Here is a 72,089-nt window from a genome sequence, read left to right on the forward strand (position 1 = left end):
CCCCAGTTACAATTACATTTTTATATCTGTCAGCCAGCCAGTATTTAATTCGTTTAATGTTAATTTTGTATTATTCCAGTTTTTTAATTAAAATGTCATGCAGCACCAAATCAAATGCCTTACAGAAGTCTAAGTATATTACATCAACACTGTTACATTTACCAACCAAATGTATAATCTCATCATAAAAAAAAAAAGATATCAAGCTAATCTGACAGGATCTATTTTCCATAAATCCATGTTGATTGGATTTTATTACCCTCCTGTAATTCTTTTATTAATTGAGTCCAGTATCAGCCACTTTACTATTTTACCCAGGAACAATATCAGTTCTATCCTCATACCAGTGACGTTCTGAGTGGCCATGGTATGCAGCAATAATATCAATGAGGAATTTGTAGGTAGCTACAGGTTTAAATCCCTCATATTTTTGAAGGCTAAAATTTTCAGACACGCCTGGGGGAGATAGGTACCCAAATTCCAATGGATTTCACTGGAATTTGGGTATCTAATTCTCTTGGGCCTTTGACAATCCCAGCCAAAATGAGTATGACCCTTAAAAAATTGTATACATACTGAATTCCTGGCAAGAAAACAAACAACTCACTAACGTACAAACATATGCCACAGAATTAATCTTTGGGATTAGGATTTCCAAGAGGACAAACATTTGGGTCTACAATCCTAGAACTAATCTTATTATTTAATCAGGACAAACTCCTGGACAGCCTAAATCATAAATTCCTAGAAGGACAAATATTCTATATATGATGGAATTCCTAACAGAACTGCTTGGCTATACAGTACATGGCCATTTGTCCTGATGGAATTCAATATTTCTTGTTTGTGTGTCCATAAATCATGTACTATACAGCCAGACACATCTGTTAGGAATATAATTACTGATGAGAGGAACCCATACAATTTTTTGCAGGACAAAATTTAGGGTGATATCCTGTTTGGAATAAATTAATAAGATTAATTTCAAAACAAACCCTGGATGACAAATATGTGGGTTAAATCCCACTGCAAGGAAAACGGGTAGGCCATTCCAGAAAATTTTTCCAGTCAAATTCATAACAAGACCAAAAATTCACACTGATCCTTAACATTGCAGTTGTACAATTATGCTGGCCAATCAGCAGATTATGCCAGAAGAGCTCCAGATCAAAATAAATCAATATAATATAGATCTTGTCTGCACACACAAGGTTTCACAAATTTTTTTTTTACATGGACTTAGGGTACATCTACATAGCAGGTGAGGGGGTGAATGGCAGCTTGTGTAGACATTACCCATGATAGCTGTACTCTAGGTAGCTTGCTAAAAACAGAAGTGAAGACATGGGCAGTGGGTGAAACTTTCCCTGGGGGAGGCTAGCTCCTTGTCCCAACTCTTTCGCCCACAGTTCCGCCCACACTTCACCCCTGCTCTGCCCCAGGCCCTGCTCCCACCCATTGCTGACTCGCCACTCACCTCTTCACCCCCCACCGTGAGTTTCCCCCCTCTGCTCACCTCCTCCCCCGCCTGCCTTCTGCTCACTCACCTGCTGCTTGCCTCCCCCGCCAGACCTCCCCACCCGCCCAACCCTATTACAGCTGCCCCTTGCTTATTATACTCGCCACCCATGAGTGAGGACACCATGACGTGGGCTTCAGCACCTCTGCACAAGTGATCACGGACTCAGGGGGGTCAGACTGGCTTGTACAGCTTGTACAGCCAGTGTCTTCATTTTTACCTCAGTGTCAGCTAGCAGGGCATGTCTACACAAGCTGCAGTGCAGACGAACCCTTAGTTCAACTGAGGCAAATCCCTGTGTCAACATATTTGAATAGGTTTACAGCTGGTTTATACTGAGTTAGCTTACTTTGAAATCTCAATCAATGTGTCTCCATTATAAGTCAATTTAAGTATGTATGTGCAGCTGTTTGCAACAGCTTAACTAAATATATTTAAACACTGATTTTAGTAAAACCTGTGTGTGTAGACGATGACTTAAAAAGGAAACATACATATAGGAGATAGGTGAGAGCTACTTCTTGGAAGGCACAGTTCAGTTTCATGTGACAGAGCTGAATTCGTCTTATTGTGCAAATCTATGAAGGCATGAGTGACAAGCGTGTTGGAGTCTCTCTCTTATTAACCTAGTAGTGATCATTCATCCTTTAACTGTCTTAATTTATCCAACTGGTTCTTTTTTTTCCTCTCTCTTTCTGATTTACAGTACAAGTGTACTGTATTCACTGATTCCTACAATGATCCTTTTTCTTACACCCCTAAAGAAAAGTATCAGAGGGGTAGCCGTGTTAGTCTGAATCTGTAAAAAGCAACAGAGGGTCCTGTGGCACCTTTAAGACTAACAGAAGTATTGGGAGCATAAGCTTTCGTGGGTAAGAACCTCACTTCTTCAGATGCAAGTAATGGAAATCTCCAGAGGCAGGTATAAATCAGTATGGAGATAACGAGGTTAGTTCAGTCAGGGAGGGTGAGGTGCTCTGCTAGCAGTTGAGGTGTGAACACCAAGGGAGGAGAAACTGCTTCTGTAGTTGGATAGCCATTCACAGTCTTTGTTTAATCCTGATCTGATGGTGTCAAATTTGCAAATGAACTGGAGCTCAGCAGTTTCTCTTTGGAGTCTGGTCCTGAAGTTTTTTTGCTGTAAGATGGCTACCTTTACATCTGCTATTGTGTGTCCAGGGAGGTTGAAGTGTTCTCCTACAGGTTTTTGTATATTGCCATTCCTGATATCTGACTTGTGTCCATTTATCCTCTTGCGTAGTGACTGTCCAGTTTGGCCAATGTACATAGCAGAGGGGCATTGCTGGCACATGATGGCATATATAACATTGGTGGACGTGCAGGTGAATGAGCCGGTGATGTTGTAGCTGATCTGGTTAGGTCCTGTGATGGTGTTGCTGGTGTAGATATGTGGGCAGAGTTGGCATCGAGGTTTGTTGCATGGGTTGGTTCCTGAGTTAGAGTTGTTATGGTGCGGTGCGTGGTTGCTGGTGCGAATATGCTTAAGGTTGGCGGGTTGTCTGTGGGCGAGGACTGGCCTGCCTCCCAAGGTCTGTGAAAGTGAGGGATCATTGTCCAGGATGGGTTGTAGATCACTGATGATGCGTTGGAGAGGTTTAAGCTGAGGACTGTAGGTGATGGCCAGTGGAGTTCTGTTGGTTTCTTTTTTGGGCCTGTCTTGTAGCAGGAGGCTTCTGGGAACACGTCTGGCTCTGTTGATTTGTTTCTTTATTTCCTTGTGTGGGTATCGTAGTTTTGAGAATGCTTGGTGAAGATCTTGTAGGTGTTGGTCTCTGTCTGAGGGGTTGGAGCAGATGCGATTGTACCTCAGTGCTTGGCTGTAGACGATGGATCGTGTGGTGTGTCCGGGGTGGAAGCTGGAGGCATGAAGGTAGGCGTAGCGGTCGGTGGGTTTTCGGTATAGGGTGTTGTTAACGTGGCCATCGCTTATTTGTATGGTGGTGTCTAGGAAGTGGACCTCCCGTGTAGATTGGTCCAGGCTGAGGTTGATGGTGGGGTGGAAGCTGTTGAAATCATGGTGGAATTCTTCCAGGGTCTCTTTCCCATGGGTCCAGATGATGAAGATGTCATCAATGTAGCGTAGGTAGAGAAGGGCCGTGAGTGGACGAGAGCTGAGGAAGCGTTGTTCCAGGTCAGCCATAAAAATGTTGGCATATTGTGGGGCCATGCGGGTGCCCATAGCGGTGCCACTGGTCTGGAGGTATATATTGTCACCAAATTTGAAATAATTGTGCGTGAGGATAAAGTCACAGAGCTCAGCAATAAGTTGTGCTGTGTCATCATCAGGGATACTGTTCCTGACAGCTTGTATTCCATCTGTGTGTGGGATGTTTGTGTAGAGAGCCTCTACATCCATGGTGGCTAGGATGGTGTTTTCTGGGAGGTCACCAATGCATTGTAGTTTTCTCAGGAAATCTGTGGTGTCACAGAGATAGCTGGGAGTGCTGGTGGTGTAGGGTCTGAGTAGGGAGTCCACATATCCAGACAGTCCTTCAGTGAGAGTGCCAGCCAATGCCCGAGATGATGGGGCGTCCAGGATTTCCAGGTTTGTGGATCTTGGGTAGTAGATAGAATAACCCCGGTCGGGGCTCTAAGGGTATGTTGATTTGTTCCTGTGTTAGTGTAGGGAGTGTCCTGAGTAGATGGTGCAGTTTCTTAGTGTATTCCTCAGTGGGATCTGAGGAAAGTGGCCTGTAGAATTTGGTATTGGAGAGTTGTCTGGCAGCCTCCTTCTGGTAGTCAGACCTGTTCATGATGACAACAGCACCTCCTTTATCAGCCTCTTTGATGATAATGTCAGGGTGGTTTCTGAGGCTGTGGATGGCATTGCGTTCTGCACGACTTAGGTTATGAGGCAAGCGATGTTGTTTTTCCACAATTTCTGCCTGTGCACGTCGGCGGAAGCATTCTATGTATAGGTCCAGACTGTCATTTCGACCCTCAGGAGGAGTCCATGTGGAGTTCTTCTTCCTGTGTTGTTGGTGGGAGGGTATCTGTGTATCAGTGCGGTGTTCAGTGTTATCTTGAAAGTATTCTTTGAGTCGGAGGCGGCGAAAGTAGGCTTCCAGATCACCGCAGAACTGTATCATGTTCGTGGGGGTGCTGGGGCAAAAAGAGAGTCCCCGAGATAGGACAGACTCTTCTGCTGGGTTGAGTGTGTAGCTGGATAAATTGACGATATTGCTGTGTGAGTTAGGGGTACCCCTGTTATGACCCCATGTGGCAGGTAGGATTTTAGACAGCTTACGGTCCTTTTTCCTTTGTAGAGAGGTGAAGTGTCTAATGTAGATCTCCTGTCTTATTTTAGTAAAGTCCATTTGTGTGGAGGGTTGGTTATTTATGAAAGTCTCCAGGTTGGAGAGCTCTTTCTTGATGTTTTTCTGTTTGCTGTATAGGATGCTGATCAGGTGGTTCCTCAGTTTCTTTGATAGTGTATGGCATAATCTCTCACTGTGGTCTGTTCAGTATGTAGATAGCAATGGATTTTTCACCTTCAGTCCATTTGGTATGATGTCCATCCATTTGCATTTGGAAAGGAAGATGATATCTGTCTGTATTTGTGCAAGTTTCTTCATGAGGTTGATAGATTTCCATTCCATACGGCTAAATGCAGTGCCTTGCATGGTGTCAAGTATCAGAGGGGTAGCCGTGTTAGTCTGAATCTGTAAAAAGCAACAGAGGGTCCTGTGGCACCTTTAAGACTAACAGAAGTATTGGGAGCATAAGCATTCGTGGGTAAGAACCTCACTTCTTCAGATGCAAGTAATGGAAATCTCCAGGACCAGACTCCAAAGAGAAACTGCTGAGCTCCAGTTCATTTGCAAATTTGACACCATCAGATCAGGATTAAACAAAGACTGTGAATGGCTATCCAACTACAGAAGCAGTTTCTCCTCCCTTGGTGTTCACACCTCAACTGCTAGCAGAGCACCTCACCCTCCCTGACTGAACTAACCTCGTTATCTCCATACTGATTTATACCTGCCTCTGGAGATTTCCATTACTTGCATCTGAAGAAGTGAGGTTCTTACACACGAAAGCTTATGCTCCCAATACTTCTGTTAGTCTTAAAGGTGCCACAGGACCCTCTGTTGCTTTTTATAGAAAAGTAGTACTCCAGTATACCACCTTGTGTGAATCATCTTAACCTATCAGACACTTGCAAACCACCAGTTTTTATTGTCAGAATGTTACCTTTAGAAATCCTAATGCATTAAAGAGAAAAAAAGGTAATAGAAAGAACAGAGTTTTGTAGTGTGCTTGAATACCTTATCTGCATGTTCAAGTCATGCTCAGGGAGTGGTTTTGTTGTCCTATTCCCAGCTGAAGATTTAGGCCATGCAATGGGAAACAGGTTGCTGATTCTGATCTGCTTTTAATTCTGCACCCGAGCTGCTTGTCTTCATTTTCTTTCACATCTGAACAGATAGAGAGGAAAATATCAAACAGAAAAGGTGAATCCTACAGCTCTAATACTGTAGAGGGGTGGTTCTTGGTGTATACTTCCATGTATTAGTTATTAGTTATTATATATTTTATAAAATTGTATATATTATTTTAGTTCAAATGCTTGAGTGCGGATGCAAAAAAAAAAAAGGCACAAGCACAGAAGATGTTCAAAATACAGAACTTTTATCTGGGTTAAATATTCATTTGCGTGAGTGCATTTCAATGAGTTGCAATAACTATTCATTGGAATGAATGGGAAGCAATGGGAGCTGCTGGATGCTCAGCACCTCTGGAAATTAGGCCATTTATTCAAGTGCCTATTTATGGGCTTAGGGACCTAACTTTAAGCATTCCTTTCTTAAAATCTAAGGGCATGTCTACATTTGCCATTTAAAACGGAAAAAGTCCCTCTTTTGAGCAAAAACCGTGGGAGCGTCTACACTTGCCAATGACTTTTTGTGCAAAAAGAAAACCACCTCCACGAGAGGAGTACAGCTCTTACTGGTGATACTTTGGTGGTGATGTGCTCATTTATCATCTGGCCAGGTAACAGTGCCTGCATCATAGAGAAAACGATCCTCTGCTTGGAGCAATGCTGAGCTACTGGAGCTGATCAGTGTTTGGGGAGAGGAGGCTGTGCAGGGACCCAGGATGCCCCGCAATCACCTCCCCCCCTTCCCACATAGGGTGACCAGATGTCCCGATTTTATAGGGACAGTCCCGATTTTTGGGTCTTTTTCTTATATAGGCTCTTATATCTCTTATTTCTTATATAGCCCCCCCCCCAATCTCGATTTTTCACATTTGCTGTCTGGTCACCCTATTCCCACAAGATCCATTATCAAACTGGAGAAAGCTGCACGGTGGGATAGCTGCCCTAGAGAGCTGCTCTCATCGGTGATGGGAGTGCTGCAAATGTAAACACTCTCTGACACCTGTGGAAGTGAGTACACAAACCAGCGCTTTTCTTTCACCAATTCACTATCACCGGTGAAACTGACTGTGCAAAAACTCTGCAAGTGTAGACATACCCTTAGCTGCTAGACTGTAAGCGTCTTGGGCAGGGACCACGGGTGAAATACTAAATGCTGGCCCCACTGAAGTCAATGGAAGCTTTGCCACTGACTTCAATGGAACCAGGATTTCACCTTCTATCGCCTCTATGTTTTCACAGTGCTTGGCATGCCATCAGCAAATCATAATCACACATCTATATATGAGGGATTATTCACTTGCTGAGAGCAGGGCTAGAGGATGAGGTAATGTATTTATTTATTTCCCATTTTAAAGGAAATGCTATGTCATCATTATAACATGACCAACGAAGGGAACACCATCAGATGGCAAATGCATTTATATATAAGTGTCCTTTGTTGGAAATATTTAGTGCTTAAAAATACCCTAACTATATTGACGGTGCACCACACCGTACAATTTGCAGAATTAGAAATGGAGCAGGAGATTGTGTCTAGGGAGCTTCTGATGTATATTCCCCTAGAAAATTTTCCACTGGGTTCCTTCCCTTGGGATTTCTTTAACATCAAATTACCTGATACTTTGCACAATCAAGTGTATTTCACAGGCAAAACATTTGCTTTTCAGAAATATTTTTATGAGTCCAGAGATAAATCATCCTTGGGAAGAATGATTAAATAATCTCCAGAAAAGGGGTTGCTCTCCAGTCAAGGCACAGAAAACTCCCCTATCCCCCAACCACACCTCCCTTCAAATTACAGTGGAATTTTAACAAGATACTCTCAGGAGCCCCTTCCAGCATATCACCACAAAAGGCATCTCATTACCAATCCCCTTTGCTAAGCAGTTCTACGCCAAAGGGAGGTGTTCTAATAAAAGGTGATTAAAACGGTGTTTAGCTGCAAGCCAAGGCTCAGTGCTCTATTGCTGCACATTAATGAATCCACACCGGCTGACCTAAAGGCACTAGTCAAGGACTTATATTTTGACAGGGTGGGAACAATTTAATTATTGTACATGTGTTACAAAAACTGTAATTTTCATGCGCACAATAACAGAGCACATTGAGTTTGTCTTTAAAACTAAATAATGAGATAAAGGCCAGTCTCCGGTGGAAAAAAGTAGTATAGTCACTTTCAAAACACTCAGAGAAAGAGACGCAGACAGAACAGCAGTACCAAAAAAAGAGAGGGGGGGATGGGGAATTTATATGAACATTTTACAAGGACTAGCAGCAGAAATATAAGAACAAATGATTCGGAGAGACAGAAATACTAACCCCATTGAAGTCAGTGGCAAAACTCCAATTGATTTTGATGGGGCCAGAATTTCACGTGGAGACGTTAGCAGCAGTCCAGTGTCTTGTAACCATACACTGTACCAATCAGTTTTGTTCTCTACCTTAATCATCATAAAAATATGCTTATTCCTGGAAATCTATTTCTCTTCCTTCCCACCTTCTGGCATATTGAAGGGACTTTGCTGAAAGGGTTACCCTGCACACTGAAGTTCTACTCAGTAGCTGTAACATACATGTATTATTGGATACTAACTAGAGATGAGTGAACATCTACAGATATACAACCAAATTTTCAGAAGTGTTCTAAGTCCAAGTCTAGCAGAGCAATTTTAAGATCACATTAAAGCCCATGGAGCTACCCAAGTGCTTAAAGTTAAGCACGTAATTAAATACTTTGCTGGGTTGAAGCCTAAATTTGGAGGCCCAAATTGACACCCTGGGGTCTGATTTCCAGAGATTCTGAGGACCTGCTTCTTCCAAAAGCCTGTCTGCTTATCCCAGCCAGACCCAGGATGTGCCGAGTTGTATGAAAACATGTGACATGCAAACAAAGATGATATCAAAATATTTTGAACTTAGACATCAGTTCAGATTTTATTTGAGGGTACTTAGTCTTCAAAACATGGCTGAATATACATATAATATAGCAAAATAAACATAAAGGGACATTCAATATCTCTGCTTTTAAATGGGGAGGCCAGTAGTCCTAGGGCTAACTGTGGTTAATGACTTCTACAAACTCAAAATCTTATAACAACTGGACTTATCTAATCAGAGAGCATGAGCAATATGGCATATTTATGGAAGTTAACCAGAAAAGACTAGGCAAGAAAACACTTTAAGAAGGGGACTATTTTACAGGCTTAAATTTGAACCGGATTCTGCAGTCTATGGAGCATGTACCTCTCATTGAAATTAGTGGAAGTGTTGCATGCAACAAGGCTGCAGGAATGGGTTTTGTGATGCTCATTGAAGCTTTTTCAGAGGACTATAAGAATTAGTTACTAAGGGTGAAATCCTTGCCCCATTGAAGTCAAAAGGCTTAGGATTTTACCCTACATTTCTTTTCTGCTACACAAAAGGCAAGACCTTCAGCAGGGCCGGTCCTAGACCAAATGGTGCTCCAGGCAAAGAGTGTCTTCAGCGCCCTCCTCACTCCATTTGTTAAACTTTTGAATACTTTATTTTTACTGCATTTGTAGCCCATATCACAACTTTGATGCACAATTTGCATGCATGATTTATCCCTGTCATACAAGACAATAAATTTGCACACAAGGATCTGTAAATCTGTATTTATTCATGCCATATATAAGCAAATAAAAATGGTTTCCTCTAGGCTTATAGAAACTTTTTAATTTTAAGAATAACTGAAATGTCACTAACAACAAAAACAGCACCCCAAGCCCGGCACCCCAGAGTCACCTGCCCCTAAATCCAGCCCTGGCCTTCAACTGGCATAATGTGGTGTAACGCCTGACTTCAGCAAAGAGTGGGGCCCAGATTTCATAATCTTGAACCTAATTCAACAGCCATTAAGTGAAAATATACAATCTCATTTTTAATGAAATCAGTACTAACTGATTAACTACATTCTTTGATTGAGGGAGTCAGGTAAGCATCCAAATTATACCTATGTGAATCAGGGTATTCTATATAACTACATTCTAAAATACTATGCAATTCATTAGAACTAGTAAATTATTTAAAAATTTTGGGCCTGATCTGGAAAACCTTACTCATAAGACTAAATTACTGGACTGCTTATCTTCCCCATTTCTCCACCCCCTTCAGTTCCAGAAAGTACACTGTGTGCAACAGTAATGTGCATTTATTATAATTTACCCTTTTAGATAATAAAAACTAATCGGTTCATCTCCAGCAAGAGTTATGGATCCAAAAATTGGAAAAATGAACTAATTTTGATTGACTCTTGCTAGTTAAGTGTCTTTGTTATATTGGAATAATTGTTATTAAGGGACTGGACCATAGTTAGAAAAACAATTACTTTTATTAGGAGGAATTAATTAAAACTACAGGAGCAGAAGAAACCAGTTCAGATAAATTTCCACAGAACTCCACCCACACAATTCTCTAGAAGGAATATTAACTTATATACATTACATCAGCAGAACAAATCACCATTGGTTGATCATTGATCCTGAGGGCAGAACATTGTTGCTTAGCAACTTCTCAGAGCTGACTTTTACAATTAACCCTTTTGGGAATATCACATACAGCAACATCTGATTTTTTTTTTTTAAATAAGCAAGGCAACAAAAACAAAAGTACACAACCCTTCCCCCTCCTTGCCCTCACCTCAGAAAATAGAAGGATACAATTATATTCCTAGCTCTCAGCCACACACAGAGAAATTAACTGGAGTAGCGATTCTGGGATAGCTCCCCCAAGTGGATGCTCGATTTTGTCCAATTTACCTTAATCCATTTTGGAAGTAGATTAAGCCAAACTGAAAAAAATTCTCTCTGATTCCAAAATAAGAGTGTCCACATGGGGACCTAGTCCAAAATAATTATTGTGCTTTAAAGTCATGCCCTCCCTTAATCCAAATAAATTTTCAAATGTAGACAAGCCCCTAGTTCATCTGGGTTCCTGCGCAGTACACCTGTCCAAGACAGAGTGATCTTTCTCAAGCATTTTAAATTGAGCTAATTTCTGCACTACTTGGAGGAGGAGCAGGTGTACAAGGATTGTGGGGTCAGGGTGAAAATGGGTTAAAGTTCACAGAGAAAGGCTATATTGTAAATGTAGAACCCACTCTTACAGGTGGTGTCAAGCTACGCTGCCACAAGAGCAGCCCAGGGAGTTACAGTTCCCTCCCTGATTTCTGTTCTCTTGCTTCACAGGGGAAGTAATCTGCTGCTGGGCTATACCAGCAGCAGATTAATTCTTCTCCTCTATGCCAGCTCAGCTCTGCTGGGACCAGAGCCAATGCTCCACCTATTTGTGCACCTTCCCATTTGTCTGTGACTCACATGTGGGTAGTCCTCCCAGGGGAACGAGAGGTGCAAGGCAACCCATTACTCCCCTATGTGGTGTTTTAAGGCATGTCACAATCCTGCTCTCATTTTGAGTTAATGTCCAATTTTCCAATCCATAAATTCTTATATAAAAATTCAGGTTCAATCTGTTCTCCTCCTTGAGCAGCACCTGCAGATTTTGACCCAAAGGCTCTTTCCGCATAAAGTGTGTAGGTGGGAGCAATCTTGGAAATGTTTGGATACATTTGGAGTTCTGATTCACTTCTCTTAATGCATAAACATGAACTGAATTATTCATCAGTTTCCACCCTTCCCCCTTTCAAAAAAAAAAGAAAAGAAAAAGAAAAAGAAAAAGTGAAAGCAAAAATCAGATGGCTGCTCTTTTATAATAAAGAGAAATAACTTCCTCTCTCAGTGTATTTGCAATATTGCCACTTACGAACTATAAAAACCAAATGTTCACATAAAATAAAGTAAAACTTACATATAGAGATGTTAATATGCTGTACTCTGCATATGGATTCTGAAACGAAACTGGTAATGACATCTCTAAAGAACAGCTTGCTTGTTTTTTGAGCAATCAAGAAAAACTACACTGTTCTTTGCCATTCAAAATTCAGTGAGACAAAGTCGATGAGGTAATATCTTTATTAGACCAACTTTTGTTGATGGAAGGGACAAGCTTTCAGACTTAAACAGAGCTCTTCTTCCAAGATTCGTTGATAAAGATAATTATTTTGGTGACTTCTGTAAGACTTTTAATTATAGCATCACGCAGCACCAAGTCAAAGAGCTAGAATGATATTAAACTAATATGGGGCACATTAAATGGATCCCAAACTGGCTAACTGATAGGTCTCCAAATATAACTGTCAAGGGAATTGTCATTGAACGGTTCTGTTTCCTGTGGGGTTCCACAGGGATTGGTTCTTGACCCTTAATTAACATCTTTATCAATGACCTGAAAGAAAACATTAAATCACAACTGATAAAGTTTGCAGATGACACAAAAATTGACTGAGTGGTAAATAATGAAAAGGACAGGTCACTGATTAAGAGGGATCTTGGTAAACTGGGCACAAGCAAACAATATGCATTTGTATATGGCTAAATGTAAATGTATACCTCTGGAAACAAAGAATCTAGGCCACACTTATAAGATGGAGGACTCTAGAGTCAAGCAGTGACTCTGAAAATGATTTGGGGGTTGTGATGGATAATCAGCTGAACATGAGCTCACAGTGTGATACTCTGGCCAAATAAGCTCATGAGATCCTGAGATGCATAAAAAGGGAATTTTTAATTTAATTTAACTTAATTTTAATTTAAAACAAAATGATCACAATTATGGCAACGAGGCTATTAACGCTATACTAAACTTGCCTTTTAATTAGCATACAGCCATTCAGTCTTAAAATATGTAGAATATAGTTAATTCAAAATAGCCTACTTCTTACCTTAGAACAGCTGTTATATTAGTTTCTTTCTGGGAGGGAGTTTGGGTGTAGGAAGGGGGCTCCAGGCTTGGGCAGAGTGTTGGGGTGCAGGAGAGAGTGAGGGGTGCGGGCTCTGGGAGGGAGTTTGTTGCAGGAGGGGATTCTGACCTGGGGCAGGGGGTTGGGGTGCAGGAAGGGGTGGCCAATGGGAGCTGCGGGGATGGTGCTAGGAGCAGGGACAGCGCACAGAGCCGCCCCCACCCACTGGAGCTGCAGAGATGTGCCAGCAGCTGTCCGCTTCCGGGAGCGGCATGGGGCCATGGCATGCAGGCAGCCTGCCTGAGCTCTGCTGCGCCACCAGCCGGGAGCCGCCTGTGGAAAGTGCCTCCTGGCTGGAGCCTGCACCTTGCACCCCCTCCTGCACCCCAATCTCCTGCCACAAGTCAGAATCCCCTCCTGCACCAAACTCACTCCCAGAGCCCGCACCCCTCACCCTCTCCTGCATCCCAACACTCTGCCACAGTCTAGAGCCCCTTCCTGCACCCAAAGTCCCTCCCAGAAAGAAACTAATATAACAGCTGTTCTAAGGTAAGAAGTAAGCTATTTTGAATTAACTATATTCTACATATTTTAAGACTGAAATGTAACCACAGAACGGCTTTATGTTAATTAAAAGGCAAGTTTAGTATAGCGTTAATAGCCTCGATACCATAATTGTGATCATTTTATTTTAAATTAGGAAAAAGACTTTAATACAAGGCCCCCACAAAGTCTAATAGCCCTGGGCCCACAGGAGACTTAATCTGGCCCTGGGAACAAATATTTAATAATGGGATCTTCAGTCTTGCAGAGAAAGGTACAACACCATCCAATGGCTGGTAGCTGATGCTAGACAAATTTGGACTGGAAATAAGGTGTAAATTTTTAACAGGAGGACTAATTAACCATTGGAGCAATTTACCAAGGGTCGCGGTGGATTCTCCATCATTGACAATTTTTAAATCAAAACTGAATGTTTTTCTAAAAGATAGGAATTATTTGGGAGAAGTTCTATGGCCTGGGTTATACAGGAGGTCAGACTGAATGATCCCAATGGTCCCTTCTGACCTTGGAATCCAAGAATCTATGAAACCTACCTTGTGTCTGTCATATCCTGGGACCAACAGGACTACAACAACAAAATTGAAGCATTCTATAAGGCTTGAGGACATAAAGGCTGGGTATTCAAGTTTGATCAATACATTCTAGGTTGCATTTGCGGAAAAGATATTAGTGTCAATACAACATTCCCTACAGCTGCTCTTAGGGAAGCGGGGGGGGGGGTGGGGGGAACAATTCATTCATGGTGTAACTCCTTTGGCTTCACGAATTTGGTCCACTGTGCTTGTTTGATTATGATAACTCTACAAATGTCCTAGTGGATAAAATTACCATAAATATAATGAAAAATGATTTTGAAAACACTTTCCATAAAGGAGCTATAGAAATGGAAGGATTTCAATATACTTGACAAACATCAACTGACAACACTCCTGTAACTTAGCTCCCAGGAGAAACAATGTAAGAATACCATAGGAATAGTGTGCATTTATATATTGGATTTATATTTCATTTAGTACATGAATTTATACTACAGTAGGTCACACAAAATACATTAAATATATAAAAATACAGCTAATCTGAATGTTCTTAGAGATCATTCTACAAACACTCCACACACACACACGTAAGCTTGTTAAGGTTACATAGTGCTCATTACACAACCATGGAAATGCAGCAGCTGTTTAACAACACACAGCAACACTACCCAACAATTTAGGGCCTCAACAGAATAAGATATCCATTCAAAACTACCTGGAGAATGCAAGTGAGAGGAATTCCACATTGGGATGTGGCCAGAACATTAGGAAAAAGATATGGGTTCTCAAATGACTCGGACAGTCTTGGTTTTACACGTTAGCAGAAAAAAAAGAAATTCACAATATAGATCAACTGCACGTAATGAGTAGGATATAGACTAGAAGTATGAGGCCAGCCTTGCATTGACCCCTAATGATGCTAAGGGGAACATCTCCAACAATCTTAAATTCCTCACTTATGTACTTTATATTTCCTCAGTAATTCTATTTGGGTTTTTCAGGCACCTTCCATGGTGAGATTTTATTATCAATCAAAAATAAATTGACCAAGAATGTGCGATTTCTATGTGTGGGAGTTAGAGTTATTTCTATCTTCCATTGCCCCTCAGTGCGAAAATGAGTGGGTGGAAGATGTGGGAATCTCAGGCAGCACAGTGTGCTGCATTATGTATTCAGAATACTTGCTTTTAGTTTCTAGTCAGTGTAGTGAAGAGAGAAATCCCCATAAGGTTTTGGGTGACAAATGCTAGCCTCAAACCATGTTGAAAGAAATGAATCTATGTTTAATTTTTCAACTATTATTAGTTTAGCTGTCTTCTAAATATACTGCAAGTAGCAATGAAAACTCGGTCACTTACACACGTCTATGTAGCTACTTATATGATCTCCCCTCAGCATAGTATCTATACAACTGGAGCCGTGCGAAACTTTACAAAAGAACCTGGAAGGAGTTATTTTGAATTTTGTTATATACCAGAAAATTGAGTTAGAGGTTCAATGAGGTTCGTGAAACTTTCAGCCAAAATGAGCTGAATTTCATGCGATCCTGGGATCATGCTCTGGATTTGGGTGGAGGCTGGGTGGAGGCCAGGTGAAACTCGCATGGGATTCATATGGTTTTAGTGGAAACCAGGCAAAGTTTGGCAGTTTCAGCTGAGTTTTGTTTTGAATTTCTGAGTTTGTTCAATCTCAAAATGAAACTAAGGAGCATGAACGTGCATGGACTGAAAAAGGAAACAATGTTTATATTAATGACTCCTGGATTCGGCACTGCTCAAAGTATAGGTACTAGTAATTTACGATTTGAATATGCCTACAACAAAAAACATCAGGTTTTTGCAACAGTGACCATTAAAATTGTGGAAGATTTTGCCATATTTAAAGTAGGTTCCTAGGCATGAGGAATCCGCTGAAGCCCAGTCTTCAGATAGGATGTACTGTGTTCTGAATGATCTGGAGAGAAGCAGAATTGATGAAGTATGGGAGCCATAAGCCCTGTACTGCTTAGAGATCCTCCTTTAGCTCACGTGGCAGGCATCTCTGCTTTCATAAGGAGGAGGACCCAAGTTCTGTACCTGCTGTCACCATGATTTTATTGTCAAGTGGGAGACTGCTACATGTCCACAAATTTGTTATATCAAAGCTCATGAGACATGTTGAGATATGCCTTGGGCCACCCTGGCCTTGATTCTTGGTAGAACGCTGATGGAATTACAAGTACAGAACAAAGGCAGTATATGGCTCTACAGTACATCTATTTCCTGAAAATTTGACAGCTCTTTCCCTATAAGGAAGGTTTGGTATTTTGAAGTATGACTTTTCAAGAAACATTTGTGTAGTAAGGCACAAAAATTTGAAGTGTGTATTTGCTACTGAGCTTTCTTCAAGTTAACTGGAGTGATGGATAGCTGACAGGAATCCATTCATATGTTGGAGGATACCTCATTGTTTGCCAGCACAGGAAGCATGTGTTGTACCTTTAAGCATCATTTGTAGTTTTCTACTACACAGTGGCCTGCAATCTCATCCAATTGATTTTAATCAAAAATACTCAAAACTTCTCTAGAGGAGTTCTCTTCACCCGGGCTAATCAGATTAGGCAGCGTGTAATTAACTATCAACTCCTACTAAACCAGAAGATTGAAAGGCATCTCTCAAGCATTAAGCCTTTGGAGATGAAGAATTATTTGTTTACATTTTTAGTGAGTGGGAGGCAAAGATTCAGGGAGATGTAATATCCTACTGAGCAGAAAAATGAAAACCAAAACACATACTGTTAAAATTCAAACCAAAGGGTCTGGACTGCTTGGGGAAGAGGTTTGTGGACTGAGGGCCTTTCATCTCTAGGCTGCTTAAACTAATTGTCTTTTTTCCCCTTCATTCTGAACAGAGACACCAAGCATTTAATTTCCTATGTAGACCAAAGTACCCCTCTCACTAGAGATGGTCCTTTGGGGTCAGGTTTGAAGTACGTTGGCGGGGCAGCATGGGAGAAGCTTATACTGCTAGTACCTGTGCTTTATGTAACTATTTTATGAATGACAGGCTTCAATCTGCAGGGCTGTCAATTTGTCACCTTTCTTAAGCCATAATGTCCTGATCCAGTGTCCACTGAAGTTAACGAGAGTCTTTCCATTGATATCAATGGCTGTTAGGACAGACCCAGTCCATGCAAATTAACGAAGCGAGGAATGAGTAGAATCCAGGAAATGTAGAGTTTAGGCTTTCCCCTCCGACCTTCGCTTGCTCTATGTTAGAGGACAAGTAAAAAAAATGGACTGAGCGCCTTAATGCATTTCTTCGCTCTTAGCAGTTTGTGTCTCATATTTCATGCTTTAATGCAGTGTTTAAAATTTAATTTTTAAAAAATCAGTAACAGAAAAATTAAATGATGTATTATTAATAATATCATACAGTGATATAGTACCTTTCAACCCAAAGGATCCCAAAACACCTTCCAACATAAATCTCAGATCTCCCTATTCATTGCATGCAGGGGAATTTAGGTTGTTGTAAGCTCCATGCTTAGTGCTGTAGATTACTGCCTTTCAGCTACAGGAGATGGGGACCGACAGAGGCTCTACCACCAAGATAACCCTTTCAAGGTTAGAGAGCAGAGGCCTTACCAAGTGGCTCAACAAGAAGATGGAGCTCGCTTAGAAGATAGCAAATGGAGACCCAGAAATGGTTTCTGAAGGACGTATGCATTTTGAGTGGGTGTGGTAAGTGGAGTGTATAAAGGGGAATTCACCAGCATTACTATACAGCTATAATTAGGTCACTGTGGACATTCTTACAGTGGCCTTTTGTGGTTGGGGGAGGGTTAGATTATACTGATAGTAATGCTGGTAAATTTCCCTGTGTAGGCAAGACCTAGGATCCAAAGACAAATCACAGACTTCTTTAAAGCTGAGGGGTGTGCCAAACAGTTTCCTTTGGGCTCAACAGAAGAAAAAAGGCAAATCAAGCCCCTTTATGTAGTAAACATAGCTGAAGAAAATGGTAAGGACTTCCCAGGTCATGTGGGCCAAGGGGTTTGCCTGGTTGCAAATGCAGGGATTAGAATGTTGGTTTGCAGCCTATGGGCATGAGAAGTGGGAAAGCCAGCAGAAAGAGTTGTATGCATGACCCTAGGAGGAAGCAAAGAGACAGAGCTTTTGGGGCACAGAGCTCACTGGAGTGGCAGACTTGGGGATTTCTGTGCAAGGAAACTGCCTGCTGCTGTTTGTTTCTATTGTGTTCAGGGACCCTGTGTACATTCTTTGTAAATAAACAAGTTCACATTGATCATGTACCTGATTCATATCATCAGTTCTTCATCCTAAAGAAAACAACCCTGCAAGGCAATGAATTTTGACTAACTGTTTGGCCCCAAAGGGGCAAAACAAGCCATTCTCCTAGGAGATACCAAGGTCAGAGAAAATCTCACATCCTGTTAGGGGAAACTGAAAGGCTGTTGATAGGTAGAATGTGAGACTTTTACAGGGGGTAACCTGAAACTTGAAACCTGAAATACACGTATGAACTCAAAACTAAGGAGACCTGAACAATAAGCCACTGTGAACAAAACCTGCTCTTCATATACTCAAAATCCACAAGTATTGAAAATGGTAGACCTCTCACAGATCTAGTCAATAATATTATATATAATCCACTCCAATCCAATCCTACAATATATCGACATGCTGGAGTGACCAGGGCTCTGGACAGGGACTCAAGGGACTGGTTCTATTCCCAGATCTCTGGCTGACGTGCTGTGTCACCGTGGTCAGGTCATTGCACTTGTGCCTCTGCTTCCCTTCCCATCCCCCATCTGCCTTGTGTATTTAGGGTTTTATTTTCATTTTACAAAAAGGCCCTTTAACGCCACCCTGTAATGGTGCCCTAAAATGGGTGTCAACTATGTTTGCGCTCACTTTAGGACCTTGTCTACTGACAAATGTTGTACTGCTTTAACTATACCAATACAGTTAACGCAGCGCAACTCTCCGAGTGCTGATGCAGTTATACCGATAGAAAGTTGCTTTATACCAGTAAAGCTGATCCCATACAGGAAGGGGATTGATCTCTACCAGAATAAAGTCACCTTTATACAGATATAACTAAGTAAATGTTGTACCACTATAACAATTTCAATTAAAAGAAAATTACACTCCTCTCTGAAATAGATATACCAGTCCCCAAGCTGTGTGCTGACCAGCCCAAAGGAACTTTACATTGCCAGAATGGTGTGCAGGGGCCACAGTGTAAATGAGAATAAAGCCTCATCCCCTTTGTAAGCTCTCTGAGGCAGGAACTCTCTCTTACCAACCTAAATTACCCCTGCATGGCTTTCTTCTTTGTTTCTAATCCTAAACTGTTGGGTAGTGGTGCTTTTCTGTTATGCCGTGCCCATACGCCAGGGTGGCCAAACTTACTGGCCCTCCGAGTCGCATACGACAAGCTTCAGAAGTTCGAGAGCCGAGGCACATCTGCCGGGGGCCAGGACTTCAGCCCCACAGGAGGTGCCTGATGGGGCTCGGGGCTTCAGCCCCGCTCCTGCTGAAGCCAGGAGCCCTGGCAGGTGTGCCTGGCAGGACTGAAGCCCCAAGACCCCCTCCCCACTGGGCAGAAGCCCCTACCCCACCACCCTGCTGCAAGGCAGAGGTTCCGTGCTCCCCCCCCAGTCTGGTAGGTGGAGAATGGGGGAAATGGGGGGAGCTCTGTGAGCCGCACTTTAACGGTAAAAGAGTCACATGTGGCGTGCAAGCCACAGTTTGGCCACCCCTGGTATATGCTCTCCCCCCTACCCCAAAAACGGTTTGCATTTTGGTGGTGGGAAGAAGCAATTCTAATTAGTGTACATACAGTTTATACAGGGCTTTGGGATTCATCAGCTGAAGGCATTATATGAATGTTATGAATATTATTAACTGGAAGAACATCCCAATCACTCTCATATACATGAAAATTACATCCTTAGATAAATGTAAATAAGTACAGTAGATGAGATGCGAGCATAAGAATAGAAAGATCACAGAATTCATAGCAGGCTAGATTTTTTTTTTTTTTTAGAGTATTCCCCAATTTGGCTATCGCTTTGGCTGGGAAATGAAGTGTTAGATAGAGAGGCTTGATCATCTTTTCCTTTAAAGCCAGCTTATTGATTCATTCTACAGAGAGAATACAACACTATACTGTCCACTTACCCAAAGGACCCTTAGCAGAGCAATAACTGATTTCTTGTGTTATTTAAACCATTTCATTTTATCTGTTTTTGCATTGCATGCTACAACTTTTTCTAAATGCAGAACTTAAAAGAAAATGTAAGAATTTATATCTAGCTTCTGGCCTTTTTCTACAATTGAAAAGTATCCTTTTCTAAAATAAACAAGCAAAAAGTAATGGAAGATGGGAGACATTCCAGAAGACTGGAAAAGGGAAAATATAGTGCCCATCTATAAAAAGGGAAATAAGGACAACCCAGGGAATTACAGACCAGTCAGCTTAACTTTTGTACCCGGAAAGATAATGGAGCAAATAATTATGCAATCAATTTGCAAACACCTAGAAGATAATAAGGTGATAAATAAGAATCAGCATGGATTTGTCAAGAACAAATTGTGTCAAACCAATCTGATAACTTTCTTTGACTGGGTAACAAGCCTTGTGGATAGGGGGGAAGCGGTAGATGTGATATATCGACTTTAGTAACACTTTTGATACTGTATCACATGACTTTCTCATAAACAAACTAGGGAAATACAACCTAGATGGAGCTACTATAAGGGTGCATAACCTAGATGGAGCTAATATAAGGGTGCATAACTGGTTGGAAAAACATTCCCAGAGAGTAGTTATCAGTGGTTCACAGTCATGCTGGAAAGGTCCCGCAGGGATTGGTTCTGGTTCCGGTTCTGTTCAATATCTTCATCTATGATTTAGGTAATGGCATAAAGAGTACACTTATAAAGTTTGCAGACAATACCAAGCTGGGAAGGGTTGCAAGTGCTTTGGAGGATAGGATTAAAATTCAAAATGATCTGGACAAACTGGAGAAACGGTATGAAGTAAATAGGATGAAATTCAATAAGGACAAATGGAAAGTACTCCACTTAGGAAGAAAGAATCAGTTGCACACATACAAAATGGGAAATGACTGCCTAGGAAGGAATACTGCGGAAAGGGATCAGGGGATCATAGTGGATCACAAGCTAAATATGAGTCAACAGTGTAACGCTGTTGCAAAAAAAGCAAACATCATTCTGGGATGTATTAGCAGGAGTGTTGTAAGCAAGACACTAGAAGTAATTCTTCCGCTCTACTCTGCACTGATTAGCCTCAACTGGAATATTGTGTCCAGTTCTGGGCACCACATTTCAGGAAAGATGTAGACAAATTGAAGACAGTCCAGAGAATAACAACAAAAATGATTAAAGGTCTAGAAAACATGACCTATGAGGGAAGATTGAAAAAATTGGGTTTGTTTAGTCTGGAGAAGAGAAGACTGAGAGGGGACATAACAGTTTTCAAGTACATAAAAGGTTGTTACAAGGAGGAGGAAGACAAATTGTTCTTCTTAACCCCTGAAGATAGGACAGGAAGCAATGGGCTTAAATTGCAGCAAGGGAGGTTTAGACTGGACATTAGGAAAAACTTCGTAACTGTCAGAGTGGTTAAGCACTGGAATAAATTGCCTAGGGAGGTTGTCATCATTGGGGATTTTTAAGAGCAGGTTGGACAAACACCTGTCAGGGATGGTCTAGATAATACTTAGTCCTGCCTTGAGTGCAGGGGACTGGACTAGATGACCTCTCAAGGTCCCTTCCAGTTCTATGATTCTATGAAACAACAGCTTTGTCATCAAAATTAGTTGTCACTGGATTAGTTGCCATTGGAGTATTTTAGATCAGAGAATTTGTAAAGATAATAACTAATAAAATATAGACTGTATGCAGCATTTCATGTGTTCAACGCACATAGACACTGATCCATACCACACTCCTGGTTAGGTACATGGTTCAGTATTATTTCCATTTTACAGATGGGGAAACCGACACAGAAAGATTAAATTACTTGCCCCAAACCACACATCAAATCAATGGCAGAGCTAGGACCAGAATTTAGGTCTGCTCAGTTACAACACTGCCTTTATCATCTGCCAAAATTATATTTAAATTGAAGCATATAATGCCTCTGGATTAAGCATATGAATGCAGGACAAGCTAGCAGATAGCTGTTCCATGGCTTATGTGAAATTGATTGGGCAGGAGTTCAGAGGAAGGGCAGAAGTCAGGGAAAAATAAGAGTGCAGATGAGAGGGGATAGGGACAGGAGATGGGGAGAAGGCATTGAAGCAGCAGGGGACAGGAAGAGGCTGGGGTTAGGGGAAGCAAGAAGGGTCTGTAGCCACTAGGAACATTGCCCTGCAGAATCTGGAACTGAGTCTCAATATTCCTTTGCTGTCTTACAAATAGCTGTGAAATCCACTGGCAACGTGTGTGTTTCCATCCCCATCAGATGACTGGTTTACATAAAAGATAGCTTTCTGATGCTCCCAGTAACCATGTTAGCTCAAGTGGTAGAGGACTCTGCTGTTGATCTAAAGATCCAAACCCTGATGATGACCCATCTGGGGGTCAATATGAGGAAATGCATGAGAGTCCATTCCTGCCCCCCGATTTTTAAGTTTCAAAAAAAATTAAATTACATAAAACAGCCACATTAAAAGAACGTGAAAGTATAAAGTCAGCACTTTAAGTTAGGGAATATTAGAATAAAAGTTGCCTGTTGTTTCTAGGTCACCTGCCTCATTAGTTGTGGAAGCTGAATGGAGTATGGTGAATGAGGAAGAAAAGAAAGGATAGTCTTGTGGTTAAGGCCATTGAATACCACCCTGGAGAATTGGATTCAATCCCTGCCTCTGCCACAGAATTGCTAAGTGATGCTGGGCAAGTCACTTAAAGCAAACCTTTCCCAGGTGTGTTCCTCATTTTCTGGGTAAATGAGGTGCCATGTGAGGTGCATTTGCAGAAGTGCTCAGCACTCACAGCTGCAACTGCAAAAGCACAGGACGAAATTAATTTTGTATTAGTGCAGGGTTTGGATGGTGTGCAGTCAATAATGCAGATAGCCATACATTGAATGAAGAGGATAAAAAAGACTGAATACCTAGACATTCAATGAGCACTGTCCGTCCTGTGCACTGAATGAGGCAGGGATCCTGTGGAAAAATACTATATGATCATGTGATTAAAGACTGTATCATAATATATACACACTAGAGGGGCAAATTAAGGTGACACATGCAACCTTAATTATTGTATTTACTAACTTTCAAGTACTTGACTTTCCAACTGTAACATTCTTTTAACATAATATATAACATTAATAATGATGTAATATATAATACACACACACACACAGCTGATCAGTAGTTTTCATCATATGAATTATGATCCAAATGTGAATCACAAGTGGGTAGATGTTGGGTCACAATTAACTAATTGAGAAATTAACAAAAGAAGAAGAAAATCCCACGAAAGCCCCTCAGTACAATTCTTCCCTGCCATCCTCCCCCATCTCTACGCTATACTTTGCTCTGAGCAAAGACACAATTTCAAGAAGCCTTTGACTCTGCAGCCCAGAGGTTGTGCACTCAGTTAAAGCAATACCTTCCCTTGGGCAGAAAGCAATGTGAGGCATGGGTTGTGAGAGGAGAGAGAAACATCTAGCATTCCCCCCGCAGCTCATATGCAACACCCTCAGACACACAGGTTCGGAAGGGCCCTCGAGAGGTCATTGTGACATTCCCCAGGGTACAACCTGGATTGCTGAACTGCCGTGTCCCCTTAGCTCTCCAGCCTGAGATGCCCTTTACACTGCTTTGCCTAATGAACAGCAAACCTCTCCTGGTTCTGATCACTCACAGCTACCAGCATACAAAGTCATTCTCGGCTGAATGCATGAATGCTATGCCCAGCCATCCTTGAATAGACACAGGGCGACACCCACATATTTCCTCATTCCCAGTCTTGCTCCCCAGAATGTGCAACTTGAACTGTTCAGTAGCCCACTGGATGGTACAAGCTCATGATTTTAGTCTGTCATTCCAACAAAAGGTAATGAATATGCACCAGCCCTGTTGACCTGAGTAGAAATTTCCCAAACACTTCAATCAAACTTACTCGTTTAGATAAAACAGTAAAACAAATTTATTAACTAGCGAAAGATAGATTTTAAGAGGATTACAAGTGATAGGCATAAAAGTCAGAGTTGGTTACAAAAGAAGTAAAAAGATAAACACACAAGCTAATTCCTAAACTTTACCAAGGCTAATAAGTTTAAAAGCAAAAAAGTTTCTCTCTCTTAAAACCTTTCAGCAGTTTGCACTGGCTGGAAAATCTCCAGGTCAGGGCGTCTGCCCCCCCAGTTCAATGATGCACCTTTGTCTTTCAAGCAATCTTGCTACCATGAGTAGAGATGGGGGAGGAGAGGCGATGAAGAGGTCACTCTCTCTCCTTTTTATACCCTCCTCTGAGGATTACCTCCCACCAGGTTGTAGACAAAACAGTCCCCTGTGTATGAGAGATTCAAAATGTCTTTCAGATTAATTGTAAATTTCTTTATTTACAGTTTCCCCTGCTCGTGAATGATTGCTTCAGCAGTTAGTAGTTTTGTAACACCGGTGGTCAGTTCTTTGTTGTCTCTGAGGAGCTAGTCTATTGGCGTTCCCCAGAAACACAACATATTTCAGTAACAAATACAGAGGAAAAATCTCATTGCTCCATATACATCGATACACACATTTTAATAGGACAATGATGTTCGGTAGATTATGTGAGGTATCATTTGACAACTCAAGACATTATACAAAATATATCATAACCATATAAAAGTGGTAAACATGGGATACAGGGTGTCATATTGGGTACAGGGTGTCACAGTGATCTACGTCCAGACCCCAGCACTGAGGCAGGAGCAAGTGTACCTTGACCATCTCTGACAGGTGTTTGTCTAACTTGTTCTTAGAAACCTCCAGTGATGGAGATTCCACAACCTCCCTTGGAAGCCTATTCCAGTGCTTAACTGTTCTTAGAGTTAGAAAGATTTTCCTACTATCTAACCTAAATCTCCCTTGCTGCAGATTAAACGGATTACTTCTTATCCTATCGTCAGTGGACCTGGAGAACACTGTCCTTTTTATAACAGCCTGTCACATATTTGAAGGATGTCATCAAGTTCCCCCTCAGTTTTCTTTTCTTAAAACTAAACATGCCCATTTTTTTTTGACATTTCCTCATATGTCAGTTTTCCCAAACCTTTTATCATTTTTGTTGCTCTCCTCTGGACTCTCCCATTTGTTCACACCTTTTCTGAACTGTGGCACCCCAAATTGGACACAGGACTCTACCTGAGGACTCAGTGGTAAGATGTTTTCTGATCTTAATCCCAATTTTACAATCCTTTGAGGTTGTTAAGGATTATGGGATTGAAGTCATGGCAAGAAACTGCAGCTAGTCATTAAATCTGAGTGTAAAAAATGATTTAGTAGGTAGTGACTGAGAGCCACACAAAGGGCCAAATTCTGCCTTCCCTTATACATATGGTTCTAATGGTGGCAAAACCAAAATCAGTCTTAAATGTTTATTTTAATATTAAAATACTATAAAATGTAGAAAATAATATAAACTATAACAAAAAATTGAAGAGGTTGGGTACACACCATAAACTGCCCCAAAAGCAGCCCTGAATAAGTTATTTACTTCTTTTACAAGCATCCAGTATTCAGCTCTATTTCCTTTACTATGCACTATAAAACTCTCCCAAATCAAGCTAATTTCTAGAAAGCATATTTTTGCTGTACATTTTTATTGTTTTTTTCACAATACATTTTAAACTCACATCCTGTGTCTCAAAATGCTATGTGTTAAACTACAGTAATGCAAATAATAAATAAAATAATAATGATAAATACACACTCAAAGCCAGAGTTTGAAATACATGTAGACATATTTTGACTACATGCACGTTCTTCAAAACACAAGGCTATCCGATTAACAATGACTAGATCTACTGACCTAACAGATGACACTGTGTTCCATTGTTTCACTTTATGCTTATTTCTGGATGGAGCATCTCACTGGGAATTCAGTAATACTTGATCTTTTGGCACTGGAACATCATATAGACATCATTGCCAGAAAGGCTATTCCAAAAAAGTGGCAATTGGAAATAATTTCAGCATAGGGGGTTGCATTGCCCACCAAGCTCAGGTCATATGGGAGAACTACAGATAGACACAGGTTCTATAGCAGATGTTTCATTACCACATCTCTCTAGTTAAATTTTAGTAGCGGTCAAAAGTTTTTATTGCATCATAGACTCCGTTCCAAGTCACTGAACATTGCTGTTCATTACTCTCTTCCGTCTCATAGTCTCTCCCGGAATACCACCTCTAATGAGGGAATTAATTTTAATCCACACCCATTATAAATGGCTGTCTTCACTGTTACTATCTTGGATTCTTAATCTGTATTTGACAAGCACATATTGACATACATGTCTCAGAAGAAAGAAACTTAAAAAGACAGAGATCAGAGATAGTATATGGAGTAGCAGAGAAAGGATTGGACAACGTTTTGGATGGGATATTGAACCTTTTACCAACAGGTTAATGACCAAGATTCATAAAAAGCAACAAAGAGTCCTGTGGCACCTTATAGACTAACAGACGTATTGGAGCATAAGCTTTCGTGGGTGAATACCCACTTCGTCAGACGCATGTGGTGGAAATTTCCAGAGGCCGGTATAAATATGCAGGCCAGAATCAGTCTGGAGATACAAGATTCATAGTAACCTGACCAAGAACCACATGTCTTTTATATTTTAATTTTTATTGATCATGAAACCTGCCAGATTGACAGTCCTGGAAACAAAAGCCCTCTTTTATCCATAGGAGAGGTACAGTACAGACAGTAGCAGTCTATGTGCTCCCACACTGCCCTGTGGATATGCCAAACCTAGTAAGATCACTTCCAGCGGTGAAAGAATAGTTCATTTGCCATGCCCAGTTTGTCCTTGGCCAATGCACTGAGACTGCTAAGTAGGGTGCCAATAAATGCTACTCACATTGATTGGTTTTGTGACAGACACACACATGATATAGAATCACATTTCCATATGCTGCCAATCAATGCTTAAAGTGGTCTGAAAAATGAGGTGTCTAATCATCCCACATCTCCCCCTAGCCTAGCAATTCTGCCCCCCCCCCCCCAGCCTCTTCTCTGCTCTCCCTGCAGTTCCTGGTGCTTTTTACTGCCCTCACATTTTCCCAGGCCTGGGGTGGGCCCTGCAGCAGGGTCACTTTCTCCCTCTCCAGGGCTGGGAGAGGCAGCTCCAGGGGTTCTATGTCATATCCCCCTCTGCTCTTTCCCTGAGCAGATGTTACAGTGAGGGTGGGGGAAGGAGCAGAGGAACCAGCCGTGCAAGCTCCCTTTGCCCCCTCCCCTCCTCTGAGAATAGTGTTGGCTGCTGAGGGAAGGCCAAGACAGCTCAGCCTGCTTAAGATAAACATCCCTGATTGGTTGCCCTACCCCAGTAGGCAGATGCGTGTGGAAAGCAGCCAGTCAAAGGGGGTTTTCTCCCAGTTTTTATTAAAAATGTGCTGGTTTGGGCGGGGAGGGGGGGGTGAAGGGGAGGGTTGTTTTGGGTTGGTTTGTTCTTTAGAAATTTTACTTCCAGTATGTGTCACCCAGGGTAGTTTAAGTACTGCTGCCAATTAGTTCTTTCAACCCTATAACATTTGCTGCTCATTGCTCAGCCAAAACCAACTGGTTTCCTAAGTTCATCTTCTCCTTCTCTCCTTTTCACTTGCTTGTGCAACACCATACATTTTGAGCAATGGTTTTATTATTATAAGCATTTATACAGCCCCATTCACTTGTAGGCTGTGAGGCCCTAACCCAAAGCCTACAGAAAATAATAGGAAGACTCCCTTTGACAACAAGGGGATTTGGATCAGGTCCCATTTTACAGGAGACAGCAGTAGTGCAGTTCAAATGCACAGAGAATGATATGAAATTCTCTTTTGTAAAGAGAAAAACTAAACTGTGAGGGGGAAATCATTTCCATGATTCAGCCTTTGGTGGCGGTGTAGAAACACAGTCTGGGGAGCCAGGCTGTTTTATTGACTAAGTAAATCAATAAGAATACCTGCATTGGTTAAGAACTCTGACCTTTGGCTGCAGTTGCCAGTGCTGAAATAGGGATATGGGAAACAGAAGGGCATTGGCAAGCATCTGCTGAGTCTGAGAGCAAAATACCACAGGCAGTTTTAAACAGTGCTAGATTTGCACTTTGGTAAATATTCTGTTCCAATGTGGCGTTCATCTGTCACCTTCTGAGAACTAGTTTGGCAGTATGAAACAAACAAAAATTGTCACAGGAAATGGCATTTTGTATTGATTTCAAAGCTTGCTTATAGGAGAACAGGCCCTTATGGAAACATTCATATGACTTCCCTGTGCTAACTAGTGGTAGATAATACAATCCATTTAAATTAATTCTAGAGAACATATGCAAAGCTGTTTGTAGTGCTGGTGTCTATATAAAAATCCTGTTACCTGTTTATAGGGTTTGTTATGTATGTATATCTCAATGTGCCTCCTAAGATTAGAATATGGTGTGGACACTTCGGGGGAGATTCTCTGCCCCACTCCACACCCTGGGAATGGAGCCCCAGCCAGCACTACTCTGCATCACTACCTTCCATCACATGGGGCAGGAAGCAATGGGGAAGAAGAGTCACCAAAGTGCAGTCCCTCACTCTGACTACACTCGCTGGCTGGTGGTCCCTTGGGACCATTGCCACCTAGCAGAGGTTAAAGCAGCCTTGAGGCTGCTGTAAGCCACAGCAGGGATGAGGGACTGGGCATGAGAAACAGGGATTTGAAACTAGCCCATCTATAGCTAGCTCCCAGACAGTCCTCACTCTCTGGTTTGTTCAGCATAAACTTGGGGAAGCACAGAATCTGGCTCCAGTTGTCTGAAACTGTATCCATTGGTTCTTTTGGGAATGTCACAGATGCATAGCAGCTCCCAATGGTGCTCTACTGGGACCTTATCACCAAAAAGAAAAATCCCTATACCGATTGGGCCAAATTAATTCCAGGTGGAGCTTCATTGAAGTCGATAGACCTAAAACAAGAATAAATTTGACCCATTATTGACCAGATCCTGGTGCCCTATTAAGTCTGCTTTGCACTGCACTGGCAGCACAAAGCCCTAAATGGCCAGCTGAGGATGTGTAGATGAATCCTCCAGTGGCACAGAGCTGGCTATGCCTAAATTTAGTCACTCAAGTCCATATTTAGGCACTTAAATAAGTGACCTGATTTTTCAGAGGTGCTGACCATTTGCAGGACACAGTAAACGCTAAATATTAAGGCAGTTCAGTGGTAGGAACAAGTATAGAGATCAGAAGTGTTAGGCTCCTCTCATTCCTCTAGTCCAGTGGTTCCCAAACTTGTTCTGCCGCTTGTGCAGGGAAAGCCCCTGGCGGGCCAGGCCGGCTTGTTTACCTGCGACATTCGCAGGTTCGGTCGATTGCGGCTCCCAGTGGCTGCGGTTCGCTGCTCCAGGCCAATGGGAGCTGCTGGAAGCAGCGCGGGCCAAGGGACGTACTGGCTGCCGCTTCCAGCAGCTCCCATTGGCCTGGAGCAGCGAACCGCAGCCAGTGGGACCCACAATCGGCCGAACCTGCGGATGTGGCAGGTAAACAAACTGGCCCAGCCCACCAGGGGCTTTTCCTGCACAAGCAGCAGAACAAGTTTGGGAACCACTGCTCTAGTCCATGTGGTTTTTAGGCAGATATCACTGACTACAACTTCTTCCCTTTATGGGATTTAGGAAATCTGCAACCTGCAGTTACTACCTTAGGTACTCATTTTTACCATATGTGCCTTTGGAACTTTGCTGCATGCAGCTGCTCTAAAGCGTAGCTTAAGGAAGCATACATCGGAGTTGATGCTACCATGTGAAATTCCTAAATTTGCATAGATCAAGATGCTCATTTACATAGCTCATTTACATAAGATGCCTTCCTAAATTCTTTAAAGGCTGCTCAGGGTTTGAAATTCCCTGATGCTATAAAGTGCCCATTAACACTGTTTATAAGTAATAATTCCACCAATAAACCCCACAAAGATAGTCCAAATTAGTACTCCAAGTTAATAGTCTTCAAAAAGATAAAGATAACACAATTTTGGACATTCTAAGCTATTTAGGAATTATGAGTCAAAAGTTAAAATATTCAAGAGGTGAGCAAATATCATTTTATGAGCTCTAATAGCTCCCAAATTCTTTGAGTAATGTGCCTCATACTTTCCAGAAGAAAAAATGTGCCCTGGCATAAGACCACATAGGAAATTTCATGTTTACTAGTTAAAGTTTTGGAAAACGTACAGAGAGGAGTGTGCATGCATTTGCAAATATGTTCAAAATTAGGCTTATAATAGAAGCCTATCTTCTGTGTGGAAGTGTGTGTATTGCCCATTCTAAACTGGCGATTGAAAAAGTTTTCACCATTTCAAATATCTGAATCTTTTAATTGAGGTAAATTAGCTATTTTAGCGACTATTGGCAACAATTCTTCAAAAAGCCTTTTTCTAGCTCTTAGAAAAGCATTTGAGAGGAAAAGACCTCTACAGCTCTAAGAGCAAAAAAACTAAAGGCTCTTCTAAGTTCGGGAAGACAAAAAGTGCATAATACCATTGTCTATGCAAGGAAAGTTGGTTTCAGGTGAAAGTAAATGGACTATCTTATGGTAAAAGGTTTCCAATATAGCATGCAAACTTGTCCATGGTGTGATCTATTAGAATTCCCCCTTTTTATCTTATTCATAGAATCATAGAATATCAGGGTTGGAAGAGACCTCAGGAGGTCATCTAGTCCAATCCCCTGCTCAAAGCAGGACCAATCCCCAATTAAATCATCCCAGCCAGGGCTTTGTCAAGCCTGACCTTAAAAACCTCTAAGGAAGGAGATTCCACCACCTCCCTAGGTAACCCATTCCAATGCTTCACCACCCTCCTAGTGAAAAAGCTTTTCCTAATATCCAACCTAAACCTCCCCCACTGCAATTTGAGACCATTACTCCTTGTTCTGTCATCTGCTACCACTGAGAACAGTCTAGATCCATCCTCTTTGGAACCCCCTTTCAGGTAGTTGAAAGCAGCTATCAAATCCCCCCCTCATTCTTCTCTTCTGCAGACTAAATAATCCCAGTTCCTTCAGCCTCTCCTCATAAGTCATGTGCTCCAGCCCCCTAATAATTTTTGTTGCCCTTTGTTGGACTCTTTGCAATTTTTCCACATCCTTCTTTTAATGTGGGGCCCAAAACTGGACACAGTACTCCAGATGAGGACTCACCAATGCCGAATAGAGGGGAATGATCACGTCCCTTGATCTGCTGACAATGCCCCTACTTATACAGCCCAAAATGCTGTTAGCCTTCTTGGCAACAAGGGCACACTGTTGACTCATATCCAGGTTCTCATCCACTGTAACCCCTAGGTCCTTTTCTGCAGAACTGCTGCCTAGCCACTTGGTCCCTAGTCTGTTGCAGTGCATGGGATTCTTCTGTCCTAAGTGCAGGACTCTGCACTTGTCCTTGTTGAACCTCATCAGATTTCTTTTGGTCCAATCCTCTAATTTGTTTAGGTCCCTCTGTATCCTATCCCTACCCTCCAGCGTATCTACCACTCCTCCCAGTTTAGAGTCATCTGCAAACTTGCTGAGGGTGCAATCCATGCCATCCTCCAGTTCATTAATGAAGATATTGAACAAAACTGGCCCCAGAACCGACCCTTGGGGCACTCCGCTTGATATCGGCTGCCAACTAGACATGGAGCCATTGATCACTACCCATTGAGCCCAATGATCTACCCAGCTTTCTATCTACCTTATGGTCCATTCATCCAGCCCATACGTCTTTAACTTGCTGGCAAGAATACGGTGGGAGACTATATCAAAAGCTTTGCTAAAGTCAAGGAATAACACATCCACTGCTTTCCCCTCATCCACAGAGCCTGTTATCTCCTCATAGAAGGCAATTAGGTTAGTCAGGCATGACTTGCCCTTGGTGTATCCATGCTGACTGTTCCTGATCACTTTCCTCTCCTGGAAATGCTTCAAAATTGATTCCTTGAGGACCTGCTCCATGATTTTTCCAGGACTGAACATATTAGAAATCATTTCCACTTTTCATATGTAGCTCAAATAATTTGATCCAGGATGAATCCATGAAGAATCTAGTATTGGGATTCTGTATTTCACCCATGCTAGAGCTGCAACAAGGTTGCTCCAACACATTCTTCTTTGTAACTACACAATTGCTGCCTGGGATTCAAAGATTAAGATGCATGACGTTTTCACGGCATGATCCTCAAGCCAGGAGGTTCTTAAATCACTAACTATCCAAACTGTTTTCTTTGTACTCACATACATCCCCTGTAAAGTAAGATCAGCCAGGGAAAAACTGCCTCCAGATGTGAAACAAGAATAGTGCAACTCCAGCTAGGCCTGAGAATTTATTCACTAGGTATGTAAATGAAATGACATAGAAGCAGGATGTATCACATCCTACAGCACTTATGCTGCCAGGGTCTATGCAACCATGATAAAATGTGTTAGGCCCATGAAATAAGACTTGGCTCTTAGGAGGCACACAGCCTGTACTGTTTAGAAAGCCTGCAGCAAGCACCTCCCTATAGTGCAAGAACAAGTACCAGGCAAACTAGTCTCAACACTGGGGGGAAAAAGAAACAAAAAAGCACGTAAAAAATCAATGCTGATGATAGAATTTCAAAAAAAGTCCAAAGTTCCTTTTGTACTTATTAAAAACGTCCAAACCTATGGTGGTCCCCACTAAGATCAGTGGCTCTCAGTTCCCTCATAATGCTTGTTCCTGTATTAGGCCCAGTAACAAACTTTTACACGTTCAACCCCCAGTGCCACCTATTGTTTTTTTTATAGGGAGAGACATGGGTCTGAAAACCTGGTTCAGCATCTTTGGTGGATGTCAGGCCCATGCCCGCTCTCCCTCTAGCACCTTTTGGGGATATCTCTTTTCCCATCCACCAGCCTCAGGAAAAAATCAGAATGGCTTCTGTTGGCCATCTTCAGAACAGAGAAGGCTCAGCCAAGCAGGAAAGCTGAAGAAATACCATGTGAAGACAACCAAGTGATGAAACCCGACTCATCTCAAAGTTCAGAAGTGCACTGTGAAAAGCAGCAGTGACTATAGTTAAACTGCTAGGGAAAAAACTGTGCCCAACCTCAGCTAAGTTTTCATGGACATGAACGTGTGTGTTCATTTTCACGGAAGCTGTGCAAGATCAAAAAAGGTCAAATTTAGTGCAATACTGTTGTAGTAGGAATAGGGCCTGAAACACAAGCCCTTGTATCAGAGGCCTAAGGCCTGGGCTAAAGTAGAGGTCAAAGCTTTGCTAATATAAAGCAAAATCAGGCTGTGAGCTAGAGGCAGGTCCGGCTCACAGAATCTGGCAAGAACAGGGCTGATATTGTACAAAACCACACATTCCTAAGAGGTGCTAGGCACAGAACACTCATGCAAGCACATTCCAGAAGGGTGGTACCAGAACACCTCGATACCAGCACATTCCCTAAGGATAACAGGAACCCACTGGCCCATCCTAAAGATAAGGTCAGGATGACAGTGTGATGGATAGAATTGTACAAGATGATCGGTGGTAATTGGCTATGTCAGAGGGTGACAACCAACTACGTCAGAGGGGCAGTACGTAACTTGTTTGTATTGGGGTATAAAAATGTATTTCAGAGGTAGTGTCTTTGGCTGGCCTAGGGGATAATGGAAAGTCCCTGAGCTAGTCCATTGCAATGGGCATACATGTGTTAGTGTACCTGTAACCATTGAGCCAGGACATTAGGACCGTGCTTTGTTAACAATAAACCTGACCAATTGCCTTCACTACGAACCAAGCCTGTGGATTTACTGGGCAGTTTCATTGGACTCTGCTGTACAGGCTATCTGGCCAGAGTCAGTACAGCATGCAGAAAGAACACACACACGCTGCCAAACAACTGACCACAACGGTGAACCCTCTAACTCATGCTGTAATTTCCACGAGTAGTTCTTCTGGCATCAATGGGAATAGTCGAGTGAGTAAATGCTCAGCAGTGGGAGTAAAAAGAGTCACAATCAGGCTCAGATTATTTTTAATTTCACAATGAAGACTTCACCACAGCTCTAATTATGGATCATTTAACTGACTAGGAATGTGCTACATTTAAACAAGAAGCTAGAGACTCTTTGTTGGGTTTCCAAGCAGGCTGGGACAGTTTATAGTGCAGCTTTCACTTCATTTTCTCTTTTCTTTTCTAAATTTTGTATGCTTATGAATCAGTGCTATGATAAAACTTTCCATAAGTCCCTTTCCAAGGCATGCTTCAGTTTGATCAAAATGCAACCATGAAATTCCCAGCTAGATACAATAACAGAGTACTTCAATAATAGTCTGCCAGCCGTTAACTACTAATGAACATTCAAGGGACTGGGACTCTTATTGATGAGCCACTAAACACTTTTACATCACTACTGTGCAGTCTCCATTAGGGTTTGCCAACACTACAGCAGCTACAGTGGCACAGCTAGGACACTGCAGCTATGCCACTGTAGCACCATAGTGTAGACACTGCCTACATCAATAGGAGGGATTTTTCCATTGATGTATTTAATTCACCTCTCCAAGAAGCAGTAGCTAGATCAATGGAAGAATTTTTCCATTGACCTAGCTGCGTGTACAGTGGGGGCTAGGTTGACCTAACAATGTTGCAAAGGGGTGTGACACTTTTCAGCTAGATCAATCTAACTTTTAGGTGCAGACCAGGCATCAGTGAAAAGGGCCTAAGCCAGTCTGCCTTTGAAAATGTATTTTGTATATCTGGGTTGACTGACGGAAGCTGAAATAGACCATCAGCTTGTCTATATTAGAAAAGTTGCACCAGTTTAATTAAAACAATTAAAATTTATCTAAAAAATGCAAACCCTTAATGCAGCCACACTTAAAGTACTTTAACCCTTGCTTAAATTGATTTATTTTATGTTGGTAAGTTACTGAATTAAGTTAAAACTCTTGTTTAGAAATTGTAATAATGCGAGATATTAATGGCTTGCCATTAGAGGACACTGATGTATAAATGCTCAAAGTGAAAAGAGTTAAGATGCCAGGTATTAACTGCACCCCAAGGGTTGAGGTAGAGAATGAGTGGGTAATTCACTACACTAGATCCTAGTTAAAAGAACTGAGGACTTTTCTACAGTTGTGCTGGGTGTGTGTGCTTGAGTTCCAGAGTAGGAGTGTCTTCACAGGGGAGTTATACTGGTATAACTATAGTAGCTTAAATTCACCCTGTCTGACCTCATATTGGTATAACCTTCCTAGGCAGACAAGCCTTGCATGAGTTAACTGTCAGGTAGTCAGGGCTTTGGGGTACCTTTTGTAAAGGCTTCACAAAAGGAGGATTAATGCTTTAACTGGTCAAACATTTTCCATTGAAAAGACTTTTGCTTATTTTTGTCTTTTTGGAGATAAAATAGAGACTGTAAGGGTGTAGGATAGCTCAGGGGAAGGAATGAGCAAAAAAATAAATATATTGGGTAGCCAGAACCTCTGTTAGGGACAATTTCTCATGCCTATCCCTTTTCCTAGGCTTTGGATAGGAAGTTGCTCATACATAGTGCTCAGGTCTGAGTTTAAGACAAGTCTGTATTTCATGCAAAATGAATTATAAAAGATACAGTTGATTCAGGGAAGAAACTAACTTTAAACTGGCTTCTCAAAACAAGAAAACAGCTTTTTCTGGTATGCCAGAGATCAATAAGGGACCAACCTCTCCTCCATTATTTGCATTTGGAGAAGCCAGAATCATTAGTCTGGAAAAGAGAAGACTGAGAGGGGACATGATAACAGTTTTCAAGTACATAAAAGGTTGTTACAAGGAGGAGGGAGAAAATTTGTTCTTCTTAACCTCTGAGGATAGGACAAGAAGCAATGGGCTTAAATTGAAGCAAGGGAAGTTTAGGCTGGACATTAGGAAAACTACTTAACAGTGCGGGTGGTTAAGCACTGGAATAAATTGCCTAGAGAGGAATCTCCATCACTGGAGATTTTTAAGAGCAGGTTGGACAAATACCTGTCAGGGATGGTCTAGATCAGAGGTTCTCAAGCTGTGGTCCATGGACTACCAGTGGTCCACAAGCTCCATTCAGGTGGTCCACGGAGTTCCCTTTAAGGTGCACGCCTCGCGGCCACACACAAGACAATGAAGGACCACCCACCTTATTAGGGGAGCTGCACAGGCATGGCTCCACTAATTAGGTGCCTGGACCCTGGAGAAGATGCACACATAAGGTGAGGTGGTGGCCTTGGGGGGAATAGGAGGTAGGTGGGAGGGGGAAGTGGGGTGAGAAGAGAGGGTGGGGGGAATTTGGGATGTGCAGGGCTGTGGCAGCCAGAGAAAGAGGCGACTTTCCCCAGCTCCAGGGCTGCGGCTGCCAGAGAGAGACCCCCCTCCTTCCCAGCCCCAGCTCTGGGGCTGCTGTGGCGGGGGAGAGAGGGAGAGACCCACCGCCTTCTCAGCACCAGCTCGGCAGCTGCCACGGCGGGAGAGAAAGGGCACATCAGTCACATTAGAAAGGTAAGACTACTGATATTAAAATATGAGTTGTGTGCTTTTATTTGTAGAACAAAAAAAGTTTTTTATTATTAAGGGTTTTTTTATATAGCACTTTTATCCAAAGCACTTTACAATAGTTAGCTAACGGTACAAACAACATTTGGAAAGATCATTAAGTGGTCTGCTGAGACCCTCAGCAATTTTCAAGTGGTCCACACACAAAAAAAAAGTTTGAGAACCACTGGTCTAGATAATACTTAGTCCTGCCATGAGTGCAGGGAACCGAACTAGATGACCTCTTGAGGTCCCTTCGAGTCCTATGATTCTATGCTTTGATGCCTTCCATCTGTCTTTGATCCCTGACTTTTGAGTGTCTTGAAGATTTTAAATGGAAATTGCTGTGAAACAATGTTTTGTACCACTATTGTGATGCTGTGACAGAATATATCCATGTATTCACACCTTCCATACTATTCTATTAATCTTTTGTACAAAGTGTGCCTTACAAGATATCATTTGAAAACTCAGTTTGCTGGTCAGTATTGTCCTGGTAAAATGTGTGTGATAATGTTGTATGTGAAGTGATCAGATTCCTCTGTGTGAGGTTATTAGCACATGTTCCAAACCCCCCAGTCCTGCCCAAACAGAAGTTGGCAAACAGGTCTGTTCTAAACAAAGAAATGTGTGCTCTGCTTAATTTGCATTTAAGCAGTAAACAGAGTCATCAAGCAGGAAGGGAAGACAAAGGAAGTTCAGACAGATGAAAAAGCCAGCAGGGAATATCCTTCCACATAGACTTTTTGGCACCTGGTTTCCAGCTAGAAATATTTTTCAAGAGCGGGACTGAAACCATAAAAAGGAGGGACAAATACCCCAAGGGACTCCCTTCTTTCTCCCCCTGCCAATAGCATTCACTGCACCTGAAGAGACGAAGGAAACAGTCATTGGACTCTAGGGAAGGGGTCCTGACCTGAGAGTTTGGTCAGCAATCTGCTGGAGCTTGTGGTGAGAAACTTTGTTTGAATCTAATATAGTTTGTTAAGTTAGGCATTAGTAAGCATTTTATCTTTATTTTTCTTGCAACCATTACTGACTTTTATGCCTCATTACTTGTACTCACTTAAAATCTCTCTTTGTAGTTAATAAATTTGTGTTATTGTTTTATCTATTCCAGTGTGCTCAAACTGAAGTGTCTGGGTAACTCCATTTGGGGCAATAAGATGTATGCATATTATTCCCTTAAAGGAATAATGGACTCAATATATTTGCACTGTCCAGGAGATGGGTGGGCAGTACAGGACATGTGTTTCTGGGGCAAAATCTGAGACAGGGAGTGTGTTGGGATCCCCTGTGGTAATTTTTAAGGCTGGTAAGAGCCAAGATGTGGCTAGCTGGCTGCAGTTTGTACACAGACATAAATGGGAGTGATTTACATGCTGGAGGCTGTTTGTGAGCAGCAAGGCATTGTAAAGGGCACCCCAGGTTATAGGGCAGGGGTGACACAGCTACTTATTGGTCTGGATTGTACCCTGGTATGTCACAAATGCCATATTATGATTGCACTGAGGAGCATTGGTGGGAGATTTCTACTATTTCCAAAACATTAGATTGCTTAGTTATGATATAGGTTCTGAAATGACCTAAGAAACTCTGGAAAATAAGTTTTTTTTCCCCCACTCTCTTTGCTTTTGCAGTTAGCTGGTTACTTTTGCTAATGATCACATAATCAGTTACATAGAAATTAAGTGTAACTTTAGCGCCCTCGTGACCAAGATGGAGTCTGCTCTGCAGGCAGCTCTGGCCAAGAGACGGCGCACGCAGGAATGCAGCAGGAAAAATCCCTTCCACCCAGGGGCACCTGTTCCAAACCCCCCAGAGTGAACACACACACCCACAGGAAAAGTACAATGGATATAAGAAAGGGAGATATTTATTTACAGAGGGATGAGAGGAGAAAAACAACAAGGGGGAATATAGGGGGTGCGGCAAAACAGGGTTGCATCCAAGCCAAGGCCCCACAGGCCCAGTGGTAGCACAGCCTGAAAGGGCAGACACTGAGCAATGTGTCTGCACACAGAGTTCAGGAGTCCTGAGCAAAGTTCCAGTCCAGTGGTGAGTCCTGGGTGGTCCCGGTCATCTTTGGCACCAGTGAACTTTCCCCAACAAACCCCTCCGGTGCCCTCTTCTGCCGCTCTCTGCAAAGCCACACAGAGCGACCACCTCCCCACTTAACTAACCAGCAGCCTCCCTCCTTATTCCCAGTGCAGAGTCACAAGCCCCAGTACTCTGAGCCCCATGCAGCTCTGGGCAGCAGTGATACTGGGTCCAGCTCCAGCCTGTCCTTCTCGGGCAATTCCTCCCTGGCACAGTGCTCTTCCTGGCTCCTGTCCTGGGGTGTCCCCGATCGGCTGCCCTGTCCTTCCAGGCGTCAGGCAGGTTCTCTGCTGCTTCACTTTGTGAGGGCCTGCGGGCTGCAGCCCTTCTCTCCCCGGAGCTCCAGAGCCACCCCCGAAGTTTCCCTCCTTTCTCTCACTGCTCCCCCTCCCTCCTAGGAAAAAGATTTAAAGGGGCCATGTTCTCTAAACCCCAAAGGGGTTACATAAGGTTGACCAAATATGTCTGTGTTAGGGCTCTTGCTTAAAAATGGGATTTAGGTGCCTTTGAATATGGGATTTAGGCACTGGAAAATTTTACACCTTGTCATTAACAGTGAAATCCTTGCACCATTTAAGTTAAGGGGAGTTTTGCCATGGTCTTCAATGGGGTCAAGATTTCCCACAGTCATCTTGGCTCAGCGATATCAGTTGCTTTTGAATGATCTGAAGTGCTCTAAAACACTTTGATCTTCAAATTTTCGATGACTTATTTTTATACAATTCCCTTAGCCAGATTTTGTAGTGCTTATTACATGTTGGGGTAATTCTCCATTTAGTAATCCACCCGGAACAGGACAAGTTTTAGTATGGGGAGAATATCTGGAATACAGTACTGACAGAATTACAAATTCTCCTGTTTCCTTCAATGTAATATTGAAATCAGTCAGATAAAGGTTGACTATCAGGCATTATTTGATATTTTTCTCTTGTGCCACCAATTACCAGTGTTTTACCCACTCGGAAGCCTGCATGTATATTATTAAATACATAGGGCCAGATCCTCAGCTGATGTAAACTGGAATAGCTCAACTGAAGTCAGTGCTGATTTACACCAGATGAGGATCTATCCCGTACTACTTATCTGGAAAAATACTGCAGTTATATTCATACACTAAGAATGTTACTTGGCATTTTTTTCTTCCTTCTAATAACGTAGCTGTACAATCTACAAAATATATGTAATCTGGGAATCATAGTTTTCTTTTTATGTCCTATAACAGTGGTTTTCAACCTTTTCCCAACCCTAAACATTTTTGATTGGAGGTGCAGCCCCCTTTGAAAATCTTAAACATATTCTGGGGATTCTGCGGACCACTGATTGAAAACCACTGTCCTATAAAAAAAATTGGGTGTGAAAGAGAGAGACAGAGAGACACCCGCCCCACAATAGCCAACAACCCAGGTGTTAGGGGTACTCATCTGATTCAGTGCAGGGACTTGAAGCCAAGTCTCCCATGGCATGGGTCAAACCCCTAGTCATGGGCTATTGGCTATCTTGGGATGTGTAGGCTGGGGGAAGGTGTGAACATTTTCGAAAGGTCTCAGTTTTGTGCTAATGCCAAACAAAAATATGTCAAAGCCTCCAAAAATTTGGAGAAATGGATTTCTTGTTTTCTGGCCTCCATAATAAAAACTTACCTTCATCACTGGGGATTGGTCGACACACACTTGATGTGCTGCTTTAACTATACCAGTTTAGAAATGTAGACAAAGTTATACCAGTATAATGGCGCCTCTCTGGTAAAACTTACTTCAGATCTAAGCTATGCCAAGAAAAGTACCACTATACTCTCCGAAGGGGAGAACAGAAGGTCCAAACCCCCAAAATAAGCAGTTAATCCAACTGATTGCATACTATGTTATTTTACTGTAAGAGTATATTGAGCAAGATCTTTTATGAAAGCTTGTAATGCACTGATCTTAATAGTCATTATGTGATACTTATACAGACTATGGTTATGAATTTACATATTTGTGTATATAGAAATCTGTGCTCAGAATCCATGGCACCACATCACGTCCACCTCTCAACAAGCCAGTAAGGTAGTCAAGCGGGGGGGCACCTTCCAAACCAGTTTACACAAAACCAGCTTCAAAGACCCATCCATTGTCTAGTCCAGTAAAAGACAATGATGGATCATTACAGTTAACAAAAAGAACATACCAGCTATCAAGTCAAGAGAGAATTTCCCCAATCTGAATAACCATGAGTCACTATTGATGGGGGGGGGGGGGGGGGGAGAAAAGGAAAAAAAAGAAAAAAGCCTTTGAAAAGCAGATTTAGAACTGAAGTTTTTAATCCATAACTTGAGAGACAAACTCGAGGCAGGAGGATGTCTGTGAAAGCTGGATTCTTCCTATAGCGCGGGTGTACACTGGGAAACTATTTTAAGGCAATAGGTAACTGGTATTAGAAAAGAGATTTAATTTGAAAGTGTAGAAGCCTGAGGTTGCATCTTTATGTTTATTTTCTGTTTAACTTTTATAGGTTTGTTTCCCTGACTATTTCATCTTTGAATCTGTGTTTTTTCCTCTTATATAAATCTTGTGTTTATTTTCAGCTGAAGTAGGTCTCCGGTATGCAAACTGTATGGAGCGTGTGCGCCAAAATGAGCTGATAACTGGAAGGCTGGTTGCACAGCTTCACCCCTGAGTTTGAGCCCTGGTCTACACTACGAGTTTAGGTTGAATTTAGCAGCGTTCGATCGATTTAGCCCGGCACCCGTCCACACGATGAAGCCATTTTTGTCGACTTAAAGGGCTCTTAAAATCTATTTCTGTACTCCTCCCCGACGAGGGGATTAGCGCTGAAATCGACATCGCCGGGTTGAATTTGGGATAGTGTGGATGCAATTTGATGGTATTGGCCTCCAGGAAAGAATTGCTGTGTTTGCTTAATGGCAAAAGTATCATACCTCGCTAGCAATCCTGCCCGAGCCAGGTCGCTGTGTCACATGCATTCCGCACTGTGTCAGCCTTGGGCAGGGGCATGACTGCTTTTTTTTTAATTAAATGAGATATCCTATCTCCTAGAACTGGAAGGGACCTTGAAAGATCATCGAGTCCAGCCCCCTGCCTTCACTAGCAGGACCAAGTACTGATTTTGTCCCAGATCCCTAAGTGGCCCCCTCAAGGAGTGAGCTCACAACCCTAGGTTTAGCAGGCCAATGCTCAAACCACTGAGCTATCCCTCCCCCCACTTTGTGAGCAGGAAGGCCATAGATATAGACATTGCATTAGGTAGCTTCTGTAGCAAGAGAAAACATTCCTGTGCATTCGGCAAAATCTGTGGCAAAAAAAGAGAAGCCCCATAGTGTAGTGGTTATCACATTCACCTAACACACGAAATGTCCCCGGTTTGAAACCGGGCAGAAACAGGTCACTGTTCCTTTTTCTGAATCCCCTCCTGCATTTTTAGTCTTAGAATAGACCGCACTGTGAAATTTTACTTTGAATTATATCAATTATGAGTTAAATAACATGGACGCTCTCTCTAAGGCCTGGTCTACACTAACCCCCAACTTCGAACTAAGGTACGCAACTTCAGCTACGTGAATAACGTAGCTGAAGTCGACATACCTTAGTTCGAACTTACCGCGGTTCAGACGCGGTCCACACGCGGCAGGCAGGCTCCCCGTCGACTCCGCGGTACTCCTCTCGCCGAGCTGGAGTGCCGCAGTCGACGGCGAGCGCTTCCGGGATCGATTTATCGCGTCCAGACCAGACGCGATAAATCGAACCCGGAACTTCGATTCCCAGCCGCCGAACTAGCGGCTGGGTGTAGACAAGGCCTAAGTTATAGTCCCAGGTTCCTTACCCTTTCAGCTGCTCTGATAAATTAACATTTTTGTTAGGGGCAGGGGAAAATTTTCATGAAGCCTTTTATAGGGATTAAATGCTATCTAGGACTCTGAAATAATCTTAACGTGGCCCATAGAGTGCAATCCTTCGTTCTGGATTTGTCATTCCACAAGTTGAACTGCTCCTTACTACTGTCCAGGCTTCATGAGCCATGGGAGCAAGGGGCAGGCTGGGGTAGGTGCGACCGCATGGTAATGCTGGCTGGGAAAGCAGCCTGAGGCAGAAGCCTCCAGCTCACATGATATTCCAGGCAGGACTGAATCTCCATGAGAAGAAACTTAAAGAAGAGAATGACCTGGAGTCACTCCCATTCGGTGCTCTAAGAGAAAGATAGCCGTGTCTGTCCAGGCACCCCTGATTGACCTCACCGAGGTCTGCCAGCTAAGCGGGGCTGAGCGGGACCCCGACTGGCAGGAACCGGCGGACAGAGCCCCAGACTGGCAGCGGGCCAGTCCGTCGGCCCCGCTCAGCCCGCTGCCTGCCTGGGGTTCCGATCATCCAGGCAGGCAGTGGGCTGAGTGGGTCCAGCGGACGGGACCCCGGAAAAAAGGCGTGAAATGATTGTCTGCCATTGCTTTCACAGAAGAAGGGAGGGAGGCCTGACAACATGTACCCAAAACCACCCGCAACAAAGTTTTTGCCCCATAAGGCATTGGGAGCTTAACCCAGAATTCCAATGGGCAGCAGAGACTGCGGGAACTGTGGGATAGCTACCCACAGTGCACCGCTCTATAAGTCGATGCTAGCCGCGGTAGTGAGGACGCACTTAATGCGCTTAGTGTAGACATACGCAATAGACTGTATAAAATCGAATTCTAAAAAATTGACTTCTATAAAATCAACCTAATTTCGTAGTGTAGACATACCCTGAGTGTTTGGTGATTAAGAACTTGGGGAGGATGGATTTGGGGAGGCTTGGGACTGAAGGACTGTTGGTATCACCCTGCAAAGAGTAACTGGGCTGTTGAGACCTATTGCGTGTGCACTTGTTACTGGTGTCAGGGATCTGAACCATAAGTACATAGCACAAGGCCCCCAAGGCTACAGGGCAGGTGGTGACAGAACCCTTAATGGTCTGAGTAGACCCCAAAATGTCACAACTGGTATAACTATCCAAATTAGGGGGTGCATTGCTTTCATTATATCAGTTTCTAAACCAATATAATTACAAACAGCACAAAAATTTCTGTGTAGACCAGCCCTAAAACAAAATAGGACTTGCAATATATATGGGTAGCAGATCTGTTCAGTAAGATGGGGCCAGTTTCACAATCACTTTTCAGACTAAAATTGTTATAAGTACTGCTCAGCCTGCTTCTATTTTCAGATATGAAATTCTCTCATTTTCCCATATTGCATAGCACTTCTATGGTTTCTAGTTTACATCTCTCCTTGACAGGTAGAACTTAAATCAAAAGGACTGAATACTTATTTACTTCCAATAGGAAGCTCAGTAGTGAAGTATGTTTGCTTTTAAAGTTGTGTCTGTCACTGACAATTATTGAAAAACAATTGCTGAAAAACAAACCAAGAAAGTGTTGCCTGGCCCAGTTATTTTTCAAAATAAGTGTCTCCAACCAAGCAGTAATTAATTCACTACATCAACTCAAATGTTAATGGGTAAAAAAAGGCATTTTAAGCTAGCAGAAAGACTGTTCATGGAGATATCTTGTTGTTTACCAAAACAGTATGCTAAGCAGCCCTGCATAGTGTTAGCACATTTTCCATTTCCCTGTTTATAAATCTGAGATGCTTTCACTTCATACTGTTTTTAATGGCTACCTGTTTCTTTGCCTTCATATTTGCGTATTAGTAATCATGCTATCTGTAGCATACAATAGAGACCATGATTTATGCTACTTAACTATACTTCCCAATGAAAAACTATAGATTTTGCTATCAATAACAAAAAAGTTGTTGTGTGGGCGCTTTACAAGGCTAAATGGTAAATTAGCTTCCTTTTGATGTATGTGGATAACTTGCAGTAATGGGAATGATACCCGCGCCTGTCAAAAGGCCCATACACACTCCATTACTATTACTACATCGATTTATTAAGGACTTGATCCTGCACCATCAAAATTAATGGAAGTTTTAACATTGACTTCAGTGGTAGCAGGATCAATCCTCTATAGCAGTGAAATAAACGTATATGACAGAGGTTCAATTTACATGGATCTGGAAGTATTTGCACACTGTATGAAATGTGCCTATGGCCCCAATTAAGCAAATGAACTTAACTTGACGCATGTGAGAAGTCTCATTAAAATTCTATGGGACAGTGGGGCTCAGGCTTCGGCTCTAGGCACGGGCCCCAGCAAGTCTAAGCCAGCCCTGCTGACTCCATTAAAATGGGGTCGCAACCCACTTTGGGGTCCCGACCCACAGTTTGAGAACCGCTGGTCTAGCTCAACTTCCACTCATTGGATCTTGTTATACCTTTGTCAGCTAGATTAAAGATCCCATTAGCAAGTATTTGTTCCCCATGTACATACTCAAGGACTGTGATCAAGTCACCCCTTAACCTTTTCTTTGTTAAGCCAAATAGATTGAGCTCCTTGAGTCTATCACTGTAAGGCATGGTGTTGTTTTTAAATCCACTTTTAAAAAAAATAGACCTGAGACTGCCACAAAATTTCAAGTCTGCTGCACTGGACTGCAATAGATGCAAACTGGATGGCCTGCCCCAAGAATTTAAATCTTACATTTTGCCTCTGTCATCAGGATGAATATACCACGCCTATCTGCTTTCCTTTATTATATACTAGCTATTCAACCAGTTAAATACAAAGCAGAAATATATATACCAGGAAAAAAAAACACTTATAAAACCTAATAACGAGCACGAACATACCACAGATACCTCATCTGGGAAAGCTTTTCCACTAAAATACTTTGTAAGAAAGAATGACAAAGTAACAAACTAATGGTGAGCAGAACTTACCTGTATTTCCTTTTCTCTTCCTTTTTGATCCATTTCTCCTTTCCCAATAGGGAAGGCATTCTTCACTTTATTTTACACTTAGGATTCCTAATGTGCTGGAATTCCCTTTCATGATTTTCTAGAATCCACATGATCCTAGGAGCTTGGGCTTATGAGATGATGTAAATACAATGTAAAAACTGCTACCCAATACGTCTCATCCATGTCAGGGCACTAATGATACTGTGAGGTATGACCCTGAGCAGATCAGAAGTGACTGCAGGACTCTGGGAGTACGGGTGAAGGAGTTGTGGGCACAGGTGATGGTCTTTTCAATCCTTTTGGTCAAGGGTAGGGGCCCAGGCAGAGACAGATGCATCCTGGAGGTGAATGCCTGGCTGCGAGGATGGTGTTGCCAGGAGGGCTTCAGCTTCCTTGACCATGTTCCAGGAAGAAGGACTGCTAAGGAGAGATGGTGGCCACCTATCGAGGAAGGAGAAGAGCACTGGCTAACCTAGTGAGGAGGGCTTTAAACTAGGTTCGATGGGGGCAAGTGACAAAAGCCCACAGGTAAGTAAAAAACATGGAGACCTGAGAGAAGGGTCGGCATCTGGGGGGAGTATGGGCTGTTATAGCAGGGATAAGGGAAAGACAAGAGAGAACATAGAGGGGAAATCAAATCAGTATCTTAGATGTCTGTATACTAATGCGAGAAGTATGGGGAATAAGCAGGAAAAACTTGAAATTATAGTTAATAAACACAACTATGACAGTTGGTGTCACAGATTTGGTGGGATAATACGCATGACTGGAATATTGGTATAGAAGGGTACCGCTTGCTCAGGAAGGACAGGCAGGGAAAAAAGGGAGGAGATGTTGCCATATATATTAAAAATATATACATTTGGACTGAGGTTGAGCTGGAAATAGGAGACAGACGTGTTGAAAGTCTCTGGGTATGGATAAAAGGGGTAAAAAACAAGGATGATGTCATGGTAGGGGTCTACTACAGACCACCTAATCAGGAAGAAGAGATGGATGAGGCTTTTTTAAAACAACTAACAAAATCATCCAAAGCACAGGACTTGGTGGTGATGAGGAACTTCAATTACCCAGACATCTGTTAGGAAAATAACACAGCGGGGCACAGATTATCTAACAAGTTCTTGGAATGCACTGGAGACAATTTATTATTTCAGAAGGTGGAGAAAGCTACTAGAGGAGAGGCTGTTCTAGATTTGATTTTGACAAACAGGGAGGAACTGGTTGATAATTTAAAAGTGGAAGGCAGCTTGGATGAAAGTGATCATGAAATGATAGAGTTCATGATTCTAAGGAATGGTAGGAGGGAAAACAGCACAATAAAGATAACGGATTTCAAAAAAGCAGACGTTAGCAAACTCAGGGAGTTGGTAGGTAAGATCCCATGGGAAACAAGTCTAAAAGGAAAAACAGCTCAAGAAAGTTGGCATTTTTTAAAAGAGACATTATTAAGGGCACAAAAGCAAACTATCCCACTGCGTAGGAAAGATAGGAAGTATGGCAAGTGACCTACCCTGGCTAAGTCAGTAGATCTTCAATGATCTGAAACAAAAAAAGAGTCCTACAAAAAATGGAAACTAATTCAAATTACAAAGGATAAATATAAACAAATAACACAAGTATGTAGGGACAAAATTAGAAAGGCCAAGGTACAAAACAAGATTAAACTAGCTAGAGACATAAAGGGTAACAAAAGAAAACATTCTAGAAATATATTAGAAGCAAGAGGAAGACCAAGGACAGGGTATGTCTGTTACTCAATGAGGGGGGAAAACAACAGAAAATGTGGAAATGGCAGAAATGCTAAATGACTTTTTTGTTTCGGTTTTCACCAAAAACGTTAGTAGCAATTGGCCATCTACCATAGTTAATGCCACTGAAAATGTCAAGTAGGATCAGAGGCTAAAATAGGGAATGAACAAGTTAAAAATTACTTAGACAAGTTAGACGTCTTCAAGTCACCAGGGCCTACATCCTAGAATACCCAAGGAGCTGATTGAAGAGATATCTGAACCATTAATAAATTATCTTCAAAAAGTCATGGAAGACAGGAGTGATTCCAGAGGACTGGAAAAAGGGCAAATATAATGCTGATCTATTAACAAAATAACAACAAAAAAGGCAAATAAGGACAACCTAGGAAATTACATACCAGTCAGCTTAACTTCAGTACCTGGAAAGATAATGGAGCAAATAATTAAACAATCAATTTGCAAACACCTAGAAAAGGTGATAAGTAACAGTCACCATGGATTTGTCAAGAGCAAATCGTGTCCAACCAACCTATTAGCTTCCTTTGACAGGGTAAAAAGCCTGGTGGATGGTTGGGAAGCAGTAGATGTGGTATATCTTGACTTTAGTAAGGCTTTTGACACTGTCTCGCATGACCGTCTCATAAACAAACTAGGGAAATACAACCTAGATGGAGCTACTATAAGGTGGGTGCATAACTCGTGGAAAACCATTCCCAGAGAGTAGTTATCCGTGGTTCACAGTCAAGCTGGAAGGGCATAACGAGTGGGGTCCTGAAAGGATCAGTTCTGGGTCTGGTTCTGTTCAATATCTTCATCCATTATTTAGATAACGGCAGAGAAAGTACATTTATAAAGTTTGCAGACAATTCCAAGCTGGGAGAGATTGCAACTGAAGGGATAGCTCAGTGATTTGAGCATTGGCCTGCTAAACCCAGGGTTGTGAGTTCAATCCTTGAGGGGGCCGTTTAGGGATCTGGGATGAAAAAATCTGTCTGGGGATTGGTCCTGCTTTGAGCAGGGGGTTGGACTAGATGACCTTCTGAGGTCCCTTCCAACCTCGATATTCTATGATTCTATGATACTTCGGACGATAGGATTAAAATTCAAAATGATCTGGAGGAATGGTCTGAAGTAAATAGGATGAAATTCAATAAGGAAAAATGCAAAATACTCCACTCAGGAAGGAACAATTAGCTGCACACATACAAAATGGGAAATGACTGCCTAGGAAGGAGTACTGCAAAAAATGTCATAGTGGATCACAAGCTAAATGAGAGCCAACAGTAAAACATTGTTGCAAAAAAAGAAAACATCATTCTGGGAGGTATTAGCCAGAGTGTTGTAAACAAGACACAGGAAGTAATTCTTCTGCTCTACTCTGTGCTGATTAGGCCTCAACTGGAGTACTGTGTTCAGTTCTGGGTGCCACATTTCAGGAAAGATGTTGACAAATTGGAGAAAATTCAGAGAAGAGGAACAAAAATGATTAAAGACCTAGAAAATGTGACCTTATGAGAGGAAAAAAAGAAAAAAAATTGGGTTTATTCTATGATATTGCACAAATGTAAAATCTGTGGTAATATGAAATTTGTAATTAAAATAGAAACTAGATTCTAGCTTGCACTAGATTCATATTGTGACTGCTCCTGATCTGCAGTCAGCAATGAGTGCTGGCAACAAGGTGATCTACAAGTAGTTTTTTATTGAGAGGTGGGGATCTAAAATATCAAGCCCCCTCTCTAAGTGGAATCAGTTGAGGGGCTGTGGAATGTCTCCCAATGATGAACCCTTTTCAGGGAATGGAACAGAGACATTTGTCACAGGATGTGAGTGGAACCAAGTGAGGACCGTGGAATGGAGCCAACTGGCCTGGATGCAAGAGATGCCCTGCGCATGAGCAGAGTCAGGGGTAAAACTAGTAGAAAAAACAGTAAAGAGTTTTCATGAAACATTTCAAAATCATTTCTGTTCTGCCAGTTTTGAAAGGGAACAATTTATCACTGATTAAACATATTTCCTCCACCCCCAAAGTTTTTTTAAAATGTGTTTCCCTCTTTTTCATCCCCCCCCCCAATTTCCTCTTTTTTGCGTCCCTGAAAAAGGGGGAAATAAAAGAAAAACTAAAAACCAAACCAGGAAAAATTTCATTTTCAGGTATTATAGAAAATTTGGGGATTTTAAAAAAATTTTTGGTTTGTTTTTTTTAAAAAAAGGATGAAAAAATTCAATGAGAACATTTTATTTAAAATATTATGACCAGCTCTAGTTAATATATTCAGAATTCATGATCAGAAGACTAGGATGATTCATTGACGAAAGGTGTTCATTATATGGCATAATGGATCCATCTGAGAATTTTGTGGTCTGTGCACTGCCAATGAACAGAAAAAGGTTGCATTCAGATAAATTACATGTTGAAATGTATGTGCTTTGTTACATCACTGGTGACACACTCTCACTCTTGCGCACTGATTCTAAGTATCCTGTCTTTAGGCATCCCCTGGTGACGAAACACACATTCTGCTGAGCTATAAGAACAAAAACATGCATATGTGTAATCTGGTGACAGTACAGTCAATGCTTTCAATGATCACAATGAATTGGTATGAGACAGCATGCAAAGAATAGCACACTACATTGCACTAGCTAGAGAATGCAATGCAAGCTACCACTGTGCTATAGTGATACTGCTGATTTATCTGGTTCATTAACTAGCCTATTTTGCTGACACTGTGCCTCTCATGTACACTTTGGTTCCTAGTGGAAAGAGAGGTTATTAATAATCTAGGCAATGAAATATAGCCATTTGTGACACTTGTTGACACCAGGTCAGGAATTATTTATCCTAATTCTGATTAGCACCACAGGGCAAATACTGAATTAAGATTCCTGGTATTTTTCACTTTTTTCTATCTCATGATCAAACAACTTTTAATCATGTTCTGGTAGAGTTTCAGTAGGTTACCCGCCTTTTCTTATATTCTTTACAGCTCACTGATACAGACTGGCATAAACGAGAAGCTGACCTGCCAAAAACAAACTCCTAAGTATTAGTCTTGCTGATGGCCATCTATTATTTATTGAGCAGCAAAGATTTGTGCAACCCTGCAAAATACAGAGACAGGCATGTCTCCTGCTATCCCCTGGGGTTACAGTCTAAGACCGACAATCCAGTACCAATATAAGACACACCAGCTGGCTCTATGAAGGTCTAAGCTGAAAGATGGTGAATGATTTAAAAATATATTTTAGAGGTATACTGACAGATTAGCTACGTGGTCTATTGTAAGTAGGCTTCAAAGGAAAGGGAGGAGTTGGATAAGAAGGAAGCAAAAATAACCCCAACAAAAAAAAAAGAAAGCTACTGTGGTTGAAAATTTGAAGTATTCTGAGAGAGGAAGAGAGAAAGAAGGGTTTGACCGTAGTGAATTTGATTAGCAATATCCATGATGACATTAAACTATACTTGCAGTGCACAATGTAACTGAGTTACACTGATTGTTAAATAAAGCCATAGACTTGCTGTAATAATAAATCTTTCATCAGGATATTTCAAAGCACTTTACAAAGGTGGTAAGTGTCATCATCCCCATTGTAGATGGGGAAACTGAGGAACAGTGAGAAGTGACTTGCCCAAGGTCACCCAGCAGGCCAGTGACAAAACCAGGAATTGAAGCCAGATCTTCTGAGTCCCAGTCCAATGCCCTATACACTAGGCAACACTGCCTCCTTATAAATACATGTCTTTATAAAATGCCCATTGTGCAAGGAAAGACCTATTGGGACAAGAGAATGAACTTAAGGAGAATACTATTAAGAAGTGCGTGGAATAAATAATTTAATATATTTGACTTGCAGCAGGCTTGAGAGGCATGTCTTTTTCTTGATGCATTGAATGCTGATGGAATTCATTAAACATACGCATGGAATGACTGATCCAAAGTCCATTGGAGTCAATGGGAATTGTCCCATTAATTTCAATCAGCTTTGGATCAGGCTCAGAGAGGCCAAATTCTCCTTTTAGTTACATTGGTGCACTGAAGTACCCAAGAGGAAAATCTGGCTTAACAGATCCCTAAAAATGTTACTCATTTTACTGGTATCAAATGAACCATCATCAGAAAACAGGAGTAGTAGTAAGGACAGTTGGGGCTCTTACTGGAAATTTGGTCAGAGACAGTGAAGCTGCTTGTTGATGAACGTATACTCTTCCTAGACAGGAGTCTTAAAAACACCCGAATCGGGAATAACAAATATGCCTAATGATAAATCATACTGCAAAGTTCCTATTTCTGAGCTGGTAACTATGCATAGGGATTTTACACTACCTAAATGCCACAGTTGTTTCACTTAAAAACTAGTTAAACCATGTCATGTTGTGTGATGTATCATGCTGCAAGGTACATGATTCACGACAAAAGCATTTTGCAAAAAGTCTTTCTCAGCATGGAGTAAATCATGTCTTGGGCTATTCCCAGCTCTTCACCAGGTCAAGCAAAGCCAAGAGCAAAGGAAAACTTAAAATATATCAGCCTCAACACCTGAAATAACTATTCATAAATAAGCACTGTATTATAATATAATGAATTGTGAAAATTGAGTTTTCTTTTGAGGGCTAATGAATATCTCATATACTATAAATCTGGCTACCATTCCATCTGTCCAAAATAAAATAAGCAATAATTATATTTGTATTAAAAGTACTGAAGCTGTAAAAGGAATTTTAGCTAGTTAATGAACGGGGGGCGGAGGGGAGACAGCATGCTGCAAGGTAGATAGGAGACAAATTGTTTCCTATGCTAACCAATATACTACAGTAGGCTAGATGGTATTTAACATCCTATCTCTATCACGTTCAATACTAAATATTTGCATTTATAGAATTATTTTCACCTCCAACACTGACCAGCCCTTTCCCTCCTTTAAATAATAGTTTAGCACCCTCATGACAAGCTATGGAAAATTATCTTGCAGCTGTGGCATTTGGCTCCAAAACAGATTTCACTGACAGCTGTGTTTATGGTATTAAAACTGTATCTTGGTCTGTCACTTTGTTAGGTTGCTGATGGACTGTAGCTATCAGTGTCTCACCATCTTTCAATGATATACCTTTGCTTGGGAGAAACGTGTGTGTCATTTGAGGAATAAATTCCTATGACATACTTGCCCTGTCTTATGCTATAAAATATTACCCTGTGTTTGCTCAGAGAGAGAGAGAGCACACACATACTAACACCGTGAGGGCAGTGAATTGTTGAAAAGGGAGGGTGATTTCAGCTTTTGATTTGCCTTATTTACTGGTTTCAAGTTATACTGAATGATTCTGCTTCATTTTATAATTATTCCAACATAACTAAAATGCATAGTTTTAAATTATATCAAGCCTAGAACACACAGCTAGTTGCTTTCTTAGCCTGTGGCAAAGATTTTTCAAAAACAAGTAGTGATTTTGGGTGCCAAACTGTAGACAACATGAAGAGACTTGGTTTTCAAAGGTCCTAGGTGCTGCTCAACCTTTGAAAAATGGGACACCTTTAAGGTGTCCCAAGTTTGGCACTCAAAATCCCAAGTTATTTTTTAAAATCTTGGCCTGTGCATATAAATCTAAATAAATAAACGTGCTACCAAATTAGTATACTGGGAGTAAACTCCTCTCATTCTTTGGTGCGTAAATTTAAAACATAAAAACAACAACACTATAGTAAAATTCTAACTGCTAAATAGGATCATAATGTATTTTTGTGAGTGTATGCATGTAAGTAAAACATTTCTTTTTGAACATGGTCTTTGATAATTCAGTGACCGCACTGCTTTTAATCATTATCCCATTCAAGATATTTTTTGGTGATTGTTTTCTCCCTTCTGTATTTGAATCTTGAAAAAATAATTGTGTCCTGAAACACAGATGTTGCATGAAAAGTGGTTAAAGTGTGAATGAGTGTGCGATTAGTTATGTTACATCAATACTTCTGCTAACCAAGAACAAGGCTAGTGATACGAAGGGTATACTGAACCTTCTGAAAAATCCATCCAGAGCATGTTGTATCATTATAGCAACAAATGAGATTCCTTTCTTGTGTGTCTGCTGTGTTCCTTTGGCTTTTCAGATTAAGTAAGAGAGAAGATGGACTTTATTATGACTAAATTGAATTTTTACCAGAGACAAGTCAGTTTTCCCATGCACTTATGCTGTAGGTGCAATTAGATGTTCTTTATTTGAGAAAGGATAATGAAAGCACACAATCTGGAAGACCAGAAAATGTAGATGGATGAGTAGATTTTTCACAATTCATGTTCTCCTAAATTCATATTTTATTACTCATAGAGGCCCTGATCCTCCAATGAGATATCTGTGGGTCCATCCATGCAACTACACAGACCTCACTGTAGAATTGGTGCCTAAATCTGTAGTTATTAATACAGCCCAGATGCTTGATCAAAAGTGGTCCAAGCTGCTTGCTATTTTCTGTTAGATTAATTTATAGTGTCAGGTAGGGCTATAGTCCATATCTCACAATCACCATCACCACCAATAGCACTAGCTAGCATCCTTGTTGGCAGTCATAGAAGAAGCACTAGGATGGTCAAACCTAGTCTCCATTCACCATTACTGGTCAGGAGTGAGGAAAATTGGGGGAAAGGGCAGAGAAGTTTGCCTGCCATGGCCTGCACTATTATGTGGATATTAATATACATCACCAATACACTATGTGTCAACTGAGAATGGCCTATACAGAACATGTCTCACAAAACCACAGAAGCAAATGAATGAAATGTTATGACCTCTAGCAGTACAGACCCATGTCTCACCAACAGAGCCACCACATCATACACAATACCCAACTCTGCTATATAGGGATGCTGGCCCTTAATCACTCCTGTCCTCTAGTTCAGTGGTACACAAACTTTTCCAGTCGCAACTCCCCCCCTTACCATTAACAAAATCTGTCCGTCCCCGCCCCCACTCCATTACTGCACAGCTAAAGCTTCCTCAGCAGCAGGCTGCCTTTGCCTTGCAGCCAGGCTACACCACTAGGGCAGGGCCATACCCACCTATCTGCCCTCCCCCCCTTGGGTTTTCAGGGTGGGGAAAGGCGTATGCGATGGTCTCTCTGGCGGAGCCAGCTCTGGGGGCAGAGGCTGCCAGGAGCAGAAATCGGCACAGCACACTGACCCACAGGCTGGGTGGCCTGCTGAAGTGAGTTAGGGGGATGGAGGTGGCACTCCCTCCCTCATCCCTGCCACCGGGGCTGGCCCGAGCTGCCTAGCTTTGCCACTTGCCCCCCCCCCGTGAACATTTCTCCCTGCCCCTCTACTGGGGTGCACCCTAAAGTCTGCACACCACTGCTCTAGTTCATGACCACTACAAACAGCTCAGACTTCCTCTCCCATCTTTTCTGCACATTCTGAGGTGAGGGGGTGGAATCACTCCCTCCTTTGTAGGAAAGCCAATGCTGGAAGACCAATTGTAACTCAAATCAATTAGCAGATTTACATGAAAATCGTCTGAAAATTCAAGCTTTCCTCAGAAATTGTGCTGAAATTTTGAGGCAAATAAAACAGTGTTTTTCATACAAAAGCTAGAGGTTGAACTCCTGCTTTAAGTTCAAATAGAACCCAACTGTAATGATGGTGTCACAAACGATAGCTGGTCTGGAATTTTCTGTCAACATTATTTTCCAATGGAAAATGCCTTTCTTGCAAAAATCAAAATTTTCCACGGAAATTTTGAACTTTGATACAAAAGTTTCAATTTTCCAGTAGAAAATAATCAAAATAATGACTCTCTGGGTGCCTGCTCGCAAAGTTCATCAAGGCCCTTTCTGCTTAAGAGTTTTCCAGGAAGGCTGGCAGCAAGCCAATAAATTCTGTTTGGATTCTCTCAATGAAATTTTTCAGGAAATCCCTTCCAATAGAAATTTTCACTTTTTACCTTTACTCCTGATTTTGGGGGTGGGGGGTTCTTAAAAATAAACCCATGACATTTTTCTGGCAACAGATTTCTGTAGTTGCAACAGCTCTGCCATAGAAGAGCACTGTTCATCATTCAGCACTGTGCATACAGCACATGTCACAAGTATTACAAATTCATACTTAAGACTACAAATAAAAATAGAAACTCTGAATTATATTCCATAAATCAAAAATATGGGGATGTCCTGATGAATAATAATATGTTACCTTCTACCATAATCTACCTCAAACTTCATGTTACTGTTCAAACATGCTTGTAACAATTATACTGTCTTCTTGTTCCTCCTTTGTGATCACATATTTAAAAGCTATTATACTTCATCATCACATTGAGACCTTTTATTATAGTTAACTTTGCTATTGTCTCATGTAACATCTCCACCACCAATATGTTGTACCTACAGTGTGTGATTAGTTTTTTCATACTCTGTTATATAATGAACCTAATAAATCTATTCTGCTCTATTTAAATAGCAGAAATCACTAGCTGCAAAAGAAATGGTCCCATTCATTTCCTAGATATTTTTAAGACTAATACATCCAGATAGTTTCAGTATAAGACTCCAGACTAATTAAGTAGTAAGATATTGAATACGTATTGGTGGACACTGGAATTTTGTAGTTTGATCCCCCTCTGTCTAAATTTCTATAGTATTGGAGATTATTCCGTGCATTAATAAAGAATGGAATTCTTCTGCACAAGCCTTTGGCAACAAGAGTTGCATATATATAGCAGAGCTGGCTATAGAGATTAGTGCCATGTTGGCACTTTATCCTATCTGGGCCTTGTGAAATTCCAGGACTTCTTGATTTTCTCTAGCTCCGTTTTCCTTCAGCCACCATCTTACTGGCCAGTGTGCATGTGGCAAGGGAAGGGCCACACTGTTATGGGCTGCTAAGGGACAATTTAGGTTTCCATCTGCTCTGCTGAAGCAGAAGGATAAGTACTATTTTACCAGTGGAAACTAGCCTCCATGAATGCCCATCTAGAAAGGTTTACAAAAGAGAAAATCTATATGTGGGGGAGAGAATACGCCAAAATAGCTTCATTCCTGTCTAAAGTGACTAGAAGCATTCACAACAGACACAGGAACAGGAAAAAGGGAATGCGTTCAAGTCCTCAGAAACATAACTGGAGAGGCTCCCTTCTTGCTGTATGGTAAGGTATCTCTGAGATAAGCAACTGCATTTCAGAAGTTAGAAGAACTTTTCATCCACACCAATAGCATAAGAAAGAATATAGGCTGCTGAGGATGAAATACATGTTCATTCAATGTTATACATAGTGGGCATGCTAAATCTAGAGGGCAAAAATCAGACCAGGCATAACACCTTTTTGGAGAATACAATTTTAATCAGCACATCTTGACTGGTGAGATTTGGTTCTATTAGGCAAATATTTACAATTATGGAAGTTATTTAAAGAGTCAACATTAATTTATTGTGCACTTCAGTATTAATGCAGCATGTCACATAAAACAGACAGGACTAAATAGGCAGTAAAAATGAATAATATGGATATCAATCATCAAAATGTATCATATACTCTATGCCACAGTCACTAGGACGTTCTCAAACTTACTCCCCCTGGGACCCTCAAAACCCAGTCAGTTCCATAATCCTTTGCAGTTACAATAGACAACAAACTTGTGGAGTGTGCAGATGCATGTGCGCGCGAGAGAGAGAGATGTCTAAAGGTGGATTCTCCTAGGTGGGGTGGGGTGTAGTGCTGAGGGTGTAGCTTACTACTTATTGTGGGGTCAGAGGGATGGAGAATACTTCCTCCTTTGACCTCTCTTCCTCCTTCTCATGCTGTGCTTTGCCAACAGAGGTGGTGCTAAAGCATGGTGAGGGGCTGGCCAAGCACTGTGAATAGCAGGGGCCTTGGGATCAAGGGTAGATGGCTCTTCATACGTTTAAGCATCACTTCCTTGGATCAGAGTATTGTACAAGTTGCGAAAAGGGAGGGAGAAGAGACAACATGGATGCGGCAGAGGCAAAGCTGCATCTATAGAAGAGAACACAATGTTTCCCTTCCCTCCTTTTAGCTTGCTAGTGGTCACCAGATTTTGGAGACTGCATCGTGTCCCCTCCCACCAACCATGCAGCAACCTGTCTAAAGGTCCCAATACCTCAAATGTAGACAAAGGTATTTGATTACTTGAAGAAAAGATAGAATGTTGTTTTAGCTTTATTTTTTCCCCACCCTCTTCAATTTTTTCTTTAGGATTCATCATATCCAGAGGGGAAGAATCCTTTTATAAGAAATAGTGATCAAAATTATGTTGAAGGTGCATATCTAAGTGAAGAAGTTTGCCTCTATAGCTCAGACGGTGGATTGTTTCAGTCAGCTATAACTGTCTTTATGATATTGTGCCAGAGCCTCAGTGCAAGTATGGCTGCAGTACATCACTCCAGCAGCACAAAGCAACCACAGCATCAATTTAACTAGCCAGCAGAGAAAACCCATAATATTGGGGAATCCCAGGGTGGCGTAAGGACACCATTGCAACTCCTGTGCCACTTCTCTCTTAGCCCATCTCTTAGACCTGATGGTCCAGGTGTGGCCCGGACATCTCAAGTCCCAATGATGCCTGGCTGTTGGAACGGTATGTTGCGTTAGACATAAGTTAGAACACTCCTCAGGTTGCCCAAAATTATGCCAGGGGATAGCTTGGTGCCCAACTCACCACAGACTGGAAGGTGTATATGTAGCAAAAAGCTCAGGATTGAGTCATCATCTTTTGGGTTGAAATGTCTCCGGCAGGAAATGAAATTATTTGATCCTTTTTATAACAATCCATTCAGCCATTTTTTTAAATGATCAGAATGAATGAGATTGCATTATGGGGCAGGGTGGGGCGGGGGAATAAGTTTAGACAATTAAGTAGTTTTGCATCTACCATACCGTGACCGTGTTGCAGCTAAAGAGAATGTAATCAAATGACCCAAATGGGACACCCCCCACACACACACCCCTATTAGCTCCACATTAACATTCAAAATGTCATCTCTTATGACTCATCCATGGTTTCGTTTTTCTTTTCACTCTTTATTACAATCTTCCTCCTTTTCCCGTTGCCCCAAACAATAATTTTTAACAGACTCAGGAAGGATCTTGATATGGTTCTTTTGCTCATTGCATTATTTTGTACTTTAAATTACTTCCTTTGCATGACGTAAGCATGGCAACTCTTCAAGACAACGGGTTTTGGGAAGGTCAGCCAGGGATGATATTTAATTTTGTTCAGCTACGGTATAACCGTAAGAATTATTTTGCTTTTATCTCATCTTGCCTGACCTCAAGCTCATATTGCTGAGCCAGATCCCCAGCTGACATAGTTCCATTGAGGCCAACCTGATTTACCCCAGATGAAGATCTGGCCCCATATTGACTAATCACTACATACATCAGCCAGGTTGCGAAGGTTAGTTGTTTTCTGAGGAGGCAGCTCTGCTGTTTCTGGCCTGCAGCAACAGATATGTGGTATTTGTGAAGTACTGTAGCAGCTAAAAAACAAACATATCTCAGTTCATTTGCTAATGAAGTACAGAGATAAGGGTCACTTTTTCCTTTACTTAATACAGCAATACACAGGAAAGTGAATTATTGAAATGAAGTGCAGAACCCCGTCATAGAATGTTATTGAAACAGATGTACTGCCCTGTCACTCTTGAAATGTTAAAGCAACTAATAAAAGGCTAACCATAGAAAGGGTTACATTTGACTGATATGGGGCTCCTATTTTGATGTAAACTTAGATAGTGGAAGAGTTTGCTCAATGGGACAATTCTGACCCAGTTATTGAACATTAATCAGGGAAAGATCATATAAGTTTATGGAAGGAAACCATATTACAACGTACACTAGGGAGCAAGATTACACTTCAACTACTTCATCATCATTACAGTAATGCCAAGAGGCTCCAGCAGAGTTCAGGGCCCCATTAGGTGGGCATTGTGCAAAATACATAGGATGAGGCAGTTCCTGTCCCCCAATAGCTTATAACCTGTATAGACCAGTCAGACAGTGGGGAGGAAATAAAGCATTATCCACTTTTTAAGGGTGGAGGACTGAGGTACCAAGAGATTAAATGGACTTGCCCAAGATCACACAGGAAGTCTGTTGCTGAGCCAGGAATTGAACCCAGATCCCATAGTCCCAGTTGAGTGCCCTAACCATAGGTCCATCCTTCCTTAGCCTTTCATTATGTATTTTATTGGTGGGCTTTAGCATAAATACATTTCTTCCTCCCATATTTTTTCCTCTTTCAGATATTTATACTGAGTTACATCCCCACATTTTTTGTTTAAGTTAAACAAGTTTAGTTCCTACAAACTTCTCAAAACCATTCTCTCAGGGCACATAACTTTAGCTGGACCTTTGCAGTGCAAAATAATAATGTAACCTCTCATGCAGGGGCAGAGATTCCTCTCTGTGATATCTGCCTGTGAGAAAGGAACAATGGACTTTTTCTACTCGTGCAGTGTCATTGCTCTGAAAACCTCTATTCAGTTTCTTACCAGTACTTACTCTGAGCCTCTTTCTTCACATCTAGTGTCTAGAGTCTCATAGTTCATATCTGTCCTGTGTATTATTCTTCTCTGGTACAAATCAAAATCAAGGCCATCATCATCACGGTTCCAGACATGAGGGAATTTTTATACAATCTACAGACATGCTACTTGTGTTATGATCCTGTCAGCTATCAAGGCTTGGACAACAAAGTACTTTAACATGGGACACTTGCAAAAGACAGGTAGGCACTGCATGAGGTTGTGTTGCCCTAGAATCAAGTGAGAATAGGGGCAGTATAACTTGCACATAGAATAAAGGATTCAGTGGTCTAGCCTGGTGTTGAACTGCAGCTGGTTTCACCCTATGTTTTATGTCAACCCTGTAGCTTAATGACACAGTTTAGATTCTGTGCATAGCAATTTGGCTAAGATGGGAAAGCTTCTCTCACAAGAAGTCACCACTTAGTAACCCCATTAGGCCCAATTCAATTAAGCATATAAGCACATATGTAACATTAAGCACTTGCTTAAGTCCATCCTACTTAGCTTATCACTTAAACATGTACTTGACTTTAATCAGCTTCCAGTTACACACATGCTTAAATGCTGTGCTGAAGTGGGGGCCTTGTGACCAAGTAAATTAGTGTCGAGATATAGAGAGAAAAACTTGGAAGCCAAAACATAATTATCTATTGCAAGCCAGAAAAAACTTCTCTGTTTGATTCCCAGCTATTCACCCCAACCGGAGTTGTTATCTCCAGAGCCCCTTTGGGTACAAACACCACCTATGTTCTTTGGAAAACACAGTCTGCTCACAAACATTACTCTCCTGCAGCAGAAATCCCTAGTGCAATCTGGACCCATAGGTATTGCCTTCCAATCAATTTCCCTCCTCCAACATTAGTTTTTCATCATGTAGGTCAGTATTATAGGCCCAGTCTTCTCTAGTCACACACTCCCTTGACATTTTATTAGGTGCAGCTCTATCCTCAGCAAGTAAAGATCCTCTTTCAATACTTCTGCTCCTGATCCTGGAATCCAGTGGCATCCATCCTTACAAAAGGCCAGATCCTAAAAGTTACTTATTCTAGTGACCTGAAAGAGCTCTGTGAAGATCAAAAGCTTGTCCCTTCCACCAACACAACTGTGTCCAATGAAAGATATTACCACACCTACTGTCTCTCTCTCATATCCTGGGACCAACACGGCTACGCCACCACTGCAAAAAACTAATCTTCCTAAGGTAGTTGCAGGTGTTGTGCACCTCTCAGGATTTGACCCAAAGTTTACAAGACACAATACTCTTCCATCAACAGAATGTAATGCAATACGGTCCTTTTATAGTGTAAAGGGGACTTCAGCTGGCCTTCAAGGTCCCTTTACATTGTCACAGTGGTATAAAGGGATTTATCGTAAATCAGAATCGGGCCCACCACTTCAAAATAAAACAGATTCTTTAGTAATTATAAATAATAACTTCCCATATTAAGAAAAGCATTTAAGTGCATGCTTAATTTTAAGCATATTGAATTCACTGGGACTTACGGATACATTTAAAGTTATGCACATGTTTAAATGCCCTTCCTGAACAGAGATGATTTCCTGAATCAGGGCCAAGTTCTTTTGTTAACTGCTGACAAAACCATTTACAATTATTTAAACAAAAACCCTATATCGTCACTCACATATGAATTTACAGTTTGTTGTCAGCTGTCCCTTAAGATAATTGTTTAAGCATCCAGACATATGCAAAATTCTCACTGACATTAATGGGAAATATTTGCAAAGAACTGACCACCATTTCAGTATATTATTCCAGTACATTATTTGTGACCTGGATAATATACTGGCATAATGCACTGAAATGGTGGTTTCTTACTCTTAGTCTTTGCAAAAAGTTCCCATTGATACCAATGAGAATTTTGTAAAAAAGGGTTGGGGTCAATATGGGTCCAGGAGCTACTTAATCATAATGTTTGCCTCCAGTAAACAAACATTTATAATGCTTTTAGAGAGTGCATTTAGTTTATTACTGTAGATGCTATTTACACAAACAGTGGGTAGATAAAAATCACGCAGTACCGTACGCATCTTGTTAAGAACTTTTAACAATAAACGATGACCGGACTGAAAAAGGGTCAAATAAACAGTTATAATAGCAGTATCTAAAACATGCTGCATTAGACATTAAAACCAGATGTTTCCCTCATATTTTAAACTGCTACTTTATTGTGTGTTGTTGCCTTGTAATATTTTAGAAACAATTTGCTTGGGTTTTATACATAACACATTGCAGATGTGCTAACACTAAGCGTGCAGAGTAGAAATTGTGAATAAACCCCAGTCATCTGTCAGCTTTCATTATGTAGTTCTACAGCATTTGTCATCTTCTAATGAAATGTGGCTACATTTGAGTAATTTCAAATACAGAATTAGATACTTTACATTTTAAATGTAGTATTTTTAGGGAACATCAGCAACTTTCTGACTTTCAGATTTTCAAAATAAAGACAACTGATGAATGATGCAGTTAGTGGAGATGAGCAATCTGGGACCAGCTGAGGGGTTTTCAAACAATCTATTTGGGGGAACAGATTCAGACCCACTATGGATTCTTCTCTGCTCTGTGTTGATTGCAATTGTCAGACACAGATGGGATGCTCCCCTGCATAATTTTTTTTTCATAAAACAGGGGGGAAAAATCCCCTCCCCCCAACATTTTTCTTTTACTTTTTTTTTTTGCTTTAAGTTGAAAAGCTGTAACCCCCTCCCCCCAAAATGGTGGGAAAATTGTGGTTATTGTGTTTTTGGTTATACATATTGTGTTTTTGGTTGAGAATGGACATTTTCCACAGAAATTTGTTTGCTCATAAGAACATGAGAATGGCCATCTCCTCTGACAGTGGCCAATGCGAGGTACTTCAAAATGAATACACAGAACAACACAATTATCAAGTGATCCATCCCCTGTCACCCAGACCCGGAATCTGGCAGTCAGAGGCTTATGGACACCCAGAACATGAGGTTGCATCCCTGACCATCTTGGCTAATAGTAATTTATGGACTTATTCTCCATGAAATTATGCAATGCTTTTTTGAACCCAGTTATACTTTTGGCCTTCACATCTCCTGGCAATGAATTCCATAGGTTGACTGTGCGTTGTGTGAAGTACTTCCTTTTGTTTGTTTTAAACCTGCTGCCCATTCATTTCATTGGGTGACCTCCGGCAAGTGTTAACGGAAAGGGTAAATAACACTTCCTTATTCACTTTCTCCACACCAGTCATTATTTTATAGACCTCTATCATAGCCCCACTTAGGGATCTTTTCCATGCTGAACAGCCCCAGTCTTTTTTAATCTCTCTTCATATGGGAACTGTTCCATACCCTTAATCATTTTTGTTGCACTTTTCTGTACCTTTTCCATTTCTAATATATATTTTTTGAGATAGGAAAACCAGAACTCCATGCAATATTCAAGGTGTGGGCATACAATGGATTTATATAGTGGCATTATGATATTTATTGACCACCTTTCAGAATGGTTCCTAACATTGTCAGCTTTTCTGATTGCCGCTGCACATTGAGCGGATGTTTTCAGAGAACTATCCACAAGGACTCTAAGGTCTCTTTCTTGCATGGTAACAGCTAATTTAGACCCCATCCTTTTGTATGTACAGTTGGAATTATGTTTTCCAATATGTATTACTTTGCATTCATCAGCATTGAATTTCATCTGCTATTTTGTTGCCAGTCATCCAGTTTTGTGAGATCCCTTTGCAACTCTTCACAGTCTGTTATGGACTTAATTTTGTATCATTGCAAATTTTGCCACCTTTGTTTTCCCCGATTATTTATGAATATGTTGTACAGCAATGTTCCCAGTACAGACCCCTCGAGGACACCACTATTTACCTCTCTCCATTCTGAAAACTGACCACTTATTCGTATCCTTTGTTTCCTGTCTTTTAACCAGTTACTGATCCACGAGAGGACCTTTCCTCTCATCCCATGACTACTTACTTTGCTTAAGAGCCCTTGGTGATGAACCTTGTCAAAGGCTATCTGAAAGTCCAAATATAGTATATCTACTGGATCACCCTTGTCCACATACTTGCTGACATGTTCAAAGAATTCTAACAGATTGGTGAGGCATGATTTACCTTTACAAAAGCCATGTTGACTCTTCCCCCAATAAATCATGTTCATCTGTGTGTCTGATAATTCTGTTCTTTACTATAGTTTCAACCAATTTATCTGGTATTGAAGTCAGGCTTACCAGCCTGTAATTGCTGGGATCGCACTGGAGCCTTTTATTTAAAAAAATTGGCATCACATTAGCTATCCTCCAGTCATTTGGTACAGAGGCGGATTTAAGTGATAGGTTACAGACCACAGTTAGCAGTTCTTCAATTTCATATTTGAGTTCCTCTGGAACTGTTGGGTGAATCCCATCTGGTCCTGGTGACTTATTACTGTTTAATTTATCAATTTGTTCTGAAACCTCCTCTACTGACACTTCCAAAAAACACTTTTTCAGTTGAAAAATAAGTGGAAAAATAAGAACTAGCTCTCATTATTATCCTGTGCACATCACATGGTATCTGGGCACTTAAAGTGACAATCATTCATTATTTTTTACAGTGAGGTCTAGGGGACCCAATCAGGGATTCGGGCCCCATGGTGACAGGTACTGTACAGACAGGGGTGAAAGTAACATTAAGCACTTACCGATATGGGGCCTTGGGCAGAAGGGGCGGGACCTCGGGCAGAAGGGGGGAGGGGCTGGGGGTCAGCCTCCCCCAGCCAGCCCATCCACTCTGCCTGGCCCACGCCGCCCAGGGCTCCGGCAGCGATTTAAAGGCCCCGGGCCCTTTTAAATCACCAGCCCTGGGGCAGCTGCCCCTTTTGCCCCCCCCCAATCGGCGGCCCGGGGGACGGGGAAAGGGGCAACGACATTAGAGCACTGCCGCAGCAGCGTTCTAAGGAGGGTCCTTTGCTGCAGCAGCGCTTTAACGTCGCTACCCCTTTTGTGTCGTCCCCCCATCGGTGGCCCTGCGGGAGGGGGAGGGGGACAAAAGGGGTAGCAATGTTAAAGTGCTGCCACAGTATCGCTTTAATATCAGCTGCATATGGGCCAGTACAGGCGGCCACTTCTTACCAGTACGCTCTACTGGCCCACGTTCACCCCTGTGTACAGACGTGTGGTAAAAAGACAATCCTTGCCCCAAATAGCTTACAACCTTGCAACAAGCTTGCCACCCTTACTCATGTCAGTTGCCCATGGAAGTAAGTGCTCACCAACGTGAGTAGGGTTGCACTCTAGCTCTTGGGTAGTAACGTAATTGGTAGCTGATATTGATAAATGGGTTCAGGAGGGAGAAGGTTGAAGGGAGGATAAGGTAAAATATTATAATGTTTTGGCAAAAAAAAAATTAGCCTTGTGCACAATTTAGCATGCCACCTACCTAGCTATTAATTTAATATCATCATCATCATGAGTTATTTTACTCTGTTATGTCTGCATTTTATTTTATTATATTGTGAAACCTAGTAAATTAATTCAATGTGAAAACAGTATAGCATGGTAAAAGAGAAATTCATATTCAATCTCATCTACTATATGACCACACTGTTTTATAGGTGGTAAAAGTCAACCTGTCCAAATTATGAGGCTGCAAATAGCAATGCTTCAAAAGAATAAATGTTGTATGAAATTCAGCATTTCTATGTATGTATGTATGATAGTAATCAATTTCTGATGAGGACATTTCTTGGTACTAGCAACACTGGACTGATATCATTTGAGGTCAATGAATTGACCTCACCGTGATTTGGATTGGGTCCGACCTTTAAATTGAATCCATCCATGCTAATGAATCATTTTAGAAACATATGCCTGAATTCTAAAACATTCATTTACACCAAGTTTACAAACACTTTGTGGATACTAATGTATTGGAATGATCAGTAATTACAAATCTGAAGAATAAAACGTTGGGGTGACATTTCCAAAAGTGCCTAAGTGACTTAGGAGCCTGAATGCTGTTTTCAAAAGTGACTTAGTCATTTAGGCATCTATGTTGCATTGAAAGTTACTAAATCATTTTTGAAGATGGGACTCAGGCCCTCACATCACTTAGGAACTTTGGAAATTTTACCTTTTAGTTTTGCAATTCAGAATATATATCCATTGCTTTTGGGAAGGCCGGGTCATTTTTCAAAGAGCTATTTAAATATTTTAAAAATTTACAAGCTCAAGAAATTGTCAAGTAGTCTACAATATGTTAGTTTAGTGTAGAGAAACTGTACTAATATCATCAGAACCAAAACAAATATGTACTCTGACATGAAGTGGCTTTAAAGTATGCACCTTTCTCCAGTTATGGATAGGCTATCACATAGCCACTCCCATTCTTTATTATGTCTTTATATTAACCACATAAAGGCTGCATTCTGCTTTCAGTTGTATTTATGCAACCCCATTGATCTTAGTGGAGTCACGCTGAGAGCAGAATCTGTCCCTATCCTACCATATTTTAAAACTAATCTGTTATATATTTTTAAAATGACTAATGTGGATTATAGTTAGGGATACACAAACAATCAGCTAAAACAGACTTCCTGAATTTTTTTTCCAAACTACAAATAGTATGTGTATCAGACTCTTTGAGGGTAACCTTTTGATTTAGTTTATTTCTTTCTGATGCACTTTTGTGTTTCTTGATGGTGGCCAGGATTGCTGGTGGGCATGAGAAATTACGAAGCAGCAGCAGCAGCCGCTGTGCAACACACATTTTCTCTCTCTTCCACATTAAATCCAAAGTCAGAACAAGGGGTCTGCTATTCATATTCACCAACCCCCAACCTCCCTTCCTCCATCCATCACACAGTGAGCCATGAAGAACTTTCAGCCTAAATTACCTCAAGTAGTTGAAAAACGATATGTTTGTCTCCATACACCAAAAGAGACCTCTTCCTAACCACCAACACAGATCTACTGGATATTATTAGAATGTAAAATCTTCCTTTCTTTCCTCTCAGGTCACTCCACCAACTTTTATAAGTGCAAAAAGTTCCCAGCTCATATAACAAATCATGGAGGCTCACCAACATAAGCATTTCAGATAAACAAAAATAACAAGACTTTCTACGAATAAATGATGATAAAGAGGGGATACTAATAAACCTCTGGGAAACCATGAAAACACTCCTAAGAGGCAAAATAATTGCTCTTTCTTCAGACAGAAAGAAGCAATAGAGAGAAAAGATAACTGTCTGGAAAAGAACATTGCACTATTAGAGATACAACATGAGGAAAAATCAATCAGATAGAGTCCTATAATTTCTAGAACCCATCAGACTGGAATTAAGCAGCCTACTAAATGAAAAAATTAGATCATCAATATAGATAAGCAAAAGAAAACAATTACAAACACTGGAAATGGAGGAACATGAATGTCATTAAATCTCTCAAAGAAAACATTTCTGAACAGATCTGGAGGCAGACTTCAATAAACCCTCCGAGAACAAATTCAAAACCACTACAGGGAAAACCTGCATAAAATTCTAGACATAGATTAGCTTCCCTTGACCTGACAAACAACCACCTCCACAGTTCTTCCAATAGAAAAAGGTTTAATCCAATGTGCCTCATATAGGACCATCCCCCCACATATCTATCTCTATAACTCCTCAGAAAAGTAACTGTTCATTATCTAATACAGCCTATCATCTATTTCCCACACTCATGCGAGGCCTCATGCAGAAAAGACAAGACTCAGAAATCTTAAGAAGGACTTTTAAAAAAAGATTTAATTGTATTTTATGAATTTGAATAGATAAAATGAAGGTTTCCTCACAAATTTAAGAATTTGTAGATAATCCCCTCATCCTAGCATTGGATGTAGAGAAAGCTGTTGAAAGAGTGAAATGGATATATGGGTTTTCAGGTATTACTGCATGTGGGGTACTGAGATGCATTCACATCCTGGTTTAAAGGTCTATGTTCAGCTTCTTCCTCAGAAATTTGGGTGAAAGACTTCACAACAGCCCGGAATTGGGTTGGTACATAGAAGACCCTTTACTGAGTAGGGAACTTGGTTAACGTTTCTACAACTACACATCTTCACTAGCCAAAACCCATCACATAGTGTGGGACTTGTAATAGTGGTTGCACTCATGCTCCCAGGCCTTTGAGAGGAGATTCTATTTCATTGATTCCTGTTGAAATCCCATCTACAAAGCCTGTTTTGTTGAACTTGACGGTGGGACCATGTTTTAACCCACAATATTTCCATCTTAGCCAAAGATGACATTACAAGAAATTTCTTGAGACCCCTCTTCTCACAAGATCTTCCAGCCAATATATAGAGTAGAGGGGTTTGGATGATTTTGGATAAGCATTTATCCAAATCAAAATTGAGTGCAACATTAAACCAATCCATTGAACTATCTTCTATACCAGGCGTGGCCAAACCGCAGCTTGTGAGCCGCAGGCAGCTCTCTAACAGTTAAAGTGTGGCTTGCGGAGCCCCCCTGTGTCCCACCTCATTCTCCGCCTAACAGACTGGGCAGGGGGGGAGCTCGGGGCTTATGCCCTGTGGCAGGGTGATGGGACTAAGGGCTTCTGCCTTGCTGGGAGTGGGTGTCTAAGGGTTTTAGCCTTGCACCCCGCAGGCGCTGCCCCATGGGGCAGTCTGTGCATGTCTTGCGGCTCTCAAACCTCTGAAGATTCTCATATGCAGCTCGGAGGGTCAGTAAGTTTGGCCACCCCCCCATTCTATACCATAGCAGACACTGCATTTAGTTGCACTACCTAGCTTGTACATTAGAACTCTGGTTCCAGCTCCTGCCTGCCCTGTGCACTAAATCATGAGTCTCTTCATCACTTGATAACCTCCCTCTCACAAAGAGTCAGCCATAATCTGAAGATTGCAGACAAGGGGCAACTGGAGGAGTAATGGCGGGGAGATGGTAGTGGGGAGAGAATGTCAGGAATATGGAGTTTGGGGACCAAATCACAGGTGGATAAGGAGGTGGATAGGACTTTATATATCACCTAGGATATGTCTACACCCTCAGGTCCCAGAGTCCAGGCTCCAACCCAAGCCCAATCGTCTACACTGCAATTGTATAGCCCCACAGCCCAAGCCCCATCAGCCTGAGTCAGTTGACAAGGGCCAGCCACAGGTGTTTAACTGCAGTGTAGACATATTCTTAGGGCCCGAGAAAACTTAGGGCTAGTATTGAATTCACCAAACTGTGTGCAAATTGATTGAAGCATTTTTGGAGGTGGTCATTTTCAAAAGGAAATAGCTATTTGAATGGTGGTCTCAGCCAAAATTCTTAATTGACATTTTGAGTGTAATTATTTAAATATTGCACCTAGTTACCATTCAAAACATATTATAGTGGTGACCTTGTAAAAAAAACTTTTCATTTATTTAATTAAATAATGCAGCATTTGCAGTATTCCCTAGATATAACCTCTACTAAATATAGGGAATGCTGAAACTACCTAGGTGATGTTATTCATTTATCAAAAGTGAAACTGGAACGTGGTTAAAAGGTAACCACTGTAGGTTTCAAGAAGGCAGACCTGTATAAGACAGTACTTTAATGAGAAAAATAAAGTGGATTGGCCTTAAATCAGGCATTTCAGAAGTCTCATTAATTCACTGGAAGATTGCTGGAGACTATAATTCGGTTCACTGCAAAACAAATAGATAAGGTTACCTTATATCCATAGTATTTCCTTGTATTACTTACACTTGGTCCTATACTTACCATTAGAAAGCCCTTGTATGCTGCAAATACAGAAGCTAGCTAACTTCAGGTCTTTATTTCTCAAGATAATGGACACATTTTAAAACTAATTCAAAGTTACTCTTGCAATACTGGAATGCAGACTTAAAACAAACAAACAAACAAACAAACAAACAAACAAACACACTTGCTAAAAATGTACAGTGTCTTTTCTTCAGATTTTTTTTAAGAAAAGCAATTTGTGAAAGCAGAATACTAGAAGATTGCTTGAGCCTGTTTATTTAAGAAGGTCTGAGGTGCTACTATTGTATTATATTGGTTTTACTGTGGTGGACAGGAAAATTTTGAAATTAAATCAGAGGGGGAAAAGAGTGAGAACTGGGAGGTTGGAACAAGTGCTTTTTGTAGGACAGACACCACCTACAGACCTCACCCAAAGGAGCAGAACTCCACATAGGACTGTGCAGTTCTCTTCACATTCACTTCTCCTAAATGAAGTAGCACAGGTATAACCGAGTGCAGAATTTCACTTTGAAGTGTGTGCTCCCCTTGATGCAAATGCAGAGGTACATTTGGACTATACTTGGGTAGATTAAACTGAAATACATAAAAAGTTTGCCTCTCCTTAAGAAGTTGTTCCTCCCAGAAAACCAGCAATGTGAACCATGTATGCTTGCCAAACTGGAGTCACAAAACTACAGCGGGTCAAAAATTCTCAGTGGAATCTTTTTTGATAGAAAATCGGGTTTTAGGCTAAAACATTTTCATGGGAAGTGTCTCCTTTCCTGGAAAATCTTCAGTTTTTCCATCATAAAACCCCAAAATTCAGCTGCCCAAAAGTTTCAGTTTGATGAAAAGCTGCAATTTTGTATTGGGGAGAAAAAAGCTTCTTTTCCAACCAGCTCTGCATATGACACTGTCTGCCACTTCTCCCTTTAGGTCAGTTCATAGCATGCTCTGGGAGTTTGCAGGGCACCTCAGACGCAATCTACATTTCCTTTCTGAATTTTGCACCAGAAGCAATTAGGTGTGTGCTGAAGTTCTTATTGCTTTTTGACTCGCTATTGGATTGGTGACTCCTCCAAAACCCATGACCAGATTGCACGTTTCTTACTTTCCCCCCTAGCAAATATGATGAATGTTAATGAGAAATAAGGACACATAATGGGGAAGATTATACATAACTCCGCATGTTGACTTTTCTTGGAAAGAATTGGAGATCATAAATTTTGGAACACTATACCTGCAGTAAGTGTCAGATCTATTTCAGGATCTCCTGCAGCGTTAGCCAAAATAATCTATGCTAAACTGAAAGGAGGGGCCCTACTCCAATTCTATTTCAATCCAGCCAACATTTCTAAGTATGCCTTTTAACTACACACTATAGACCAATACCATACATGCTATCCTTTTCATGTATAGCACTCCGTGTCAACCAGTAAATGCCATCTGTAATTTATTAAAATGACCAAATCCCTCAAAAAGCTGTATTTTCCAGTTAAAAAAATATGGTGATTAACCTTTTCTAAATTACTAATTTATGAGTTTGTGTGTCTTGAAGGCACACCTCTTTCCCCCTCTCCTCGAGAAGACCTTCTTTGGAAAACAGTATAATAATTATGCTAACACACCCACAGAACCCCACCCCCTGCAAAGCCTATAAACTAGATTCTCATAAGAGTAAATCTATGTTTGTTAAACAGTGGAATGTCTTTTCATTAGTCAGTTAGCCTGGTCTCTTGAGGAAACAAGAAAGATAGTGTTGCTGTTTTCGTATTTTGCTTATGGGAGTTCTCCATTTTAACACTTCCAAAGCAAAGATACATAGAAAATTCTGGTGCTGGACTCTTCAGTATATTAAACCCCATGGTGTTTTTCCCACGTCACATTAAACCACCCTGTATAACAATCATATTGAGGAGAGTGAGGAGAGACAAAAATCAGACATTAAGTGAATCAATGCTTTGGGAATGGGCTCAAGAGGGTGACGAATGGATTGCAGTGATTCTGGAGTTGTCAGCTGAGGAACCACTCCTGTTGCTTCATCTATATCCAGTGATATAGAAATACCCAGACAAATAGAAAGAGTGCTGCATCAGTCACTTTCTGTGACATCCAGGGAATACATCCAACATTTAAGACTGATTTCTTTAGCCTTTAGGCTGGGGTTTTCAAAAGCGTTGGCATTGGCCTAACTCTGCTCCCATTGAAATAAATGGGACTTCTATCACCAACTTCAAAAGGGGCAGAATAAGGCCAACATTGAGCAGTTCTGAACAGCCCAAACTTTTTGTATTTTCCTTTCATTATAACATCTCTATATAACCCTAATATTCTAAAATTTGGGCAGTATAATTTTTTTCAGGTTGGGACTGGTGCTAAGAGTATGTGGAAATTGTATAACAACGCTCTACCAGACCCCTTGATTAAACAATGGAGAAATGTGCTATTTGTAGACTTTAAACATTAGATATTAAAATGTAACTTCACATGGTGGCTTGATGGGGAGGAAGAACATTCATGTTTATTTTCTTATGGCTACAAGCACAGAGAT

This window comes from Emys orbicularis, chromosome 1 (genome assembly GCF_028017835.1).
Source record: "Emys orbicularis isolate rEmyOrb1 chromosome 1, rEmyOrb1.hap1, whole genome shotgun sequence".
In the NCBI taxonomy this organism is placed as follows: Eukaryota; Metazoa; Chordata; order Testudines; family Emydidae; genus Emys; species Emys orbicularis.